Source organism: Amyelois transitella, chromosome 29 (genome assembly GCF_032362555.1).
Source record: "Amyelois transitella isolate CPQ chromosome 29, ilAmyTran1.1, whole genome shotgun sequence".
Classification (NCBI taxonomy): Eukaryota; Metazoa; Arthropoda; class Insecta; order Lepidoptera; family Pyralidae; genus Amyelois; species Amyelois transitella.
In genome coordinates, this window is record NC_083532.1 from 1,121,445 (window position 1) to 1,191,746 (window position 70,302).

The 70,302-nt window shown below is 37.0% G+C and overlaps 2 protein-coding genes and 1 long non-coding RNA gene across 5 annotated transcripts; all 3 read right to left on the bottom strand.

The window, feature by feature from the left end:
* Positions 1–20,990: 20,990 nt before the first annotated feature.
* On the bottom strand, positions 20,991–31,378 carry LOC106130752 (uncharacterized). The gene is made up of 4 exons (XM_013329678.2): positions 30,829–31,378; positions 25,456–25,625; positions 21,639–21,756; positions 20,991–21,269 (listed from the first exon to the last, which is right to left on the bottom strand). The coding sequence occupies exons 1-4, from the start codon at positions 31,106–31,108 to the stop codon at positions 21,124–21,126; spliced, it is 714 nt and encodes a 237-aa protein (XP_013185132.2). The 5' UTR covers positions 31,109–31,378; the 3' UTR covers positions 20,991–21,123.
* A 5,059-nt stretch (positions 31,379–36,437) lies between these two features.
* Positions 36,438–47,309, bottom strand: LOC106131336 (UBX domain-containing protein 4). 3 transcript variants are annotated; one of them, XM_060952733.1, is made up of 12 exons: positions 47,076–47,309; positions 46,042–46,179; positions 45,412–45,537; positions 44,547–44,825; positions 44,076–44,242; positions 42,752–42,856; positions 42,052–42,147; positions 41,407–41,521; positions 39,795–39,952; positions 38,952–39,073; positions 38,769–38,815; positions 36,438–37,907 (listed from the first exon to the last, which is right to left on the bottom strand). In XM_060952733.1, the coding sequence occupies exons 1-12, from the start codon at positions 47,155–47,157 to the stop codon at positions 37,675–37,677; spliced, it is 1,668 nt and encodes a 555-aa protein (XP_060808716.1). In that variant the 5' UTR covers positions 47,158–47,309; the 3' UTR covers positions 36,438–37,674. The 3 variants fall into 3 exon arrangements, with proteins under 3 accessions (XP_060808716.1, XP_060808717.1, XP_060808715.1); XM_060952734.1 differs by lacking the exon at positions 38,769–38,815 and having other exon boundaries at positions 38,905–39,073; positions 44,565–44,825; XM_060952732.1 differs by lacking the exon at positions 38,769–38,815 and having other exon boundaries at positions 38,905–39,073.
* A 19,383-nt stretch (positions 47,310–66,692) lies between these two features.
* LOC132903755 (uncharacterized) lies at positions 66,693–67,912 on the bottom strand. Its single transcript, XR_009657477.1, has 2 exons — positions 67,629–67,912; positions 66,693–67,390 (listed from the first exon to the last, which is right to left on the bottom strand). It is a non-coding gene; the product is annotated as an uncharacterized LOC132903755 (long non-coding RNA).
* Between the last annotated feature and the right edge of the window lie 2,390 nt (positions 67,913–70,302).

Consider the following 70,302-nt stretch of genomic DNA (forward strand, 5'->3'; position numbering starts at 1 on the left):
TCGTTCGTGGAAGGTAACTTAGGTAGTTTTAGTACCTACCTATATAAACCCATAAAAACTTTATCTTTTCACGATTATCACAAGCTCCTGCAAAAGTTAATGAGGCTTTGAATATGGTGAAATATTGCTTTATAGATTTGTCTATGGTACATACTTGGTAATTATATACAATTATTGCCATTTTAATAAGTGTGGTGCCGTGTGGTTCCCGGCACCAATAGAAAAAAGAATAGGACTACTCCATCTCTTTCCCATGGATGTCGTAAAAGGCGATTAAGGGACTGCCTTATAAACTTGGGATTTTTCTTTTAAGAAGGAAGTATGCAGAGGTCGTGGCAAGTGGAAAGAGGTAGTCTCTGCCTACCCCTCCGGGAAAGAGGCGTGATTTTATGTATTATGAATGTATGTATGTTCTTCTTTTAGGCGATTGGCTAGCAACCTGTCACTATTTGAATCTCAATTCTTTCATTATGCCAAACAGCTGAACGTTGCCTTTCAGTCTTTTCAAGACTATTGGCTCTGTATTCCCGCAAGGGACATAGACGTGATGATATGTATGTATGTTAATAAGTTACACCAAGGTATGACCTGCGCAGAAGTCAAATATTTTTATGGCGCGAAAATATTTGATCCAATCAGAGCGCACCATTTAAATCCTCGAACTGAACACCGCTATCATGAGCGAGATAGCAGAAGACATTTTGTTTTTGGATTTTGAGTATAATGTCCTCGTTTTAAGGTCGTTATTTCATTGAGTTTTCATTCGGTTTCATAACGCTTTTCTGCGCCATCAAATATTGCCGATGCAATTTATTGAAGTGCTAGATTACTTACCTACACACAAAAAAATGTCACACTAGAAATAAGTGTATGATCATATTGATCATTGATATAAATTACTCTCATGTTCTTGAACAAAAAAGAAATTTCCTTTGATAGCGATACGAAACGCGGGCGAAGCTGCGGTATTAGCTAGTTGTCATATAATAATAGAGTAACTCGTGAACACATTAAGTTTCCGTTAACCACATTATGACATCATGGCGCCGACTCGTTTTTGTATAAACCGTTGCGCACGCGCATGCAAGTACTTGTCTAGTAAGGGAGACAATTTAATAATTGTTGTCATCATTCAGTCTTTTTGAGACTATAATAGTGTTTTCTTTTTAAATCGTAAGGGAAAGGACGATGAACGTATGGGTCATCCATGTTGGTTTGATGGACATGTGGTTCCCGGCACTAATAAATGGGACCAATACATATTTTCGCATGGATAACGTAAAAAGCGACTAAGGGAAAGGACAATAAACTTGGCATTCTCCTTGTAGGCGATGAGCTACTGCACCCGTCACTATTTAAATCTCATGCCATACAGCTGCATGTGATCTATCAGTCTTTTCAATACTGTTGGCTCTATCTTCTCCCAAGGGATCATATGTAAGTATGTATGTATTGTTAAACTAATGCAATAAATTGGCATCCAGCTGAACACAGCCTTTATGATTGTTAGCTGTGTCTACCCCATAAGGTATTATCTATACTAATATTATAAAGCTGAAGAGTTTGTTTGAACGCGCTAATCTCAGGAAGTACTGGTTCGAATTGAAAAATCCTTTTTTCGTTGAATAGACCATTTTTCGATGAAGGTTTTAGGCTATATAACATCACGCTGCAACTATAAGGAGCAAAGAAATAATGGAAATGTGAAAAAAAAACGGGTAAAATTATTCATCCTTGAGGACTTCAATGATGCCCAAAATAACTATTCCACGCGGACGAAGTCGCGGGCACAGTTATTTATAACCGTCTAAGCAATAAACAAAATGGCGCCTATCCCCTGCACTAAAATCCGGGTTGGTCAAACAAGATCGCGCATACTGAGCAAAGCTTATCATCAGGTATTTTGGTCAACTATGGCGGCATAACTTCAAGTTCTACATTATATCTTCATCAGGGAAAATTTTGTACTAATCCTGTTCATACATTCTATACAAAGAACCCACTGAATTAATAAATAACAAATCAGATTGAGCTAGTTCAAGACTTTTGATAAGGTATACAATTCAACGACACAAAGTTTTACGGGCGCGGTCCAAATTTACTAAAGAAAATAAAACAAAGAAAAAAGGTACATTGTGGCGGCAGGATTGTTAGGTTATCTCGCGACCACACCAACAAAATTCAAATTCAAAATTCAAATTCAAAATTCAAAATTTTTATTCATTATTATAGGAAACTATATATCGCTTAATAATTGTCGTATGGTTTAACAACATTGGTTGACGTCAAATAAATTACTTAAAAACTAAGTTTACTGCCGCTTCCAAGGCGTCAGTGCAGAAGAAGCGGTAACAAACTGCATCGAGGTAGTTAGGTTTTTAAATATGTACTATAAATAGAAAATCCTGGAATCGTTTTCTATGTCAAAAATCTGTATTCTGACGGATAACCTAACGCGACTTAAAAAAAAGGGGTTAATATAATCCTTTCATTATTTATGTATTTGCGTTATAACAAGGACTATATAACTTCAACATTCAACTCACAAATCAGCTGTGCTCCGTCCGCCATTTTGGTTTTTATTCTATTTTTTTTCTGAACGGCCATGGAATGCGAGGTCATTTACATACATAACGTATCGCCACATATTTAATTAAATTCTGCCTAAGTTTACCTGTTAGACATCTTATATACTTACTTACCAGTATAAAGTATATGTTTTTAAATTTATAGTTCCTTCTGTCCAACTTTAATCTAAAAATTTATTGGGCATCTTGTCTAAAATTATGCCTCGACACAAGCTGAGTGGACGTTGGATTAGTATTACAATTTAGGCATCTATTTGTTTTTACTTCAATTAAGTACTTTAGTGTAAGATATTACTCGTATTTGTGTGTTGCCAATAAAGTTTCATTCATTTATTCATAATAGGCTACGATTTAGTCATTAAGTACTATTTTCTATTAAGCTATTACTGCTTTTCCACATTCTTTAATTTCTACTGTATCTTAAATAGGTAACTACCTACCTATTAGGTAAGAACTTAGTATTTTGTTTCAACTACTTCGGGAATTTGAGATGCATTAATCTCCTCCTACAGCGTCCACACTTCAAATGTTTTCATCCCTACCAATATTATAAATGCGAAAGTTTGTATGTCAGGATGTCAGTGTGGATGTTTGTTACTTTTTCACGCAAAAACTACTAAACCGATTACGATGAAATTTGGAATGTAGGTAGCTGAAGACCAAAAATAACACATAGGCAACTTACTATTTATCCCCGAGTTCCCGCGGGATTGATTGTTAAATTATGATAGGGTTTCCACGCGGACGAAGTCGCGGGTGGCCTATAGTTTAATATATGCGGCCCTTCATTCCCAGACATTTAAATATGCATTTATTTAACGCTATTTGGTCGTTTTGTATCCAAAATTAGGCGCCAAAAACGACAGGAATGCAGACATATCCGCTGAGCAAGGTTAACATGTCTAACGATTTAACCTACCTGCACATTGGCATCGTAGAGTTCTCGACATACATACAGTCACGCCTTTATCGCCTCGCCCTCGCGGGGTAGACAGAGCCAACAATCTTGAAAAGACTACGTTCAGCTGTTTGGCTTAATGATATAAAATTCAATATACAAAATTCAAATTTTTGTTCATTATTATAGGTAAATTCATAACGCTTAAAAATTGTCAAATCTTTTGGTTGACGTCAAATAAATTACCTAAAACTAAGTTTACTGCCGCTTCCAAGGCGTCAGTGCAGAAGAAGCGGTAACAAATTGAACTGCAACATTTTCTTCAACAACGTCAACTTCATAAATATCTAAACTTAGAACAGAATGTGAACGAGAGAATACTCGTATATTACCTATTCAGATAATTTATTTATATGAGATTTTAATAATAAACAAAAAAATATATATAAATGTCTTATGGATAAAATTGAGATTCAAAAAGTGACTTTTTGCAAGCCCATCGGCTAAGAAGAATCTCGAGGAGTAGTTAGAGACTACATCTTTTCACTTGCCACGATCTCTGCACACTTCCACCGCTTCATCCACATTCATAACTCTCTTCATGCAAGCTCGGCGGTCTCGAGTACTCTTTACCTGATCCTTTGCCAGGACGTCCTTAAATTGATCAAGATAAGGCAATAGAAGGAATAGTTAGAACGAGTCCTATTATTTATAAATTCTAAGACCACGGCGACACAATTGTTCAAAAAAAAATCTTGCATCTACTTCCTGATGTTATTATGACATTTCAATCGACAGCTATTTCTCAGGACGATTATTTCCAACCTTGCATTGATGTTGCATCAGTCTTGTAATACCTTTAATTGTGTCAACTCATTTAGATGAAGGTGGAATGAGCTAATGATCGGTAACAGGAAGTCTTAGAATGCCGTGTGGTATTCGTCGGACTTAAAAGGAAGGAGGGATTGATATGTGGTTCTCGGCACCAATAGTAAAACAGAATAGGACCACTCCATCTCTTTTCTTTAATTAGTATAGCCAAATTATATATATAATTGTTTATATCTTATTAATTATGTTCACAAGCCAATGCCTTTCTTTATATTTTCCTTTCGCAGGCCTGCTGGAAGAAATTTCTCTGGAAATAAGTTTACTGCCGCACTAAGTTATTTTTTCCTTGATGTATATAAATATAGGTATAAATAAACTACAAAAAGTAATATTTTGTATTTTTTTTCTTACTTTGTGTCTTACGCGGCAAATAAGGATTTTCATTCAGAATTCTTAACTTTCACGAAGTTCCTTTGTAACTTGATATGACGTTAATTGTGCGTACTTTCTAAGTTTAATTTGCTAAACTTGCTTATACTATGGTCACGTCTATATCCCTTGTGGGGTAGACAGAGCAAACAGTTTTGAAAAACTGATAGGCCACGCCCAGCTATTTGGTTTAATGATAGAATTCAGATTCAAATAGTGACAGGTTGCTAGCCCGTCGCCTAAAAGAAGAATCCCAAGTTTATAAGCCTATCCCTTAGTCGCCGTTTACGACATTCATGGGAAATAGATGGAGTGGTCCTATTCTTTTTTGTATTGGTGCCGGGAACCACACGGCACAAATGTGTTACTATGACTTTTAGTTACCAAGTTCAAGTTAGGCGTGTGTTGGTTCATGAAAAAAACTGACTTACCTACTTAATTCAAGGATGATAAAAGTAGTAATAAGTACATGTTTCGTTAAGAAGAGAATTTTCGTACATGGAGACGAATTAAGAAAAATGTGTGCTAATTTACAATAGACTCTGATGACCTCAAAAACCAGTCTTGTAACAGACAGACTCGTCCGTCGTCAAAAAAATAATGAAAGTACACAAGAGAGTGCGTTTTTGGCCGTAAAATCTTTGATCTGTGACAGATTGGTAAGTTACATGTGGCGGATTGTAGAGGTAGACAGAGCCAACAGTTTCTAAAAGCCTGAATGGTCTCATTCAGCTAAAATTCTCGAAGAAAAAAGAGAAAAAAGAAAAATCCCGAGTTTGTCACGCAAAAAGCCACAGGATCGAATAACCACCTCGGCCATGTATCAATGACTATACATACATATGGTCACGTCTATATCCCTTGCGGGGTAGACAGGGTTAACAGTCCTGAAAAGACTGATAGGCCACGCTCAGCTATTTAGCTTAATGATAGAATTGAGATTCAAATAGTGACAGGTTGCAAGCCCATCGCCTAAAAAAGAATCCCAAGTTTGTAAGCCTATCCCTTAGTCGCCTCTTACGACATCCATGGGAAAGAGATGGAGTGGTCCAATTCTTTGACTATTTTCGAAGTTATGTACCTACATTAGTTAGAATACTAACCGATGCTCTTACGGTGAGGGAATACCGTGAGGAATGGAAGGAAGGTCACACGGGAGTCGCTTCGTGTGAAGACCTGACTCACCCAATCCAGGATCCATGGTCAAAGGCATACCCCGGGCTCCTCTCCAGAGTGGTGAGGATGCGACCGGGACTGAAGCCAGGAGGAAGAAGAAGCAGTAACTTAGCTTAGTCATTGAGATAACATGTTATATTCACATTTGCATATAGTTTTTTTTTCTTTGTTCCCTAACGAAAACTTAGGTAAAAGCTAATTTGACGTCAATTAGGATACCTTGTATCTATACTTATATTATAAAGATGAAGAGTTTGTTTGTTTGTTTATACGCGCTAATCTCAGGAACTACTGGTCCGAATTGAAAAATTATTTTTGCGTCGAAATTTATCGAGGAAGGCTTTAGGCTAAATAACATCACGCTCCAACGATAAGGAGCAAAGAAATAATGGAAAATGTGAAAAAAAAACGGGAAATATTATTCATCCTTGAGGGCTTCAATGATGCCCATAATAACAATTCCACGCGGACGAAGTCGCGGGCATAACTGTATCAAATAAATATAATTCCAAATTATTATTTATTGACGAGAGAATTTCTGTAATCACCTTATTTTTTAGTCGGCTTATTAGAAAAACCAGTCATCTATTTATATGCACACACAGTTCCCGCCTTGACTTAGGAGACTTAGATTATCGTGGTTCTCTTGGAGTTAGTCCCCAAGAGAGTCAAGGGTCCGAGTGTGACCACTACCGTGTGGTGGGTAAGTTGGTGGTACCGTCTGACCTCCGCTTAACTAAATAAACCTAACCTAACACATATTTTGATCATAGTAAATCAATGCAATGTGTAAAAAGAATTTAGTAAAGTAACTGCAAAGCCGCACATAAGTATACATACATACATATGGTCACGTCTATATCCCTTGCGGGGTAGACAGAGCCAACAGTCTTAAAAAGTCTGAATGGCCACGTTCAGCTATTTGGCTTAATGATAGAATTGAGATTCAAATAGTGACAGGTTGCTAACCCATCGCCTAAAAAGAATCCCATGTTTGTAAGCTTATCCCTTAGTCGCCTTTTACGACGTCCATGGGAAAGAGATGGAGTGGTCCTATTCTTTTTTTTATTGGTGCCTTGAACCACATGGAACTTATGTATAGGATCACTTTATCTCTTTCCAAAGTAATGAATACTTCTCTTCGGTCGGTAAATCCTTGGCTACCAAAATACTCAACGACATAAATTCAACAGAAGAATCTCTAGCAGCTAAAATTAACGTAGATAATGGACCTACCAATTCTTTCTTTTTAACACCAACTGATCCCTGTGAAGTCGAGTCACGCATTAACAACCTAAAAAATGACAGCGCGCCGGGTATAGATAACATCACAGGTCGGATTTTGAAAATAATAGGAAAGTTCATTTCTGTGCCACTTGCGCATATATTTAACCTAAGTTTTCAAACAGGTGAATTTCCAGAAATTTGGAAAACAGCCATAGTTATTCCGATACACAAGAGCGGCCTAAAGAATGATCCTAAAAACTACCGACCAATCTCTCTATTAGTTATATTCTCAAAATTGCTGGAAGGATTGGTTAATGATCGGTTGATGAATTTTTTGGAGAGTCATGAGTTGCTATCGAATCAACAATTTGGTTTTAGAAAAAATAGATCTACTGAAAAGGCAGTGTCCCTTCTCACAGACACTGTCGTATCTCATTTAGACACTGGTCGGCCCTGTACTGGAGTTTTTCTTGATTTTTTAAGAGCCTTTGACACCGTCTCCATCCCTATACTGGTGCGAAGGTTAGAGCAAATGGGGGTCAGAGGTACAGCACTTAGATGGTTTTCTAGTTGTTTGAATGGAAGACGACAGTGTGTAAGAGTTGATTCGGGCGTTAGTGGCATACAATCTGTTTCATTCGGTGTGCCACAGGGCAGTATTCTGGGACCCACCCTATTTTTGGTTTACATAAATAGTTTAGCATCACTTGATCTTCCACAAGCCTCAATTATATGTTATGCAGATGATACCGCAATCCTTTTTACAGGCTCGAATTGGAAAAATTGCTTTGAGAATGTAAACAATGGCTTGGCGACCATTTCAAACTGGCTAAAAAACAACGTTCTAACCTTAAATGCCCAAAAGTCGAAGCTTCTTTGCTTTCACAAAACAGCCGCTTCAGCTCCTGTCGACATTCCAGAAGTGACAATTCATAGTTGCAACAGTTTACCAGGAAGTGGCAATCTTAATTGTGCCTGTGGGTCAATCGAAAGATCATGTTCTGTGCGATATTTGGGAGTTATTCTCGACGAAAAATTATCATTCGCTTCTCATATCGACATCACATGTAAGAGATTGCGAAAAATCATTCACATCATGAAACTCCTTAGAGAATCCGCTAATAGACGTTTGTTAACCACTGTGTATCTAGCGTTATGCGAATCGATTCTTACATATTGTATCTCCATTTGGGGTGGTGCTTCTTCATGTTACATGATGAATATCGAGAGAACACAGAGAGCCATACTCAAAACTATGTTTCGTAAACCTATCCTCTATCCCACAGTGTCCCTGTATAACGATGCAAATGTTTTGAGTGTGCGTAAGCTATATATTCTAAAAATTGCTTTAGACACTCATCGGCATGTTATACAAGCACCTGACTATCCCCAACTACTAAAAAAACGAGTCTTCAAAATATATGCTCCCCTAGTCAACACGACTTTTGCTCGCCGTTTCACTCAGTTTGCATCCCCTTTTATTTATAATAAAATCTGCAAAATATGTAACATAAAAGAGAATTCTGTTGCTAAAGCCAAATCCCTTATTTTTTCATTAATACTTCCATGGAATTATGATTACACAGAAGAATTCCTGCGCATTTTAAAATGAGTTTAATGAATCTAATGCACTTTTACGGGTACGATTAGTGATCTTGTTGTTATTAATATATGCTTGCTATGCCAGATTATTATTGTTATTCTGTTTTATATTAGCAAAACGTTTATAGATTGATAAGCACTTTTGTATTTCGTTTTATACTAATTTATAAGTTTTTATGTTTCCTCTTTTTTTATTATTAATTTAAACTTTTATTGCCGGTAGTCTGATTTATTTTTCAATGTTTGTTAAGCAATAACGGCTGCCACAGGACAGGCATTCTTGCCTAGTGTGGGGCCAATAGTAAACCAAAATGCTATTTATTTTTATAAGGTTAATTAACATTACTTACTTACTTACTATTTGTTCTATAATAAACATATGGATATGGATATGGATATATGGATATGGATATATGGAAAGGTTCGACTGGCAGAGAATGCCTTGTGGCATGAAGTCCACCTGTAGTACATTTTACGTGCATAAAGTTTAAATCTATAGGTACCTACTTATATTATAAAGCTGAAGAGTTTGTTTGAACGCGCTAATCTCAGGAACTCCTGGTTCGAATTGAAAAATTATTTTTGTGTTGAAAAGACCATGACCAGACGGAAGTCGCTTCGTGTAAAAACCTGACTCGCCCAATCCAGGATCCATGGTCAAAGGCGTACCCCGGGCTTCTCTCCAGAGTGGTGAGGATGCAACCGGGACCAGGGGGAAGAAGTCAACAGAGCTAGTCTTGTGACTATTCGCTTTGTTCACCCCGCAACAATTACAGAGTCATTCATTCATTCATTCATATAGTCACATCTATATCCCTTGTGGGGTAGACAGGGCTAACAGTCTTAAAGAGACTGATAGGCCACGTACAGCCGTTTAGCTTTATGACAGAACTGAGATTCAAATATCGACAGGTTGCTAGCCCATCGCCTAAAAGAAGATACCCAAGTTTATGAGCCAATCTCTTAGTCTCTTAGGAAATGAAATGGAGCGGTACCTACTATTCTTCTTTTATTTTTTATTTGTGCCGCGAACCACACGGCACAGAGTCATTCAGAATGCATAGAAAAATGAGTACCTATCGCATGCAATCCAAATGGTTTTAAATTAGACATTATATTTCATCTCGTTACCTCACTTATTTACATTTACATATGACATTTGTCAGGCCACAGACATTGGACCTTGAACCGGCGACATTTTGGAGAACAGTCGTTATGGGGTTCCTTAAAGGTTTTTGTTAACGTGAAACCACACTTCTTTCTCGGAGCTGTAGGTAGAGACTACATATTTCCATTTGTCACTATCCTTACATACTTATTTCGCTTAGTAGTTATATTAGTGTAGCGGCCGTTAAGCCTCCATGGACAGACAGACACTATGACTCGACATTTTAGATGAACAAAACTGACTGACAGACTGATGAAAAAAAGGACAATCAAAATTTGACTAGATGACAATAAGACGATGCTTTGAACAACCAAAATTGTGTTTTATTCAGACACGACCTTCCAGACCCTCGGCCGGTTCAATTAGGAACAGGTAGCACCCTCCACAGAAGTGTGGAGTCCCGGGGTCCGCGTCAATCAGGGAGTGATATGCTGTCACCCGGGGAGCACCGTCCATGTCAGCCCTGACTGTTACCGGATTCATTCGAATCAAACAAAAGAAACAAAGCCTTCAAAGGACAGGCCACTCGAGGAAGTCTCCCGTACTTGTCATCGCCTCTTGATCTGTCTTTCCAACTTTAGTCGAAGCATTCCCTTTCGAAAGTTTTAATTAAGATTCTTCTTTAAATATTTCTTTAATAAATTAAAAAAAATCCTTTGTTCGCCCAACCAGGTTATCGCTTTCTATTAATCCTCTAGACGACCAAACCATATAAGAAGAGCATTATCATTTCTATTCCTGTAGTAGTCTTGCGTCTAAGTTATTTTAAAGTACGGAACCAAAATTAAAAAGGAACATTAAATAAAATCGCGCATACCATCATACCTGCGATGGAACGCGATTCTTTTTATTTTTAAACCAGGCAACGGTCTAACGTCTTTCTGCCAGTGTGCGCGCCACAACCATATTGGCCAGTATTGCCATAGGATTTATTGTCTGTGCTGAAAAGGGTTAAATGTCACAGTAAATTGAGCGCGAAAACTTATTCTTTTTTGCCGACGATTGAGTTTTTCATTATTTTCCTTTATCTCATCTAGACTTCTCTTATTCGAATACTGGTTTTGTTAATGTTAGAATCGATGATCGAAAAACCGGATCGTATGCCGCGAAAAAATTAAAATGTCGACTTTATAACCTTTTGCACTTGGAATTACCTGTTTCTTGAACAGAATTTATAGATTCAATGTATAATACCGAGGACAACCGATAGTTTGTCGCGATTAGTTTATTTCTTCAGTTCGGATTCTGTGACTGTGGTCTTAGGACGTGTTATTGGCGCGGATTTTTTTTAAAATCCAGTGTGCTTCAAACGTCACGGCGGCAAGGTAACTTTGAATTTTTACTTTTTAATTTCCAGCCAGTTTTTACATTACGCCATTCATAAAGACTTATATCTAACAATAAATAATCAGCTCGTTTTAAAAAAATCTAGGTAATAAACCTTGATTTTTGATGTAAATTTAAAAGCAAAACGAGGTAGGTACATAATGTACAGTTACTTTAATTTCAGTTTAAAGGTTTTGCAGATATTGATTAAAAGAATTAGGTATTGTACAATTTTAGGTACCTATTATAAAGAACCTGCTCACATAATTATAGCCTCTTTTCCGGAGGATTACACAAAGACAACTCTTTCCACGCTTAAAAAAGTTGTGTACTAAATTACCAAAGTACCTATGTAAAGGCTAGATAAATATATTAACTCGAAGACATTACACAGTAATGACATAACCTTGTTATGTGTCAAGTGTGCGAGAGAGACGCGTATATTTGAAGAACTCGTTCGTATGATTAACATCATCATTGGTTTTTCTAAGAAAATTCTAAGTATTCTAATTGAAATTCTAATTAAATTTATTTATGACTATATTCATAGGTAATCTGTCTTACTGTTACTCTGTCGCGACTAACCATTTTGCATAGAAAAAAAGAATAAATTCTTGGCATACATTTCTATTCAATAAAAGCATTTTAGGACGTTCCAAAACCACTGAAAAATCAGCTAGCTAGCACATCGTGAAAAACAACAAATTTTATTTTTCCTTTGAGAGTTAGAAAAACTACAGAGAACACACACACACAAACACAAGTTTCCGGAAATTCAGAGTAGAACTACTCCATCTCTATCTCATAATGTAAAGGGCGATTAAGGGAAAAGGCACATTCATTTAATGTAGGTTTTACATACATACATACATATAGTCACGTCTATATCCCTTACGGGGTAGACAGAGACAACGGTCTTGAAGGGACTGATAGACTTTTACCATGATCAAATATTGGTACGTTATAACTCCTGGCAAAGCTCTTTATGATGAAGCTATGCTATGTCTGAAATGACGGCCTCTGTGGCGTAGCGGTAGTACGCTTGTCTTTAACATCGGAGGTCCCGGGTTCGAATCCCGGCCAGGGCATGATGAGAAAAGAGCTTTTTCTGATTGGCCTGGGTCTTGGATGATTATTGCATTTAAATTGCTGCAGTGTAGTTTGTTCCGCCGCTTCTTCTCCACATGCGATTTGGAGATTTAAGTGATGTGACGTCAGTAAGTGATACCTTGTTTCCAATTTTGAAAATATGTAAATCTTTTCTATTCTTTTCTTTTTATTAGTGCCGGGAACCACACGGCATATGAAGCGTGATTTTATGTATGTATGTTAACATGCAAAAAATGAGATCATGAGATCAAAAATAAATAATGCAATCCAATGAATCAATAATATAATATCTTGTCCTTAAAAACTAGTTTGCTCAAAGTCAAAAGTCTCATTTCAATCTGCGTAGGAGTACCAAGGATTCTTGGGTCAAAATCTGACTAATCAGACCGATTCTAAGGGCACTTCAAGGGCATTTTTTTCACGTCTGGCCGGCAGAAACATGATTGATGTGTCTACCCCGTAGGTTACATGTCCAAATTTGTATTTTTTAAATTTATCAAAATCTGATCACTATACAATTTTACTTACATACATACATATAATCACGTCTATATTTCTTACGGGGTAGACAGAGCCAACAGTCTTGAAAAGACTGATAGGCCACGTTCAGCTATTTGGCTTTAAGATAGAATTGAGATTCAAATAGTGACAGGTTGCTAGCGCATTGCCTAAAAAAAGAATCTTAAGTCTGTAAGCCTATCCCTTAGTCGCCTTTTACGACATCCATAGGAACGAGACGGAGTGGTCCAATTCTTTTTTAATGGGTGCCGGGAACCACACGGCACAATTTTAATTGTTTGTTTGTAATAGTAAATATACATGCATACATATAATCATATCTCTTCTATTATATCTATATCCCTTGCCATATCAGTCAGTTGAGGTGTCAAATGCGATGGACTAGTCACTGTCACTATTTGATGTCGTAAAAGGTAACTAAGGGATAGGCTTATTAACTTGAGATTCTTCTTTCAGACGATGGGCTAGCAACTGTGACTTTTTGAATCTCAATTCAAATATTGAGCCAAACAGTTTCATCTATCTATATTCAATTATCTTTTTGGGGCGTAGGGAACCTAAGATAATAAAAGTCCTCTCTTCTAAGAGTAGTATTGTCGTTCTCGAACCACACGGCACAACCTCATGTCACCATATCGTCAATATATACATACATACATATAGTCACGTCTATATCCCTTACGGGGTAGACAGAGCCAATAGTCCCGAAAAGACTGAATGCCCACGTTCAGCTGCTCGGCTTAATGATGGAATTGAGATCCAAATAGTAACAGGTTGCTAGCCCGTCGCCTAAAAAAAAAGGATCGCAATTTCATAAGCCTATCCCTTAGTCGCCTTTTACGACATCCATGTGAAAGAGATGGAGTGGTCCCATTCTTTTTTGTATTGGTGCCGGGAACCACACGGCACTAAGAAGAAGTAGATTAAGAGTAGTAGTGTCGTTCTCGAACCACACGGCACAACCTCATGTCACCATATCGTCAATATATACCATCGTACTACTATTATAAAGGCGAAAGTTTGTATGGATGTATGGATGTTTGTTACTCTTTCACGCAAAAACTACTGAACCGATTACCATGAAATTTGGTATGTAGGTAGCTGAAGACCCAGAATAACACATAGGCTACTTTTTATCCCAGAGTTCCCGCGGGATTGATAGGGTTTCCATGCGGACGAAGTCGCGGGCGGCCTCTAGTATTCAATAAACCCGCATCACCGATGCAATCATCACTCGTGACGTCAATCATTGAGTAATACTTAATGAATACTTAACTAGTTTTTGACATTGGCATTCTTTTTCCGTCGTCAGCCGCCGGTTAAACAAGTTATAAGTTAAAGTTTTTTAAAGTACCCGCCCTCGTAGCGTGCGCACGCGCAACGCCGTTAGTATCGCGCGTTAAACTATCGCTGTCCCGTTACAAAAAGCGAAACAGCTATATGTTTTAGCGCGATAGAAAACATAGAAAACGGGTTCGCGCGCGCACATGCTACAGGAGCTGGTTTACCGAGCGGTGTCCGTTTTTTTTTTTAATATTTCATACGTACATACATATAATCACGTCTATATCCCATTCGGGGTAGACAGAGACAACAGTCTTTTACAGACAAGCAAGGCCACGGTCAGCCGTATGGAATGATGGAATTGAAATTCAAATAGTGACAAGTTCGCAGACCATCGCATCTACAAGCAGAATCTCAAGTTTATTTACCCTTAGTCGCCTTTTACAATTTTTAATCTATCTATGGGATAGATATGGAGTGGTTCTACTCTAAAGCGCCGTCAGTAAACATATTTGAATTAAAATAAAAAAATAAATAAATAAATAAAAAAGAAATAAACCATTCGATCTTTTGGCGCGAAACTAAAATAAAAAAGTGACATTAACCAATTTAAAAAAAGAAGATTATTGAACGTATATGCAAAACCAGCGCTGCTTCTAAATGTCCAAATTTACATATTTTAATATCAACCGGTGTAATTTGATCTCCAATAACCAGTAACTTCTTAAGACTTAAGGGTCTTTATTACTGGTCTGTACATATTTCAATATTAAACCAGTGTTATTTAATCCGCGAATAGGATGACTTCGTTGAGAGTTGGGTGTCTTCTAAGGCTGGATATTATGATGTGCTAATGGACATCCAAGGTTCGCGTGTTTTTCCATTCATTTCACGTACGATTTGATGTAAGTCTGTCTGTTTCTGTTAGTTTTTGGTTGAAATTACTTAGAATTCGTCGAGAAATCTGTTATATCTTATAGATAACATAGAATTGTATTATTTTGAAGTATCTACTAAAAAATAGTGCCGTATGGTTCCCGGCACCAATACAAAAAAATAATAGGACCAATCCATCTCTTTCTCATGGATGTCCTAATAGGTGACTAAGGGATAGTCTTACAAACTTATGATTTTTCTTATAGGCGATGGGTTAGCAACCTATCACTATTTGAATCTCAATTCTATCATTAAGCCAAACAGCTGAACGTGGCCCGTCAGTCTTTCAAGACTGCTGGTTCTGTCTACCCCGCAAGGGATATAGACGTGACCATATGTATGTATGTGGTTAATTCAAAATAAATTACGGCTGTAATAAGAGTTGATCCAAAATAAATTTGCATTTTTTAATTTCCACTGCAAAAGACATCAACGCGTTTATCGGATGATTGGGACATTACATAGACAAGCTTCGAAGTAAGTTAATAGACTAAAGGATGACCTTGAATGATGACCTCAGAGGTCACTGACCTCTTGACACGATCATGGTTACACATGCAATTGCCTGAATGTGCAGGTTTCCTCACGATGTAAGACGACTGTAATATCCTAATATTTTAAATGCGAAATTTTGTGTGTATGTCAGGATGTCAGTATGGATGTTTGTTACTCTTTCACGCAGAAACTACTGAACCGATTACGATGAAATTTAGTATGTAAATAGCTGAAGACCCAGAATAACATATAGGCTACTTTTTATCCCGGAGTTCCCGCGGGATTCCACGCGGACGAAAACGCGGGCGGTTTCGCAAAACTTGACGCAAAACAAATCTTTCTGACAGAACCGAAGTCTGTCGGGTACGCTAGTGATTATATAGAAACTAGCTGTGCCCGCGACTTCGTCCGCATGGAATAGTCGTTTTGGGCATCATTGAAGCCCACAAGGGTGAATAATTATCCCCGTTTTTTTTTCACATTTTCCATTATTTCTTTGCTCCTTATAGTTGCAGCGTGATGTTATATAGCCTAAAGCCTTCCTCGATAAATGGTCTATTCAACGCAAAAAGAATTTTTCAATTAGAACCAGTAGTTCTTGAGATTAGCGCGTTCAAACAAACAAACAAACTCTTCAGCTTTATAATATTAGTATAGATTAATATATAGATTTCCTGGATGACCTTCGATGACCTCATGGGCCGTTGACCTAGCCTCTCCTAGGCTTTGTCTGTGACAAACAAACATTCAGACATAGCCTGATAGAGGTTACGTTTAGTCCCATTGACTCTACGAACGATTGAAGAGAGAAGTGCAATGAAGAAAATAAAATATTGGGAGTTTTATTCATACTTGATTTTCTGCATTATAAGAAGAGAATGAAGAATTGAACAAAGATTGTGGCGACATCTCTATGACATTAGTCACAACAGCCAATCGCGCGACGCTAGCAGCCAATAACAGCGCAGAGTCTAAATCGCGCAAGCGAAGATTTCACGGATTGGAGCATATATACAACCTCCGACTCAACATCGTCTGTCGCGCGGTTCCCCAGGCATCACACCAGCCTGCAGGAAGATCTTCCCTTTGGTGGCGGTCGAGTCGAATCATCGCCTGTTACAGAAGCATTGTACACATAGGTATCTAAACTAATCATGGATACTCCGTATCATCCAGTTTGGTCAGCGAAATGCTTTATTGAACTTAAGTATGAAGTAGTGCCGTGTGATTCCCGGCACCAATATAATTAAGAATAGGACCACTCCATCTCTTTCCCATGGATGTCGTAAAATGAGACTAAGGGATAGGCTTATAAACTTGGCAACCTGTCACTATTTGAATCTCAATTCTATCATTAAGCCAAACAGCTGAACGTGGCCATTCAGTCTTTTCAAGCATGTTGGTCTGTATAAAAATAAATATATATAATAATGATAATTAATACCTATAAATTTAGTAATTATAATCATTATCCTCAAGTATTTTTTTTTTAAATATATATAATTACCTATTAACAAACCAGTTTATATATGTGAATGTATGTATGTTTAACATACTAATGTTACCTAAAAGAATACTCGTATTTATTTTAAAGTTACCTAAGAATACCTTTCAATCGTGGCTACATAATAGCGAATAAATTGCATGCACCCTTCCTGCACATAATGTTTGTTAGTTTGTTTGTAAATTCTTTATACCACACTAGCTGTGCCCGCGTCTTCGTCCGCGTGGAATAGTTATTTCGGGGCATCATTGAAGCCCTCAAGGTTGAATAATTTTTCCCGTATTTTTTTCCCATTTTCCATTATTTCTTTGCTCCTTATAGTTGTAGCGTGATGTAATATAGCCTAAAGCTTTCCTCGATAAGTGGTCTATTCAACACAAAAATAATTTTTCAATTCGAACCTTTGATCCTGAGGTTATTTGGCTCTTTTCAAATTTTTAGTTATTATTAGTATAAGTATTTTCAATATTCTCATATATCTACATAATAAAAAGGCCCCCTTTTTTCACTGTCTGTACGTAAGTATGCGCTAACCTCAGAAAGTTGTGAATGGATTTTGTTTCTAATTTAAAATTTTGGAAAGAGGGTGTTCTGAGGTAGGTTTATATTTAATAATGATACCCGCGCGAAGTCAGGGCGGGTCGCTAGTCCTACTAATATTATAAATGCGAAAGTTTGTGAGTATGTCAGGATGTCAGTGTTTGTTACTCTTTCACGCAAAAACTACCGAAGCGATTTCGATGAAATTTGGTATGTAGGTAGCTGAAGACCCAAAATAACATATACGCCACTTTTTATCCCGGAGTTCCCGCGGTATTGATAGGATTTCCATGCGGACGAAGTCGCGGGCGGGTCGCTAGTGTAAAATACATTCAACATAAAGGGAGTCGGCCTCGAAAAGATATAGTTATATGCTATGTACCAACTGATTAGCATACTGGAATATGACCGGCATAGAGACAGAATTAACATACTTATATGTAATATTTTACTTTATTTTAATACATACGAGGCTTGCTAATATGAATGTATTTTTATTGAAGTTTGTATTTTTATGTCGGTTCATCTGATGTTTTTTTATTATATACATATACAGTCTTGAAAAGACTGATAGGCCACGTTCAGCATTTTGGCATAGTGATAGAATTGGAATGGAATTTAACTTAACATATCAAAGAAATAAAAATATTTCAAAGAAATTTCAATAGTTTTTCTTTTTTTGTTTCAACATTTTTGTCACTTATAAATAATGATGACGTGTCTATATGCAGATTATGTCACTTAAAAATAATGATGACGTGTCTATATGCAGATTATGTCTTTCCATTCAATTTTGTGTCATCACAAGCGCCATCTGTGGTCACAAGTTGTTGTTAATAGATGGCGTTGTGATCGATAATGTCAATGTGCGCTTGCGTTTCTAAATTTCATTTATGCAGCTGGGGCTAACATCAGCTATTTATTAGCAACTAGCTGTGCCCGCGACTTCGTACGCGTTGAATAGTTATTTTGGGCATCATTGAAGCCCTCAAAGAGGAATAATTTTCCCCGTTTTTTTTTCACATTTTCCATTATTTCTTTGCTCGTTATAGTTGCAGCGTGATGTTCTATAGCCTAAAGCCTTCCTCGATAAATGGTCTATTCAACGCAAAAAGAGTTTTTCAATTCCAACCAATAGTTCCTGAGATTAGCGCGTTCAAACAAACAAACAAACTCTTCAGCTTTATAATACCTATTAGTATAGATTTAGAGATAGACAATGGACATTTAACGACATTGAAAGAAACGGTCCACACCTCCCACCCATCTCGACCAGCGCGGTGCGCCCGCGCATTGACGTCAGATAGGCGCAGCCCGCTCGCCTTGACACCTTGTAACCTTGTCTGTTAGGTTATATCTCTAAAACTGACGACTGTACCACGGCTAACTGACTTGGTGACTAACAGAATTTTATTAATTTCGTTTAATTACGTTGTACCCGACACCAATAGAAATAAGAATGTCCAATTCTTATTCTATTGGTATTCTCACTTCATCTCTCTTCAGATCTTCAGATTTTGTCGGTGTAGAGTTATTTATTAGACCTTCACAAAAGTGAAAGAAAATAAAAGTAAAGAAATAAATATATTAACACAATATTTGATGTTCTTGTACTTATAATGTAGGTAAAATTGAGCTATTTTAATCAATATCATTTCCCTGGCGTATAACTGCCCTTTTTATATCGTAGGAGGTTAGGGTCCGCATACACGCGCGACGCCGTTATTATAGCGCGAAAACCTATCGCTCTTTCAATTTATATTATGTGGTGAAACGGGAGAGCGGTAGCTTTTGTCCATGCTACGAAGACTGTCAACCTACTACAACCCTGTATGTATTTTGTCAGTATGCATGTGCACTTTATCGCACCACCCACTTAAAGTTTTTTCTGTTTGGTCAGCTGGTTGACTGGTAGAGAATGCCAAGCGGCATTAAGTCCGCCTTTTGTACATTTTTGTTTTTTGTGCAATAAAGTTTACATAAATAAACCCTGTTAACATGTAAATCTAACCAAGATTGGATTATGGTCTTCTACCTCCTGTCTTTAGTCCCGGTTGCATCCTCACCGCTCTGGAGAGGAGCCCGGGGTATGCCCTGCTTGGATTATGGTATGTAATAATTCTATTTAAAATTTTCATCATATTGTGGTAATAAATATTTTATACCTACGCCGGCTCTTAGCGCGCTTAGTTCATGCATAAGTCAAAACAGTCACGTTTTTGGCTAGTGGTTAAGGATAAACGGACAAAAACTATGCGTTTTGAATTATATCTGTATAAATGTGGCTGTTATTTCAAATTATGCCGTGTGGTTCGCGGCACCAATACAAAAAAGAATAGGACCACTCCATCCCTTTCCCATGGATGTCGTAAAAGGCGACTTAGGGATAGGCTTACAAACTTAGGATTCTCTTTTAGGCGATGGGCTAGCAACCTGTCACTATTTGAATCTCAATTCTATCATTAAGTCAAATAGCTGAACGGGCCATTCAGTCTTTTCAAGACTGTTGGCTCTGTCTACCCCGCAAGGGATATAGACGTGACCATATGTATATATGTTATTTCAAAGGATATACCAACTTCACTATTTTGTTGTAATTTATTAAAGTAAAACATTATTTAGACTTTACCTTAAATATGCGAGGTTATCTAATGCCGAAAGTTAAAATGGTTCAGTTAACCTACTGTTAGACTTCAATTTAGATTTTTTTGTTGTAATTTATTAAGTTATATCATTCCTTCAAATAAGTAAGTTGTAAACGATGTTACGATTAAGAATTACTACGAGCACAATCTGTAAGTTATTGAGTAAGGGACCTTAACCTGCTTACACCCATTCGCTTTAATCTTACGTTATCCTACATAGGGCGGTTTGATTCTTAAGTTCCTGAGACATCTCGTTATGTAAAATAATAAAATATATACAGGACAAATTACATTCCCTACATTAGCATCGAAGTAAGTTCAAAATTTGAGTTACAATGTTGTTATTACATATTTATTTTTACGTTATGTGGTTTTTATATTAAAATAATAGGTAAATAAGGAAAAACACTTTTCTGTGCATTTATTAATATTTTACTTAGTATATTAAACTTAAAATAATAAATAAATTAACTACCTAAGCTCAAATAAATTAAGGTAACGTTTAGGTACTTTTTAATATACTTACATACATCATAACTCCAGAATTTTCTGTTTTATTATGTATACCTACTCGAACCAGAAATCATAATACTTAATAATAATTCTTCATCAATTTTTCTTAAAATGGTTAGTAGTCTATTGGAATGAACTGGTATAGGAATTTAATTATCAAATTATTAGCGCGTAGGGAATCGATATTAGGAATATCGAAAAGGTAACCTTTATTTCGGTCCAAAATGTATACAGACAATTTATTATTTCTGCTCTACTATGAAAACCATTTAATAATTATAATTATCACTGTGAGAGACAGAAAAGGTAGGACATCTCAATTATTTTTAGTTTTATTTTTGTCTTAAATGTCTTGAATCAATTTTCACATAGTTTCCAAAAGGCGTGCTAATTGTTTGGGGACCTGCTGCGTACGGCTCCATAATGACATTGTAATTCTTGTTATCTATCTGTTGGCTGCCATCACGACTCCATGGTACTGAAAATATAAAGAAAAGTAAATAAATTAATAAAACCATATTATTATTTAAATATTTATTTTTAATCAAGTTAGCGCCATCTACCGTCAAGAATTTGCACTAAACAAAAAGGATCATCTATCGGTTGTAATACAAAACTTTTTAACGCCATCTACCATCGAATAGCTATATTTATGAACAATGAAATGCGACATCTATCGGGGATTTGGCAAAACTTTAAGGTTATCAACATTGTCGACGCGTCTGGTAACATATTTAGTTATTACTATTCACTAGCAGATGGCACTGTACTAATTTTATAACTTAAGTACCTAGCGATATGTTTTTTATTTTGTAAGAACTAAGTTAAACAAGTCAGTCAAACTTACCGATACTATGTTCGTCATGGGTTACTTGGCCGTTGTGAATGTGCAAGTGAATCTCTTTCTGTGGCTCCCAGCCGTGGGAGTGGGGCTGATGGGTCTTGCTGGCAAATAGCGCGCCAACCTGAAATTAAAAAAACAAATATGTGTCTTGTTATTCTGATAAAACAAACGATATTCCTTTAGCATAACTTCCAATCATCATGATATTAAGACGAGAATTAAGTCAAGCTTTCGCGAATCCGAGGGGGTGGAGTCATAGTGTAAACCATAGATAATCTTATTTTACTTAACTAATTAGTATTTAAATCTAACTATCTATGAAAATTATTTAAATCTCAATTCTATCATTAATCCAAATAGCTGAACGTGGTCATTCAGTCTTTTCAAGACTGTTGGCTCTGTCTACCCGGCAAAGGGACATAGACGTGACCATATGTAAATATGTATGTAACTATCTATTACTATATACTTAAATATCTATTATTAACTTATATTATTAACTATATACATATATATCTATCTAACTAGTAGTATAATCACATCACTTATTTAACGCACAGGTCTCAGATGCGTTTATAAAGTGACCACGATGGAATGGATAAGTCAACTATTAAGCGCAGTGAATCCCGTCTGATCTTCGCATCCTTTGCAGGGGAACCTTACCCAAATATTTAATAGTGTACCCACACAGGTCACCCATCACATCATTGAAATTGATAAATTCTGTAGTCAGACACAATGGTCAGCAGACGAGTCCAATAATTTTGAGCTCTAGGTGAAAGTACACAGCTTTCATAAAAAAAAGGATAGCATGACAATATAAAAGGGTGTTGGAAAGAGACGGCTATATGTTTTTTGTTAAGTTTGGATCACCGTCGCTATATCAGGAATGTATGACGCTATCAAGAGTGAATGGTCAAGAACCTATATTAGCCGTGTGGTTACCGGCACTTTAAAATAGAACCACTCTATACTTTCCCCTGGGTGTGGTAAAAGACGACTAAGGGAAACGCTTATACACTTAGTATTCCTCTTGTAGGCGATGGGGTAGCAACCTGTCACTATTTGTAGTGACAGGTTCCTAGCCCATCGCCTACAAGAGGAATGGCTTTATATAAGATTGAAATTCTAAAATTTCAATCCAATATGAAGTCATACAGCTGAACGTAGCCTTTCAATCTTTTCGGGACTGTTGGCTGTGTCTACACCGCAACATATATAGACGTGCCGCTATGTATGTATGTATGTTTCTATAATCATACCGACGAGCTTGCATGAAGAGAGTTATCAACGTGATTGAAGTAGTATGCAGGGATCGTGGCAAGTGGAAAAATGTTGTCTCTGCCTATACCTCCAGGGAAGAGGCGTGATTTTATGTCTGTATGTATCTGTTTATTGTAAAGATCCTACATTCCATTTCAACATTCTACTTTTCACCTTCATTCCTCTCTTCATTTCGTTGGCTGTCTCTCGTCACAAATATATACAAACAAAATACACGATAAAGTAAAATAAAACTATATAAAGAGCTAACTGCACAAAAAAATCGAAAGTCGAACCATAGACATGGATTACCTAGACTCCGCGAGTGCACGAATGTCGCGCTGCAAAATGGTGACCAGACATACATACATACATAAAAATCACGCCTCTTTCCCGGAAGGGTAGGCAGAGACTACCTCTTTCCACTTGCCACGATCTCTGCTTATTTCCTTCGCTTCACCCACATTCATAACAGACAAGTGGATTAATAATGGAATTGTGTTTGTTGCATTTGTTGTTTGAGTTGATAATTGTATTGAAGAATCAAAAATGTTAAATCTACCCACAAAAAATGTTTTCAAACTAAGCGACGCCGTCCCATATTTATTTTATTACCTTATGGTCAGCTTAGACTGGTAGAGAATGCTAAACGGCATTAAGTCCGCCCTTTGTACATTTTTTTATGCAATAAAGTTTAAATAAATGAAATACCTAAATACCCAATGTGTTATTCCAGGTTATATTCTAACCAATTCTAACAAGTGCGTCCAGAACTTTTTGCATGAAATCACACATCGACATATCCACAGTTCCTAATAAACTTTCGGATGGTTATAATATATTAGTTAGATTTTCCAACTTAAAAATAATGGAGAAACTATTCGGACTTATTCAGTTTTCAAAGATTCCAAATTTATCATACAGACGGCGTCGATATAGAGTAAATTGTCACATGCAGTATCTAACTGGAACTATGTCTGTGTAGAACCAACAAGAAAAACGTATCGTCATTTCCATAGCACGGTAATGAAGACTTGAAAGTTAAGTTAAAACATCAGTTTAGTGTGTCAAGGTGAACACAACTGGTTATTTTTAAGGGCCTAGGAGACGTCGCCCTTAACGGTAATACATACATACATACGATCACGTCTATATCCCTTGTGGGGTAGACAGAGCCAACAGTCTTGAAAAGACTAATAGGCCACGCTCAGCTATTTGGCTTAATGATTGAATCGAGATTCAAATAGTGACAGGTTGCTAGCCCATCGCCTAAAAAAGAATCCCAAGTTTGTAAGCATATCCCTTAGCCGCCTTTTACGACATCCATGGGAAAGAGATGAAGAGGTTCTATTTTTTTTTTGTGTTGGTGCCGGGAACCACACGGCACTGCCAGTAACAGTAACGGTAATAATCTATACTAATATTATAAAGCTGAAGAGTTTGTTAGTTTGTTTGAACGCGCTAATATCAGGAACTAACTGGTTGGAATTGAAAAATTCTTTTTGTGTTGAATAGATCATTTATCGAGGAATGCTAAAGGTTATAAAAAATCACGCTGCAACTATAAGGAGCAAAGAAATAATGGAATATGTGGAAAAGAACGGGGAAAATTATTCATCTTTGAGAGCTTCAATGATGCCCAAAATAACTATTCCACGCGGACGAAGTCGCGGGCACAGCTAGTTATTTAATAAATTTACATTTACATGCTTAAATACTGACCGATGCTTTAACAGTTAGTGAAAACAATGATAAGAAGGCAACCTACTATATGTACGTACATATATAATCATATATTTATCCCATGCGGGATAGACAGAACCAACAGTCTTGATAATAATGATAGGCCAAGTTCAGCTGTTTGGCTTACTGATAGAATTGAGATGCATATAAAGTTACAGGTTGCTAGCCCACCGCCTTAAAAGAGGAATCCCACGTTTTTAAACCTATCACTTAGTCTTGGAAGCTAAGAGGGAGTGAAATAAGGCGGAAACAAAAAATAACATACTTATAGTCACGTCTAGATCCCTCACGGGGTAGACGGAGCCAAAACTCTTGAAAAGACTGTAAGACCACGTTCGGCTGTTTTATTTAATAATAGACTTTTCAAGACCGTTCGTTAATCTTCTTTTTTAAATTGGTTAATGTCAGTTTTTTATTTTAGTTTCGCGCCAAAACCTTCTTTTTTTATTTAATTTTTTTTAATATTTTAATTCAAATATTTTTACTGAAGGCGCTTTAGAGTAGAACCACTCCCTATCTATCCAATAGATGTTGTAAAATTGTAAAAGGCGACTAAGGGTTAATAAACTTGAGATTCTGCTTGTAGATGCGATGGTCTGCGAACCTGTCACTATTTGAATTTCAATTCCATCATTCCGTACGGCTGACCGTGGCCTTGCTTGTCTGTACAAGACTGTCGCCTCTGTCTACCCCGCAAGGGATATAGCCGTGATTATATGTATATATATATACATATAATCACTATATATATATATATATATATATATATATATATATATATATATATATATATGTAATACAAAATATAACACACTTTAGCAGCGCCCGCCAAGAGCAACATCTTCAGTATCACTAAGGTCACCAACAGAGTCTTCACGCCCACAATGGCCGCCACCACCGCCCAGGTGGAAGCGGCTCCCAGCTGGAAGACCAGGGGTATGAATGCACCCATCATCTTCCTGAACCTAATACCGAAGGTGCGACCTGGAAATTGTAAATAAATAGATATAAATAAGTAAGTAATAAGTTGTGCCATGTGGTTCCCGGCACTAGTACAAAAAAGAATAGGACTACCCCATCTCTTTCTCATAGATGTCGTAAAATGCAACTAAGGGATAGGCTGACAAACTTGGGATTCTTTTTTTAGGCGATTGGCTAGCGACTTGTCACTATTTGAATCTCAATTCTATCATTGAGCCAAATAGCTGAGCGTGGCCTATCAGTCTTTTCAAGACTATTGGCTCTGTCTACCCCACAAGGGATATAGACGTGACCATATGTATGTATGTAAGTATTAAGTGCTTAGGTACATACATACAATAATACATATAATAAAGTTTTCACATGGATGTCGTAAAAGGCGACTAAGGGGTAGGCTTACAAACAACGGGATTCCTTTTGTAGGCGATTGGCTAGCAACCTGTCGCTATTTGAAACTTAATTCATCAAGCTATACAGCTGAACATGGCCTTTTCGACATTGTAGGCTCTGTTTACCCTGCAAGAAATATAGACGTGAATTTATGTATGTATAAATTTAATAACCAAATAAGCCACCTCAAACCCCATTTATTTTGCATATATACGATATATGTAATATTATTACACAATTTTATATAATATCTACACATAAAAATTAGAGAAAGTTTGTCCATTTGTCCTTATCATTAACCGGTTATGGAGAGTGACGTTATATCCTGGGTTTTAAGTGGGTTAGTTTAGTTGACACGCGTTAGTCGCGTCTACGTGTGTGATGTGCTAATAGAGGAAAAGGCTTTTACGTGCGTTCTCAGACGTGAATTCATTCCAAAGTACTTAGATATTTGTAGGCTATAGATCCGAAATATTTACCTTAAAATTAGTATTAATATCTCGTTAGGTCTCATTATCTTTTTACTCTATCCTAAGTATATGTTACTATTATGTATTTATGCGTATTTTTGTGTATTTGTATGTATTTATATGTATTATATATAGATATATATTCTGTGTGTATTTTATTACGTTTAAACATTAATTTATCTTACTCTGCGCCAACGCCAATCTCCTGTTTGGTTTCCTTCCACCCAAAGGATGACTGGAAGAGATTGCTTTAGCGATAAGTCCGCCTTTGTACCATCTCTGTCTGTTTTGTGATGTTTTGTATGTTTTAATCATAAGAGTATGATGCAATAAAGAGTTTATCTATCTATCTAAAAAATAATAGGCCTATGAAGTTGAAATTCTTCTTTAAGACTTATTTGAATTTCAACTTAATCATTAAGCCAAACAGCTGAACATGGCCGGTCAGTCTTTTCAAGACTGTTGACTCTGTACCCCTCAAGGGATATAGACGTGATTATATGTATGTATGTATACCAACCTTCAAGTCTCTAGACTAGTTTGTGGTTTGTCTGTCAGACCGTTACTCAGTTACTGTAGAATTGTATTTTTATACTAGCTGTGCCCGCGACTTGGTCCGCGTGGAATAGTTATTTTGGTCATCATTTAAGCCCTCAAAGATGAATAATTTACCTACCCGTTTTTCCCGTTTTTTTTTTCACATTTTCCATTATTCCTTCGGTCCTTTTAGTTGCAGCGTGATGTTATATAGCCTAAAGCCTTCCTAAAAATCCTAAAAAGCTTTTAAGGATCGTTGAAAAGAATTTTCATATAGGACCTACCAGTAGTTCCTGAGATTGGCGCGTTCAAACAAACAAACAAACTCTTCAGCTTTATAATATTAGTATAGATTTCGGCTAAAACGCAGCTGGTACACACTGTGTTACATTCATAACTTTTGAGAAAAAAGTAATGACCACTTTCCCTTGTCAGAAATACAATTATTTACATGACACGTCTATGATATAACATTAATAGAAAGTTTTTAGGGTCATGTTATAAAAAAGTGTAAGTAAAAGTTACATTTATTTTGTAATTAAGTACATACATACATACATATGGTCACGTCTATATCCCTTTCGGGGCAGACAGAGCCAACAGTCTTAAAAAGACTGAATGGCCACGTTCAGCTATTTGGCTTAATGATAGAATTGAGATGTAATTAAGTACTTATTAGTAATTAGGTAAGTGATGTACTTCCACCAAATAGCTGAACGTGGCCTTTCAGTCTTTTCAAGGCTGTTGGCTCTGTCTACCCCGCAAGGGATATAAACGTGACCATATGTATGTATGTAAGTGATGTGTACTTATGTATTTAACTTTTTCCTCCTGTCTTTAGTCTCGGTTGCATCCTCAACACACTGGAGAGGAGCCCGGGGTATGCCTTAGACCATGGATCCTGGATTGGGTGAGTCAGGTTTTTATACGAAGCGACTCCCGTCTGACCTCCGCAACCCTTGAGCCTAACCCGTACTGGATCGATCATGGTTACACATCCAGTTGCCTGAATGTGCAGGTTACCTCACGATGTTTTCCCTCATCGTAAGTATCATCGGTTAGTATTCAAACTAATGTACGTAACTTCGAAAATAGTGATCGGTACATGGCCGAGGTGGGATTCGAACCTGTGCTTTTGCGCACACGCATCTTAACCGGCCATCTTACCGATTCGTCCATCGACGCTCTTACTAGTAAGTACCTACTTAACTACTTAATAAGAATTAATTGACGAGTGCTACCAAATAGGAACAGACCGCATTTATTTCTCTTGGATGTTGTAATAGGCGACTAAGGGATTAAATACTTTCTCCAGCGCTACAAAATAACCTATAGGTAAGTATGGTTCATCCACACAAAATCAGTCCTAATCCCGAAAAGGCAGACATAATTAGACATAAGCAAGGAAAAAAAGTGTTTGTTTGTTTGTTTGTTTGTAAATTCTTTATTGTACATAACAAATTATAAGTAATACATAAAAACATTAAAAATAACGACGTACAAGGGCGGACTTATACGTCGTTATTTTTAGTGTCGTGTGGTTCTCGGCATTTTAGAATTGGGCCACTTCCGCTCTTTCCCATGGATGTCGTAAAAGGCGACTAGGGGATAGGCTAATAAACTTACTAACTTGTTACTTGTTGTTGTTACAATTTGAATCTCGATTTAATTACGAAGCCATACAGCTGAACGTGGCCGTTCAGTCTTTTCGATACTGTTGGCTCTGTCTACCCGTATGGAATAAAGACGTGACTATATGTATGTATGTACGAAATAAGTGCCAAGCGCGAATCGTGCGTCGAACTAACTTTGAAGTTAACTCAAATTAAGTAAGTAGTAATTTTTCCTCAACTAATAATTATTTGATGCTAATGTTTTGTCGGTCATTACCATCAATTACGAGTAATTCCGTCAGCGAAATCGTTTCGTGTAAGAATTCAGTGAATTCACTGCACTGTCGGTTTTATGTACCTAATGAGTGCATTTGCTTAGTTATTCAACCCCCTACCTTATTTTATTTTTATTTTATTAAAGAATTTATTCAATATCAAATTCAAATTCAAAATTTTTATTCATTATTATAGAAAAAATACTGTCATATCGCTTAATAATTGTCAAATCTTTTGGTTTCACAACTTTGGTTGACATAAAATAAATTACTTAAAACTAAAATCACTGCCGCTTCCAAGGCAAGGCAGTGCAGAAGAAGCGGTAACAAACTGCACTGCATCATTTTCTTTTATAGGGTTCCGTACTAAAAGTTACAAACGGGATCACTAAGACTTCGCTGTCTGTCTATCCCCAGGTTGTATCTCATAAACAGTAACCTAGCTGTCACGCTGAAATTTTCACACTCTACATACAAACATACATACGGGTGTTAACAATCCTTAAGATTAAGTTCTTCTGTTATTCAGTCCTGGCCTGTCAGTCTTTTCTAGACGATTACCTCTGTCTACCCCACAACGGATATAGACGTGACTATATGTATGTATGTAAAATCTTAAAATTTTCATTCGTAAACAATAAGGGATAGGCTTATAAACTTGGATTTCTTCTTTTAGGCAATGTGCTAGCAACCTGTCACTATTTGAATCTCAGTTCTATCAAACAGCTGAACGTGGCCTATCAGTCTATCAAGACTGTTGGCTCTGCCTACCCCGCAAGGGATATAGACGTGAGTGAAATGTAACCAAAAGTTCCCCTTTTAATTACTTACGTATTGTTAGTAACCGCCTATTGTAACAACTTACACCGTGAGATATCTAGTTAAGTTTATGAGAAATTACTTCACGTTGAATAACATATACACAAATACTGTAATAAGCGTACCTAGTAACAATAACTTCTTCCTATTGTCCACTTATAGACATATCTATTCCTTTTTTACATACATACATACATGCATATGTATACGTCGTCGTACGTCACGTCAATATCCCTTGCGGGGTAGACAGAGCCAACAGTCTTGAAAAGACTGAATGGCCACGTTCAGCTATTTGGCTTAATGATAGAATTGATATTAAAATAGTGACAGGTTGCTAGCCCATCCCCTAAAAAAGAATCCCAAGTTTGTAAGCCTATCCCTTAGTCGCCTTTTACGACATCCATGATAAAGAGATGGAGTGGTCCTATTCTTTTTTGTATTGGTGCCGGGAATCACACGGCACATTTTTCCTTTTCTAGACCTAAATACATATATTTATAACCAATTTAAAAAAAATAGAAGGTTTTCATTTCGGCCGTATTTTTAATCGCCTTCAAAAGAAATGTGATTCCTAGTTTGATATGTACGTTTGTATATGTATATGTATGTATGTATGTTTATTTGTCCGTATGAGTAAGAAAATATTGAATTTACATCGCAGCTCTGCATTGAGCTAATAAAATTAAAGTATTGCTCACCCTCAAGAGAAAAAAGAGGGTTCCAACGAATAGGGTGTTAAATCGATACTATGAAGGAAATAAACATCTTCCCTCCCTCTCTTATAATCAATAAATTTAATAAAAATCAAGAGAAAGATTAATAAATAAAGATAAGTAAGTACTAATATTTTATCGTTTTCTTGATCGACATGATTTTAATATCATTCTATTACTTCCTTTACTCTACATTTACGGTCATTAAGGCTACGCAGAGACGCATTGGAATTCACGTTAGTTTCACAAGTAAATAGGTAATCAGGTTAAGACCAAAGCCAGCCTTTGTCATATTTAAGTTTGTTTGTTCCACCGTTGACTTAAGATTTCCGCTTCCGCTTACTTATTTTTTAAGTGTGTAAATAACCTTAGCTTAGAGAAATACTTACCAACAGAAACATCTCCTGTGAATCCCCTTTGGTTAAAAACATCATCACGCACTTCGCTTTGGTTAAAATTAAATTTATCTAAATTATCTACATTTTTGGCATTATCAATACTTTCACTTGTAACAAACTCCTTATTTAACCTTGCCCCATTTACTAAACACAAATTAAAAAATAAAAATAAACAAATAGTCATGTGCACTTGCATTTTTCTGTTTAAAAATAGCAAAATATGAAAACACGGTATGAACCACTTGATAATTTCTTTTAAATCCATTGTCATTATTTGATTATATTTTTATCTTATTTGTAAATTTAATTGTCCATACTTAATAATAAAAAGTAGGAAAACGGGCGTCATTTCGCGCCAAAAGCAGCCTCAAAACTGACAGGGGGCCATCGACACGCCATTTCTTCTTTCACTTAAGTAAAGCCCGTTACACACTACACGCAAACCGGTTCGTAAATGGAATGGCTTTCGCTTTTCATTGATATTCAGATCCTGACCAATTTTGCATTACAACACCCGTGATTGTTTTACCTGGTCAGGGAAAGTCCTTTTTTACCTGAGTTTCGAACTGACTAGACAGTTGTCATTCAATTTTTTTATTCTAAAAATATTTGTTATGCTAATTCAAGTTTAGTTCGGCGTTTTACAAAATCAGTTCTCGGGTAAATAATTTGGAATTATTCACACATTTAAATAACAAATGTTACAAATAAAGTAGTTAAGTAAGTAAAAGTTAAACCCGCGAGCAAATAATGTCTGAAATTGTTTACTGGAAGAAGCGTTTTAAAAAGTTAAACCCGCGAGCAAATAATGTCTGAAATTGTTTACTGGAAAAAGCGTTTTTCAAGAAATTGACTTTTAAAGAAATCTGTTTCCTGCTCTTACTTTTACTGCGATTCTATTCCACTAAATGGAATTTCATACGGTTTTCCCCAATAAATATAAATTCAAGAGGAAAGTTCAAGTGTTAATTTGATCTGCACTCATGACCATGAGACGTCAACTTCATTAATAATCGCTTCTTGTGTATCGCTAACTTTATATACAAAGTGAAGAAATAATGATAATTAAAAAGGCATGAATATTACGCAGCATAATTAGTCTTACTTAGTAATGTTAAGAACCCTATTCTATTTGTAAAGACCTTTAATTGGAATTAATTAAATGATACTACATCACAATCTATTTTTAAATGTAATGTTGGTCAACAGAATATATGAATAATAAAATAGAACAGAAAATATATGCTTCTGAAGGTCTATTCTATCTCCGTGCAAAATTTCCTCAAAATCGGTTCAGTATTGTTCGAGTTAATTGGCTATAAACAAATATACTTATATCGCGATAAGTAGGTAGATAATATTTGTATGGACAGTAATGTAGGTATTTCACTAACAAATCCCAAATATTAATTATGGATGCTAAATTTAAAATTTCGCCTGCCGTCGCGTCGATGCGTTTATGACTAATTTTATGTAAGCATCAGCGACAAATATTAACTCGGATTATGAAATAGTTTCGGTAGTACAACGGTTATAGTGCATTGAATACTTACAAAAGATTGATAAACAGGTTCAAATCCTAAACCTTCGGCGGCCATCCAATGAGTTTTTCATCTATACTAATATTATAAAGCTGATGAGTTTGTTTGTTAGTTTGTTTGAACGCGCTAATCTTAGGAACTATTGGCCTGGGTCTTGGATGTTTATCTATATAAGTATTTATTATAAAATATAGTATCGTTGAGTTAGTATCTCGTAACACAAGTCTCCAACTTACTTGGAGGCTAACTCTATCTGTGTAATTTGTCCCGTATATATTTATATGTAAGTACCTATGTATGTATCTATGTAACAATAATGTAGGTCCTTTGCGTAGTAAAACAAGTTTACAACGGTAAACATTTGCGTAGAACATCTTCAAATTGAGTGAATGTCTGCGCATACGCCGCAGCTATGCCATTGACCCGACACTCTAAATGGGTCTAAGACAAAAAATACCTTAGAATATACGTTTTTTTTTTATTGCTCCTATTGTTTATTAGTTTTTTCTCTTCTTTATCTCTCACTAGAAAGGAGCCCGAAATATGACTAATAGCATGATCCAGTAGACCCCACAGAACAACACGCGCGACGCAGTTTTTATCGCACGATAACATATAACAGCGTGGAATTTTTTTTGTCAAGTAGGTAGCCATGTTGATATATAAACTAATCTCTATGGAATTGAAGAGGTCTGTTCGAAAATCTAATGGTAAAAAAAAAAGAATACAGCCGCGAATCACAAAGAAAGCCGCGCTAAAAATTAAGGTGAAGGTGCATATTATAAAAACGTTTGTACGCAAATCGATCTGACAACCATAAACATTTTAGAAAAAAAAAATAGCTGTGCCGGCGAACGTTGTTTTGCCATATAAATAGTTTTTAATTAATTTCTAGTTAAAAAGAAATGTTAAGGATGGACAAACCTTATCACTAAGGGGTACGAAAAATTGATGTTGGCCTACTCAACTACACTTCTCAGACCTACTCAATACGCTCACAAAATATCATGAGAATCAGTCAAGCCGTTCCGGAGGAGTACGGGAACGAACATTGTGACATGAGAATTTTATGTAGGTAATAAGACTAGCTGTGCCCGCGACTTCGTCCGCGTGGAATAGTTATTTTGGGCATCATTGAAGCCCCCAAGGATGAATAATTTCCCGTTTTACATTATTTTTTCGCTTCCAAAAGTTGCAGCGTGATGTTACCTATATAAATATAATATCTTCCCTTTGGTGGCGGTCGAGCCGAATCATCGCTCCCGCTTCAAAATGCATTGGTAGGCATAATAGGTACTAAAACATAAAATAATCTGTATGCGTTTATTATCTTAACTAACACAACCTAAATCATCGACCGTTACGATTAAAACTAACGTGTGGTTCTTTCGTCACAGCCTAGTTAACTCATAAAATATATGTGGTTAAGTTATACCAAATTATAGACAGTTAATTTTTATTGGTACCCCTAAACCGATGAGCTAAAGATGAATAAACCAAAATAACTATGCAGGCCGCATACTTACTATACTACCTTGTATCCAATTTTGAAAATGAATCTATTTTATTCTGACTTCCCTATTAAGGTCAAAGACATGACAATAAGTATGACGCCGAGCTTGTATGAAGAGAGTTATGAATGTGGATGAAGCGAAGGAAGTGTGCAGAGATCGTGGCAAGTGGAAAGAGGTAGTCTCTGCCTACCCCTCCGGGAAAGAGGCGTGATTTTATGTATGTATGTAAGTATGCAGGCAGTCTACTACTATCTAGCTGTTACCCGCGTAGATTGAACTCTTGACTTCAAGCCTGGCGGAAGATCTTTTTGGTGGCGGTCGGGTCAAATCATCGCTCCCACTACACATGACTCAACCGTGCGTCGTACCCGGGACCTTTTGACTCGGAGTCGTGAATTCTGCCACTGCGCTATAGGTACAAGCGCAAGACGAGACGGTGATAAGGAATTGCTCTAAGACGATGTCAAGTTTCATCATTATTTATCAAGTTTTAAGATATAAGAGATCCGTATTTGTATATTGACGTTCGGTTAAAATGCTGCAGTGTAGTTTGTTCCGCCGCTTCTTGTACGCATACATGCGCTTTGGAAAAGGTAGTAGTAATAATTAGATTTAAGTCATATGACGTCAATAAGTGATACCTTGTATCCAATTTTGAAAATGAATCTATTTTATTCTGACTTCCCTATTAAGGTCAAAGACGTGACAATATAAACTTACCGGATATAAGTAGGCTTCACTTCACATAACAGATGACTCAGAACATTAAATTTCGATTAGAAAGCAGATATTTCTATTTTCCAAAGTGAACTGTTTGTCTTTTTTTTTAATATCTCGTTGTGTGTGTTATCAGTCTTGTATACATTATTTATTTATTTAAACTTCATGCACGTAAAATGTACAACAGGTGGACTTAATGCCACAAGACATTCTCTGCCAGTCGAACCTTTGGACCGAACTGAGATGGATATACGGGTGGTGCGATAAATGTAAAAGAAATAATAATAAGAAAAATATGAATAATAGAATACCTTATACACTTACATTATAATGCATATAGTTTACAAACATAAGTTTTTTTAATTATTCGAATTTCCATTCCAACCAATACATTGATACTTACTATAAATGCGAAAGTTATGTTACCTTTCCTTTATGCCTCGTGGCGCCGTGTAGTTCCCGGTTCCAATAAAACAAAAAGAACAGAATCACTCCATCTCGTTCCCATGGATGTCGTAAAAGGCGACTAAGAGATAGGATTATATACTTGGGTATTATAAATGTAAAGTGAAAGTAAAGTGTTTGTTACCTTTTCACAGATAAACCATCACTGAACTGAATTTGATGAAACTTGGTGGATATAAATATATGTAGTCTCTATTTGACCTAGGTAAAGGAGCAGGCAATTTTTTACCGGACTACGCCGAATCAAAAAAGAAGATTGTATTAAATTCATACGGGAGAATCAGGAATTCATCAGTGACGGCCTCTGTGGCGCAGCGGTAGTACGCTTGTGTGTGACCCCGAAGGTCCGGGTTCGAATCCCGGCCAGGGCATGATGAGAAAATAACTTTTTCTGATTGGCCTGGGTCTTGGATGTTTATCTATATAAGTATTAATTATAAAATATAGTATCGTTGAGTTAGTATCTCGTAACGCAAGTCTCGAACTTACTTCGAGGCTAACCCAATCTGTATAATTTGTCCCGTATATATTTATTATTTATTATCAATAAAAATGGGACTACCTAACTACAGTCAACAGTTAGTTCACATCAATAATAAAAAGAAATGATTTATATTTTTGTAATGAATAAACTCAAAGCTACTGAACATTTTAAATGAAATTTGGTGCACATTCAGATATCAAGTTCGCCAATTGTACTATACATTTGTATTTTATACGATAAAGTTTAAATAAATAAATAAGGACGGTATGGTATCAGTTTAAAAATTTTAAAATAGTTGAATTTTTTGTGTTTTTTTAAAGGTTGAATGCATAAAAATCGGCTCAGCTCAGGGTCTAAACTATCAAAAACAGCGTTACTTTCTGAACCCGCTCGATCAACTTTCACTCGAGTTTTTCAGTCATTTCCTGAAATAACGGTAATTGCATCCAACCGTTAAATGGTCGGCCCCGATGGTGCAGTGGTTAAGTGCTTGTTGAGAAATAGTACAAAGTTCGACCTCAGATGACAGATGATTTTTTCAGAGACTACATCTTTCCACTTGCCACGATCTCTGCATACTTCCTTCGCTTCATTCACATCATTCATCAGTTCATGCAAGCTCGGCGGTTTCGGGTACTCTTGACCTGACCCTTTGCCAGGACGTCCTTAATTTGATCAAGATACTTTTTTCTTTGTTTATTAAAACGTTCAGCTGTTTGACTTAATGATAGAATTGAGATTCAAATAGTGACAGGTTGCTAGCCCATCGCCTAAAAGAATCCTAAGTTTACAAGCCTTTCCCTTAATCGCCTTTTACGACATCCATGGGAACGAGATGGACGGAAATAGGAAATATAATGAAATAAAAAAACAAAATGGACCCCTATTTTAAATTTATTTAATTTACATTCCTTTCCAGGCTGACATAATATAGTGCAGTATGGCATAATACATCAATTATATATTAATTTATATTACAACTTTTATATTTAAGAAAGCACCTTAAAAGTGAAAGATTGCATTTTCAAAGTGAGAGAAATTACGTACTTAAAGTAGTGGTTCCCAAACTTTTGAAGTCACATTTTTACATTAAATTTTCCTTTTTTTGTTTTAAATTTATCAAATAGAGGCTTTGATAATGATATAGGAATTTCAGTTAACTTATGGGTAATATAAGGTTGTTTAGACATTCATTTTGAGACTAGTTTTAGAGCTGACAGCATGAATCATTTCTAAACATTATTTATTAGACCATGAGATGCTTTTTTATACAAAATTATATTGTACAAGAACGGGAAATTTTACGAGTTTTACGATTCATTTTATAGTAAAAATATTGAGAATAAAACGATAAAATATACTGGAAATTTAGATTAAAAAGTTTGAGTAATTTGAGTGTATTTCGAAAAGAAAAAAAAATATTTTGGACACTTAGAAGACATTGTTAAAAATATCCAATTATTTATGTGATTGGATTGAATTAAAAACTCCAAAAACTTTTTATAACAAGTAACAAATTATATTGAGAAATAATCATGAAAATAGTTAACATTTACTACAATTTGTAATTATCATTTTTTTTTTTGGTCACATATAATGTCTTTTGGTGCAACTTTTAAACTTTTCCCATCTAGAAATAAGGAACATTATCCTATGAAATACGATTTTCATTTTTTATTTTTTGGTAAGTATCCTTTTGTTATAACAGACATTTATGAAGTAATCTTGATGCAATTTTGAACCTATTTATAACAAAAGAATAACATTATCCTATGAAATGTGAATCACGTTTAGTTGTCATTTTAAAAATTACATCCAACATGTCGCGTTATATTCGCGAGAGGTCAGGAAAAACATCATTTTCAATAAATTACCTACAGAGTGAGTAACCATTAAACCATTTTGTAATAACCCTATTTCTAGAAATAAGGAACATTTATATTATCATTTTTTGAAATCCTCATTTCTAGAAATAAGGAACATTTACATTGAAAACCTCATTTCGTCATCATAATTTTTTGAAAACCTCATTTCGAGAAATAAGGAACATTTACATCATCATTTATTGAAAACCTCATTTCGAGAAATAAGGAACGTTTAACATCTTCATTATTTACATTTGTTGTGTTGAATTTCCATTCCACGTGTTGTTCTCGTCATCTCCCGACCTATCCCCTGGGAGCCTGTGGATGTTGTTCCTCTTCCTGAGCCCTGGTGGGGACCTAGGGTTCTCTGTGGGGGTCCGTGGGGGCCTCGGGGCCGCCGGAAAGAGGCGAGATCGGAGCCACGTGTAGAACTGCTGTGTCGGCTCGAAGATGAATGATGTGAAGAATTGTGTAAAGAAGGCTGGAATGGAGATTTAATTGTTAATATTATTTTAAGTTTAGTTTGTATTTACATTAGTGACATGTGGCTGGTGAAAAAAAAAATGGAAAAAATGGCGCTACTTTTAATTTCAACGAATTCTATGGAAACGCATGCAATTTTGGTACAACATAACTTCGAAATTTATCCGTATTTTTTTAATGGGTGTATTTGGAACGAGATTGTTGGGTATAAATTTTAATAACTTTCAGTCTTTTTCTTATAAAGAATTTAGGTCGTTCAAGAAAATTTCTTCATTCTAATTTCTTTTTTTTTCGATTAGTTACCATTTCCACTACCTGATACATTATAATGTGTCTTCCAATTTGAAAGCATTGACTCCTTAATTAACACCAACAGATGGCGTTAGTTGATACGGCTATTATTTTTGCAATAAAAAAATGAATTCGCCTCAATAAAACAAAGATGGCGTTAGTTGCTAGTCACTAGTAAAGCGGCAGATGGCGCTAGTTGTAACTGTTTTAATGTCACGTCGGATTCAATGTATTTAGCATAGACAGGGTTAGCAATGGCGCGTTAGTGAATGAAAAAATATGCACATTCAATCATCTGGATGTTTAACCATGATCGGTCCAATACATGTTAGGTTCTCCTGCAAAAACTGCGGAGGTCAGACGGGAGTCGCTTCATGTAAAACCTGACTCACACAATCCAGGGTCCATGGCCAAAGGCACACCCCGGGCTCCTCTCCAGAGTGGTTAAGACGCAACCGGGACTAAAGCCAGGAGGTAGAAGCGTTAGTAATGGCGCTGTTTCTATTTCATCTGTTAACAGACAATTTATGACGCCAGTTACACATAGATGGCGCTAGTGGTCTCTCACCAATGAGATTAGCGAACGAGGTGCTCCTCTCCGCCGGGGGCATTGACCTGCGAGTCTGCACCAGCAAGGCGGCAGATGGCGCTGTATATGACAAGTTTCTAAATACTAATCACAGATGGCGCTAGTGGTCTCTCACCAATGAGATTAGCGAACGAGGTGCTTCTCTCCGCCGGGGGCATTGACCTGCGAGTCTGCACCAGCAGAGCGGCAGATGGCGCTAGTTGTAACTCTCTCAACGTGGCGTCGGCTTCGGTGAGTTCCCGACGAGGGAACGCCGTCCATAGGGATATTTGGGACGTCGATAGCTGTAACATACACACATACATACATACATACATCAATCACACCTCGTAGTTCCCGCGGGATTGACTCCACGCGTACGAAGTCGTGGGCGGCCACTTGTAATTTTACATACATACATACATATAGTCACGGCCACATCCCTTGCGAGGTAGACAGAGCCAATAGTCTTGAAAAGACTGAATGGCCACGTTCAGCTATTTGGCTTAATGATAGAATTGAGATCCAAATAGTGACAGGTTGCTAGCCCATCGCCTAAAAGAGGAATCCCAAGTTTATAAGCCTATCCCTTAGTCGCCTTTTACGACATCCATGGGAAAGAGATGGAGTGGTCCTATTCTTTTTTGTATTGGTGCCACACGGCACTAGTAATTTTATAAATAACTATTTGCCCGCCCAAATTTAGCTCCACCATTACAGTATATAATTTTTTTCTTTGCCACCACACTAGCATGGAAGCCTTAATAATAAATTAATTGCCGTTACAGCTATCAAAGGGCCAGGTCGAGAGTACCCGAAACCGCCGAGCTTGCATGAAGAGAGTTATGAATGTGGATGAAGCGAAAGAAGTGTGCAGGGATCGCGGCAAGTGGAATAACGTTGTCTCTGCCTACCCCGCAAGGGATATAGACACTACTATATGTATATATATATATATATATATATATGTGTGTGTGTGTGTATGTATTCAAAACATAAATCTATTCTTTTCCTCAAATGTTGTACCTGCAAATTATTGGCAATGTAACTAGTGACGTCACGCAGTTTCCCGTCCGCGGGGAACTGAGCCGTGTGGGAGCTGCCGTCGGGCAGCTTGAACTGCAGCCGGGCGCGGCGCTCGTCGCCCGTCGCGGCGGCTGGCTGCGCCGGCGGCGCTGTCACGGCTGGTGGGGGGAAAAATAAAATAAAAATGATTATTGTTTATATACATACAGTTATATAATAAATCAAAATACAAAAGACATACAATAAAATTAATCTAATACAAAAACGGACAAAGTTAGTTCGACACTTGTGGGGATATTTTATTTTATAATAATAATATAATAAACTAGATAAAGCTGAAGAGTTTGTTTGTTTAAACGCGCTAATCTCAGGAACTACTGGTTCGAATTGAAAATTCTTTTTGTGTTGAATAGACCATTTATCGAGGAAGGCTTTAGGCTTTATAACATCACGCTGCAACTTTAAGGAGCGAAGAAATAATGGAGAATGTGAATCATCTTTCGGGGTTTTAATGATGCCCAAAATAACTATTCCACGCGGACGAAGTCGCGAGCACGGCTAGTGCCTACATAATAATTAGGAACTAAAAACTTTAAGATTTATAATGGAAATAATAACTAACACTTGCATATTGAGAAAAAATATCAAAATATAATAATCCTTTGGGCTGGTGTGATGCCTTGAGAACCGCACGACACACGATGTTGAGTCGGAGGTTGTATTTATGCTCATATAAGCATTCTCCGCTGTGATTGGTTGATGGCGTGTGACGTCTAGAGATGTCGCCACAAATGAATAAAATGTAATACAATGAATGAATGAACGAGTGAATGACCTGTGTCCCTAGCGCGTCTCTCAGCCCTGTCCTGCGCTATTTGTTCCAGGATCCTCACATTTATTATGTTCGACATATAATACAATCGGTCAATGAACGAATGAGTGAATGAGTGACCTGCGAGCTGCGGCGGCTGGTCCCTGGCGCGTCTCTCGGCCCTGTCCTGCGCTATTTGTTCCGGGATCCTCACATTTATTATGTTCGACATATAATACTATCGGTCAATGAACGAATGAGTGAATGAGTGACCTGCGAGCTGCGGCGGCTGGTCCCTGGCGCGTCTCTCGGCCCTGTCCTGCGCTATTTGTTCCAGGATCCTCACATTCATTATGTTCAACATATAATACAATCGGTCAATGAACGAATGAGTGAATGAGTGACCTGCGAGCTGCGGCGGCTGGTCCCTGGCGCGTCTCTCGGCCCTGTCCTGCGCTATTTGTTCCAGGATCCTCACATTTATTATGTTCAACATATAATACAATCGGTCAATGAACGAATAAGTGAATGAGTGACCTGCGAGCTGCGGCGGCTGGTCCCTGGCGCGTCTCTCGGCCCTGTCCTGCGCTATTTGTTCCAGGATCCTCACATGTATTATGTTCCACATATAATACAATCGGTCAATGAACGAATGAGTGAATGAGTGACCTGTGAGCTGCGGCGGCTGGTCCCTGGCGCGTCTCTCGGCCCTGTCCTGCGCTATTTGTTCCAGGATCCTCACATGTATTATGTTCCACATATAATACAATCGGTCAATGAACGAATGAGTGAATGAGTGACCTGCGAGCTGCGGCGGCTGGTCCCTGGCGCGTCTCTCGGCCCTGTCCTGCGCTATTTGTTCCAGGATCCTCTGCCGCGCCATATTGTTCTCCATTTTCTCCCGTTTGCGTTCCTCCTGTTGACGAAACCTCACTATTAATAAAGAGAAATGATTTGTATGTTTGTAACGAACAAACTCAAAAACCACTGGACCGATTTTCACACCGGGAGTGACATAGGATTTTTGCCAGGTTGCCAGCCCATCGCCTAAAACAAGAATGCAAAGTTTAAAAGCCTATCCCTACGTCGCCTTTTACGACATCCACGGGAAATGAGATGGAGTGTTCCTATTTCTTTTTTTACATTGGTGCCGGGAACCACACGGCTCATTTTGACGGCCTCTGTGGCGCAGCGCCAGTACCCTTGTCTGTGACACCGGAGGACCCGGGTTCGAATCCCGGCCAGGGCATGATGGGAAAAGAACTTTTTCTGATTGGTCTGGGTCTTGGATGTTTATCTTTATAAGTATTTATTGTAAAATATAGTATCGTTAAGTTAGTATCTCGTAACACAAGTCTCGAACTTACTTCGAGGCTAACTCAATCAGTGTAATTTGTCAAAAAAAAAAAAAATATTATTAGGATGTAAGTTAATAATACCACCCACCTGTATCTGCTTCATTTCCTGATCAGCCTGCCACCGTTTCAGCTCCGCTACACCTTGTCCAGCATTACGACGCTCCAACTCTCTCTGTTTCTCCAACTGGATAAATAAATAAATAAACAAACATACAAACATACATACATACATCAACTGAATGAACGAAATTATTCAGTAAAAGTTTGCTAACGTATCCACTGACTATTTCCGAAATTATGTACATAAGTTTGAATACTAACCAATGCTCTCACGGTGAGGGAAAACATCGTGAGGAAACCTGCACATTCAGGCAACTGGATGTGTGACCATGATCGATCCAACACGGGTTAGGTTCCCCTGCAAAGGCCGCGGAGGTAGGACGGTCACGTCTATATCCCTTGCGGGGTAGACAGAGCCAACAGTCTTGAAAAGACTGAATGGCCACGTTCAGCTATTTGGCTTAACGATAGATTTGAGATTCAACTAGTGACAGATTGCTAGCCCATCGTCTAAAACAGAATCCCCAGTTTGTAAGCCTATCCCTTAGTCGCCTTTTACGACATCCATGGGAAAGAGATGGAGTGATCCTATTCTTTTTTGTATTGGTGCCGGGAGCCACACGGCGTAATTTTATGTATGTATGTATGTTAAAAACTTTATTTAGTTTCAAAGGTACAATAGGTGCATTCTCTAATAGCTTTCTCTTCTTGTATGTATGTATGTATACCTCTTTCTCCTGGGCGGCTTTCTCCCTCCTCTTGGCCTCGATCAGCTCCTTGGCCCTCTCCAGTTTCTCCTCGATGCTGGTTTCAGACTGCGCCGGCGCAGGTTGCTGTAAAGAATACATACATACATCACGGTCACGTCTAAATCCCTTGTGGGGTAGACGGAGCCAACAGTCTTGCAAAGACTAATAGGCCACGCTCTGCTATTTTGCTTAATGATAGAACTGAGATTCAAATAGTGACAGGTTGCTAGCGCATCACCTATTAAAGAATCCCAAGTTTGTAAGGCTATCCCTTAGTAGCCTTTTACGACATCCATGGGAAAGAGATGGAGTGGTCCTATTCTTTTTTTGTATTGGTGCCGGGAACCACACGGCACTATAAAGAATGTTATGTTCAATGACCGCTCCTCTCACTGGGATGGCCTCGTTTAGATTCATATTTAAAGGATGAATTTATATTTGACAGGTTCCAAGCCTACAATAAGAATCAAATGTTTATTGGCCTTTCCCTTAGTCGCCTTTTACGACATCCATAGTAAAGTGCCGAAAAGCACACAGCACTAAAAAAAACAAAAAGGTTAACTGAAACATCTTAATAATATAGAATAGAATAGATTAAAATCTAATTATAACCACTACCGCTTCCAAAGCGCATTCGCAGAAGAAGCGGCGGAACAAACTACACTGCAGCATTTTCACCGGACGTCGATTTACAAATATAGATACCGATATACTAAAACCGAGTATTTATTTAGGGCCGTGTGGTTCCCGGCACCAATACAAAAAAAGAATAGGACCACTCCATCTCTCTCCCATGGATGTCGTAAAAGGCGACTAAGGGGTAGGTTTATAAACTTGGGATTCTTCTTATAGGTGATGGGCTAGCAACCTGTCACTATTTGAATCTCAATTCTATCTTAGAGCCAAATAGCTGAACGTGGCCTATCAGTCCGCTGAGGACTGTTGGCTCTGTCTACCCCGCAAGGGATATAGACGTTATTATAGAATAGAATAGATTTATATTGAAAATTGGATGCAAGGTTACACTTATTGACGTCAGTCGTGATTATATGTCATGTCATGTCAGTATTTATCCTACTACTATTATAAAGGCGAAAGTTTGTATGGATGTATGGATGTTTGTTACTCTTTCACGCAAAAACTACTGAACCGATTACCATGAAATTTGGTATGTAGGTAGCTGAAGACCCAGAATAACACATAGGCTACTTTTTATCCCAGAGTTCCCGCGGGATTGATAGGGTTTCCATGCGGACGAAGTCGCGGGCGGCCTCTAGTTTATTTATAAAACTGATTAACTGACCTGATCTGTGACCATGGTCTCCTCCCCCCTCTGGCTGGGCCCCGGCTGGTCCGGCTTATTGGCGGGTTTGCGGACGCAGACATCACCATCGCAGACCACCTCGTACTCTTGACCTGATGGAGAATGATGAGTCTTCTGGATTTTGGCCGCTGGCTCTGATGATTCTTCTGTGAGGTAGGAAAAGGTATATAGATATTATCACGTCTATATCCTTTGCGGGGCCGACAGTCTTGTAAACTGAAAGGCTATGTTGAGCTGTACGGCTTAATGATGGAATTGAGATTCAGATAGTGACAGGTTGCTAGACCATCGCATTAAACTTTACTTTTTCTTTTATTAAAGTATAGTTAAGAAGCATTGTTTTGAAATAAAGACTTTTTGCTCTGTTCACCCTATAAGGGATAAAAACGTGTGTATATGTATGTTATGTAATTTAATTAAACCAGATGTGTGTTTTAAACAGTTTCTCACGGACTAAAGATAAAGCACCTGGTTTCTCAGGTGCCTGTGGCTTCTCAGGTGGTTGTGGTTTCTCAACTGCCTGCGGTTTCTCAGCTGCCTGCGGTTTCTCAGCTGCCTCCGGTTTCTCAGCTGCCTCCGGTTTCTCAGCTGCCTGCGGTTTCTCAGCTGTCAGTGGTTTCTCAGTTGCCAGTGGTTTCTCGGCGGCGGCCTCGGATTGTAACATGTTTGCGGTCTGCTCTTTGATGTTTTGTGATGATGTTGAAGGTTGCACCGAGGGCTTCTCTTTGTCTGTAAAAAGAATTTCTGAAATCTGACATTTACATACATATGTACATACAGTCCTGTCTTCATCCCTTATGTGGTAGACGGAGTTTTGCAATGACTTGTGTAGCTGAATGGCTGAATGGAATTGAAATTTAAAAAGTGTATTTTGAGACATTTCAAACATCACTTTATAATCATACAAGTCTCATAAAAGTAAAAGTTATGTGTTCTTCTTTAAGTAATGTTAGTTAGTAACGTTTTCTTTCTTTTAGGCCATGGGCTGAAGGTCAGTTTCCTTCCTCACTGACGGTCTGTTTGTTTGTTTGTAATATCTATAATAACAAGAAATAGTATATATGTAGTTTGAAAAGAAATAAATCACTTGTCACGTGTCAGAGGCGCAGTTAGTATAAAAATCGCGTCCTTTCCTGAAGAAGCAGCCAGGTTTCTTTTGCTTCATTCTTCCATTGGATCAATGTAAATTCGTCTAGGCCTTCCCACTCCAACAGTCCCATTCACAATCCTTTAGTATATTTGCTTAGTCAACCTGCTTTCATTCACCCTGAGGATGTAACCAGCATTAACGCCACGAGGCAGAAGATATACTCACAATGTTGTTCCAGTATCCTGTCAATCCTGGTTGCCAAGTTGGCTGGCTGCACTCCCGCGCAGACCACCTCGAGGGGGGTGCCGTTCCTTCCAATGAAGAACAGGGATGGCACGGGCACGAACTGGTCTGAGTTTTGAGTTAAGGTCAAAAAGTAAATATGTTTTTTTGAACTTCATTAAAGAAGGTGCTGTGTGGTTGCTGGAACTTTAAACAGAACCACTCCTTATCTTTTCTATGGATGTCGTGAAGGCTACTAAGGGATAGGCTTATAAACTTGGGATTCCACTTGTAGGCGATAGGCTAGGACAATCAATTTGAATCTCAATTCCATCATAAAGCCATGCAGCTAAGTGTAGACTAAAGCCTTCCTCGATAAATGGTCTATTCAACACAAAAAGAATTTTTCAATTCGAACCAGTAGTTCCTGAGATTAGCGCGTTCAAACAAACAAACAAACTCTTCAGGTTTATAATATTAGTAAAGATTAAGATCTATTTTGGAAAATTAAACTGCAAAACAATAATGAGTAAAATCTGTAAGATGGCGGAATAAAAGATCAGGCATTTTTTGGGTGATTTTACTTTTATCAAATAATCTGGTGTATAGTTGATTGAACTTTGTAAAGGATACAAATCTGAGCGAAGTGCGTATAATTAGTGGTTCCGCTCTTCAGCTTGATAGCTAAGAAGTTCGTCTCGTTTGAGAGCCTCTTCACAACAGCCGTGTCGTCTATGGTGGACGCCATTTCTGATGACAGGTCATTGTCTCCTGATGATAGAATAGATTAATATTAGAGTCTTTTTACTATACAGGTTTTAACACCAATTTTTCCCCCGTTATGGCTGTTAAGCTCTGGAATTCACTTCCCAAGTCCATCAGGACATGCCCCAAGTCGTTCTAGTTCTTAATCACATATCTATAAGCCCTCTCACTAAATTTGGTAATTGTTGTACCTATTTATGTATATTGTTTATTTATTATAGTTTTTTTTTATGATAGTTATCAGTGGTACCTTGTATCCAATTTTGATAAAAAATCTACTCTATGCTTATGTTTGTTATATTTATATTATTTTGTATTTATAAATATAATAAAAATATATTTAGTTAGACACCACCTATAGTTCTCTCTCGTCAGACACAAGGGTTGACTGGTGTATACATATAATGTTTCTAGCATTAAATCCATCAATTTTGCAATAAATTTATATTTAAAAATATTTTGTACAATAAAGTTATAATAAATAATACGTCTGCGGGGTGAGTGTGCCTTTTACTCAATGGAACGAAAAGAGCAAACGTGAATTTTTCTTTTTGGCAAGTGGAAAGATGTAGCCTCTGCCTGACCTCTGGAAAAGAGGCTTGATTTTATGTACCTAGAAACATATCTTTTTTTGTTATACCAGGGTCAATATGGTAAAGAGATAGTATATTTTCAACAAATGAAAACTATTTTATGGGCTAGCTAAATTGATGCGAGTTAATTCGTTTGATTTCGTCAATTTGTAGAAATAATTACGTGAAAAAATAATCCAACTCAACAAGAATGATGACGCAATTATTTTTGCTTTCCACGAAAAGCCTTTGATTTTCATCGGCTATAATCAATATTAAGGATATTTATTTTGCATAAATTAGCTATAAATAGTGCAAATAAACTCTCACCTTCAATAAATACGACGAAAATCGCATTTTTCTGTTTCGACAGATTTACAGCCTCAGCGATACTCCCTCCAAACCAATGCATAGTGAGTTCGGTAAATCACAGTTTCCTATCGTATTTGGAATTCTAATGTTGCGGTTTTATTTGTTTTTACGCTATTTAAATTGTGAGAATTACAAATAAAAATATTACGGTGACATGACACAACAGATTTATTTTGACAGCTGACGTGTGTTTCTTTTGGATTACATCTTTTTATTTTTTTTATTTGCGTTCGGAAAGTCCACAAGCAGCAATTAGGTACCTATTATGATGATGATTATCAATACGAAAATTACAGCTTCATAATGAAATATGTAAAAATCCATATTCAATGTATTTTTCAATACGTAGGTAGGTATTTTATATTTCATACAAGAATTTTTTCTTTTCGTAAAAAGAGAAGAAGCCGATTGCCTATGGGCAGTTCATGTGACCTTGCTGTGCCTTGCCTCCATTATTATTCGATACTAGATGGCGCTAACAGTCCGTAACAATATCCTTGATATTACAGTTTTCTATTCGTCCATAGATGGCACTAGTGTAATAATAAAAATGCGACTTCTGGTTTGGATAGTATGTTCTTTATGTTAAAATTTTCATAATATTTATTTAATTGGCGTTAATGTTAATTATCGCCTTTATATTTAATTGGAACCTGATTTCCATTTACACTTCAGTATCCAAATAGCGAAAACGGAACCATCCTTACGGGGTGAGACAAAACAAAGCTACTTACAATACAAACATACAGTCTCAAAGATTCTGGGATTCAGATACCTACCTACTTACATGTTGCTAGCCAGTCGCCTGTAGAAATAGTCCCAAATTTATAAGCTTTTCCCTAAACAGACTTTTACAATCGGCTATTACTTACTAGCTGTTGCCCGCGACTTCGTCCGCGTCAATTTCGAGTTGAATCTTGATCATACAGTCAGATTATTTGGCTTAATGATAGAATCATGGCCTAGCTGAGCTATAGGAAATATTAGGAATGATGCCATATTACATCATTCAGCCAAGTAAAATAAATGTTTAGGTTGAGTTTCAAAAGCAAAGGTTGCGGAGTTCAGACAGAATGAGCAAGGGACGGGCCGAGAACAGGCTACAGAAGCAATTTTATTTTATTTTCATAGTAGCAGTAGTACCTAGTAGGTGCCGTGTGGTTCCCGGCACTGTGCCGTGTGGTTCCCGGCACTATTACATAAAAGAATAGGACCACTCCATTTCTTTCCCATGGATGTCGTAAAAAGCGACTAAGGAATAGGCTTATAAACTTGAGATACTTTTTTAGGCGATGGGCTAGCAACCTGTCACTATTTGAATCTCAATTCTAGCATTGAGCCAAATACCACGCTGAGCGTGGCCATTCAGTCTTTTCAAGACTGTTGGCTCTGTCTACCCCGCAAGGGATATAGACGTAACCATATGTATGTATGTGTGTATGTACATAGACAATGTTGGTTCAGTACCTACCATTTTCCGAACATTAGCGCTTAGAAACCAACAATCGATGTTCTTGATGATTGATCTTTACCTCTTTATATGAAGAGAAGCCAAGCAATTTCTTGGATTGATAGGTTTAACAAGATATAAAATAAAAGAAGCGTGAGTCGTCGTCTCTGTTTATTTCAGAACCTTTTTACATAGGATCGGAAATGCTATGAGCATAAAAACAATGCTTATCGGTAAATTCAGAACAATGCCATCTAGTGCATATCGGTGGAACTACAACGCGGTCAATATTTATCGTTGCGTGTCTAATCCTAATAAGTTCTGTGAATTAATTAGATAGCGGTGTTCATGGACATTTTAATTATTATTACGTTGAAATGTTCACTAGAGCTTCAGAGGTGGAATCTGTAAGATAATTAAAATGCATGAAGCGCATATAGGCACAGAATCAAACCCACCTCGGCCATGTACCAATGACTATTTCCAAGTTATATAGCATACGTTTGAATACTAACCCATGCTCTTATAGTGAGGGAAAACATCTTATTACTATAACCAGGAAGAAGAAAAGTGATAAGAGCTATGGAAGCCTATTTCGCACGTGGACCGACACCAACTTAGCCGATTTTTAATTATTTCCACCGGCGACCGGCCATCTATCCACAGCTGTCAAAGTCTGCCATATTTAGCTCAGAAAAGGCGCGAACCCGTCACATTTCGCGGGCCATTTCGACTTGAAAGACGCAATTTTCGGTTCCATTTTCAAAGAGATACTAAAATGTTGCCAGTGCAATAAAATATGAGAAATGGAGCGTGGTGTTGCCAGTCGTTGGCGTGTAAACAAATTGGTTAATTGCTTCGTGGGCTATAAATATAGACGGTTTGTTATTAAGGGGACGTTGACGCGATGTGCTTAGCTTGACTTCATTATCTATTTACGTGACAACAGATTTTTAACGCGTAATTAATGAGCAAGTTGTTAGATTTTGTTGCGTAAACTAATGCTTGTTGATATAAATTAACACCCAAAATAGAAACAATGCCGACTAAAAGGAAGGGGTAGGTACTTACAGGTAATTTTTTGTGAATTTGGCTTGCTGTTAATCTTCTGTCCCCGGGGCACTGTTCCTTGTCTTAGAGGTGAATGAATTGAATAATTATCACACAGCAGTAATCACTTTTGGGTATTTTTGAGTATTTTTAATTTTGTTATGCGCGCGAGATTGCGTGACTTCGATCTTTCTTCGACTACTTTTTGGCGCGACCGCCCGGGAGGGGGTTGCAATCTTGACGTGTAGATGTCACAGGAAGATACTAGATGGCGTTGTAGGTAAGGAAAAGGATTTTAGTCGGTTACCTAACATTTCCCCCCACCGAAATCAACATTGATTTCAAAATGGATAAACACAGAATAAATAATGTTTTGAGTACAATACGAGAACTTACGAGATCAGTGTACCTGTTCGAGATAAAATAGGTATTATCTAGATATAGAATATTTTAAGTGGACTGTATAAATGTGGATATAAATATACTATATATAACTATAAATATTATTTAACTTTATTACTTAACTATATATATATGTATGTATATTGAATGAATTTGAAAATGATAATGTATCTATTCATCCTGCTCTTTTGGGAGAGGACTCAATTTAGTGACAGGGCGCTGCAGTCGCGAATTTTGCGTTCGAACGGTAACAACGCGAACCCTTCCATCAAGTCCGGGATGAATTTTTTCGACACGTCCTAGGCTCCATTGTTGGCATGGAATGTTGTCGTTATGGATCAAAACTAAGTCATCTACGGATAAGTTAGGTGTGTCAACTAGCCATTTTTGTCTTTGCTGCAATGTATGTAGGTATTCACCTTTCCACCGACGCCAAAAATGCAGCGTGGCCTGCTGAATACATTGCCATCGCGTTAAGCGATTAAGAGACGTATTCGAGGAGTCGTAAGTAGGAGTCGACACTAATTGACGACCAACTAAAAAATGTCCTGGGGTCAAGACGTCGAATTCGTTGGGATCGTTTGACAAACTGCACAGAGGCCGCGAGTTTAAAATCGCTTCTATATTAGAAAATAAAGTGCACAGTTCTTCGAACGACAAAGCACGTGTACCAAGTACGCGTTTTAAATGATATTTAGCCGATTTAATTCCGGCTTCAAACATTCCGCCAAAATGACTTCCTGCCGGAGGATTATATTTCCACGTTACCTTCCTGACTGTAAACTTATCAGTTAGTTGATGTTGATTTTTATTGTAGAAGTCAAATAATTCATTGAAATGCTTGCCGGCAGCCACAAAATTTTTACCGTTATCGGAATAGACCGTATGCGGAAGGCCACGTCGACCCGTAAATCGGTCGAATGCAGCCAAGAAGCATTCAGTAGTTAACGCAGAGACTACTTCGAGATGTACTGCTCGCGTTGAGTAACAAACAAAAAGACATAAATACGCCTTTGATATTTTTGCGTTACGTCGAGTTGACTCTTTAATGTAAAATGGACCTCCCATATCGACACCGACTGTGTGAAATGGGTATACATCTTGTAAACGGCATTTAGGTAAAGAACCCATCTTAGGTTGATTAATAGAGGGCCTATTTTTAAAGCATCTAATACATCTTGACAGACGAGACCGTATTATACACCTGGCAGCTACAATCCAATATCTTTGAGCTAGTATATTTTGAAGTGACCTAGGCCCGGTATGTAAATAGACAGTGTGATAATAGTCTATCAAAATATTAGTAAAGTGCGAATTTTTAGGCAAAATCAATGGGTGACGTTGAGTAAATGGCAAGTCTGCTTGTGAAAGTCTACCCCCCACCATGAGGAGACCACGGCTATCTATGAACGGGTCGAGTTTACGTAGACTTTGAGAGCATTGATTGCCTTTCTTTAAAGATTCAATGTCATGTTGAAAATGATTAAGTTGAACTATTTGAATAACTTTATCATGAGATTGATTTAATTCAGCGGTAAGCAAGGCACCTTTTGTTCTATTAAGGGAAGAAACTCTAGAATTATTTATGAATCTCAGACACCAAGCAAATACACGCAATAATCGATTAAAATTTGAAAATTTAAGAATTATTGAGTAAAAATCCGTTTTTACGTTGGAACCTTCACTCAGCAATGTATAATTATGTTTGACAGGTTTGAGTTCTAATGGTTCACCTCTAAACTCATCAATTGTCCGCACCGGCCATGTTTGTCGTGGTTCATACAACCAGTGTGGGCCACGGAGCCACTGATCCGCGATCTCAAGTAATTGCGCCGGGGTGGCACCGCGAGAGCACACATCGGCGGGATTATCAGTACCATTGACGTGATACCACTGCAGCTCATATGGATTTTCATTAATTTTAGTAACCCTGTTAGCAATAAAGGTTTTTAACTTGAATGCAGGCGTATTTATCCACGTCAGTGCCACCGAACTGTCGGTGAACGCTAACACCTCATCGATCTGCACGTCTTTAGACAACATAGCCACCACATAGCATAGAACCTTTGACAATAAATGAGCAGCTATCAATTCAAGACGAGGGATTGATACTGTTTTTAAGGGCGAGACCTTAGATTTAGATAACAGTAAACTCACGTTCACATTCCCATGTGCATCCTGACTGCGAATATACACGGTGGCTGCGAATCCAGCCACTGAAGCATCACAAAAACCTACTACTTGAGCTACCGTATGGTGTTTGATAAAAAGATGCCGATTATGTCTCAATTTCGATAACAACGGTATTTGAGATGAAAAGGTTAACCATTCATCAAGTAAAGTCTTAGGGAGAGAATCATCCCATCCTAGTTGCGCGCACCATAGTTTTTGCATAAAATGCTTAGCAAGGAATGTGCATGGCGCAGCGAATCCCAAGGGATCAAATAGCTTAGCTATTTCAGAAAGCACCGAACGTTTCGTGACATTCGTTGTCATCGGTGTAGTACGGAAAGAAAATGCGTCTTCTTCCGGTAACCAATGTAAACCAAGGATTTTAATCGACAAGGTTTTACCATCATCAAATTGAACCGGGGGCTCGAGTTGATCGTTAGGCAGTTTATTGAGTACCTGAACGCTATTACTCGACCATTTACGCAATTCAAATCCGCCCAATTTGAGTAATTCAACAAGCTCTTGCTGAAGTTTCAATGCTTCTTCTACATTATCTACTGACCAAAGGAAATCGTCGACATAAAACCCTTCGCGCAGAGCGCGGGCAGCGTCGGGAAAGCGACTGCCTTCGTCCGCAGCTAACTGTTGCAACGTACGGATCGCCAAAAACGGGCTACTCACTACCCCGTACGTCACTGTGCACAGTTCGTACACCTTTATAGGTTCGCTGGGCGAATCACGCCACAGTATATGCTGAAATTTACGTTGAGATGTATCAATTAATATACAACGGTACATCTTTGAAATGTCACCGCACAATGAAATTTCACGTAATCGAAAACGAATTAATAATTCCACAAGGTCAGCTTGCAGTTTTGGACCTGTGTATAAAACAGAATTTAAAGATTTATCGTTTGTAGTTGGACAGGAGGCGTCAAAAACTACACGAAGTTTTGTACTACTACTGTCAGGCTTGTGAACACAGTGGTGAGGGATTACGTACCCTGACTCCACTTGTGAGACGTCACCGACACAAACCATGTGACCGAGTGAAACGTACTCATCCATGAACTTTTTATACTCTCCTCGCAAAAGAGGTAAACGCGATAATTTTCGTTCTAAATTTTGATATCTTTTCAATGCAATTTGTTTCGAATCACCTAAATCAGCGTTTGGTTTAAACGGGTAACTCACCACGTATCGACCGGTACTATCCCGTTTATGTTCCTTAACAAACATATGTTCGGATATGACGTCTTCCGGGTTTTTAGGTAAGTCACAAGCTAAAGTTTCAGTCTCCCAAAAAGATTGAATTAAGTCATGAACCTCTGCTGAACTAGTAAACATGCAAGTCGACACATTTTGAGTATTATTATTTAATGTCATTTGACCGGTAATCACGTAACCAAACACACTACTTAACGCCAAAGGTAATCCCTGTCGTGACGGATGATATTTACCACCGTCATAAATTAATGGAAATACGTCACTGCCGAGCAGCATATCGATGCGGCTCGGGTAATAAAAGGTAGGGTCAGCTAACACCAAATGTTTATATTCGAATTTTAATTCTTCCGACAAATCGACCGATGGCATATCACCAGAAATTTTTGGAATTACTACCGTTTTAATATTGAAAATGGGGTTGTTGGATATGGTTGGTTTGATTTGACATAAAACCACACCTTGATCACGAACAGCTGTTCCTCCTAAACCCAACAACTGAGTGTTGCACTTTTGACGCGAAAGTCCTAAACGTTGTGCACAATCATTTGTCATAAAACTGGTTTGAGAACCACTGTCGATCACTACACGTACGGGCTGATATTTGCCTAAAACATCAGATACATGAACAACCGCAGTACCTAAAATTACTGTGGACCCAGTAGAACACGTCAATGAAACTTGAGTCCCATGATTATTGTTAACATTATCATAACAAGAACGATCACTATCCGTACTCACTAAATTCATTTTAGAATCAACATGTAACGTGTGATGATGTTTACTTTTGCATACCGTACACGTTATTTTTGACGGACACTCGCTAAGCGCGTGACCTTGACGGAGACAGTTCTCGCACAAGCAGAGTTCCTTTATTTTGTTTACTCGTTGCACCGGTGTCAACGCAATGTATTCGTAACATTTATAAATTGAATGAAAAGGTTTATTGCAATACAAACAGCCTTTGTTTGTAGGCTCAGCCTTAACAGTGGCCGCATTACTAGCCAAACACGTTTTTGTATTGATATTTTTCGTGTTAGGTTTACCACTAGATTTATTTGAAAACGAAGACATAGACAACTTACTAACACCGGGCTTAAAGGTACTTGTACTTGTTGACATTTCTAACATACGGGTTTGATTGTTGACAAAATCGATTAATGTTCTAATAATAGGTATTTCTTTAGAATCAATTTTTTGTTCGAATTCACGTCTAGAAACCGGGTCTAAATTACGAAGTCCGATATAACATAGAATAAATCCCGCTAAATCATTTATTTTCAACAATTCAAGGGCCTGAACACACTCCTGAAATGTTTCTAAAAATGAATTTAATCCGTTTACAGACTCATTAGGCAACGGCTTAAACGCAAACAACTTATCCAAATAACGCGTGGCTATAGCACGTTTGTTTTCGTACCTGTCACATAGACTTGTCCACACGATGGTATAATTATCATTCGATACAGGCAAACTTTTAACGATTTGAAGCGCAGGTCCGCTGACTACTGACAATAGATAATAGAATTTTTCGATATCGCCTATCGCAGTATTTGTATGGATCAAACTCGAAAATGTATCACGAAATGTAACCCAATTCTCTAATTTTCCATCAAAATGCACTAACTCGATTTTAGGTAAACGAGGCTGGGCGCCGCGTTCCGATCCGTTTTTTATTTCACTATGTTTCGACGATTTTGAGCACGATTCATCAAACTTTTGAAGTATTCGTTTTATCTCGAAATAAAGATCATCGAAAGCATGTACTTCTTGATCAGAAATAATATAATTCGGGTCACGTTTCAATTGCAACGCGGTAATTTCATCGACAATTTTTTCAAATATCTCACGCGTGGACTCGAGGTCAGTGACCCGCACGGACAATTTGCTAAGTTCGAAACTATTGTTCTCTACACTTTTAGCTACATCATAATATTGTTGAACACGCCTAAAATATCGTTCTTTTCGACTAATAAGTGTATTAATTTTTATTTCAAGTTCCGACAACGGAGCCATTTTGAATTACGAACGAAAATGGTAGGTAGGTATAACGCGTGCCGCAACACAAAAATACACTAAATTGAGTCGTAAAGATATTAAATATGATAGAAATAGATAAGTATAGATGTATTACTACGTATATAACTATAATATTGCAACAAATAGAACTATTGAATGAATATTTGTGCAAAATATGAGTTGAATAAAACGTAAGTAGGTACCTACAAGGCGTAGGCTAACAAGTGAAATAATGTGTATTTATCTATTTTGATACCCTGTTGAAATTACATACGGCTCGAAGAACCAAATTATGTTGCGTAAACTAATGCTTGTTGATATAAATTAACACCCAAAATAGAAACAATGCCGACTAAAAGGAAGGGGTAGGTACTTACAGGTAATTTTTTGTGAATTTGGCTTGCTGTTAATCTTCTGTCCCCGGGGCACTGTTCCTTGTCTTAGAGGTGAATGAATTGAATAATTATCACACAGCAGTAATCACTTTTGGGTATTTTTGAGTATTTTTAATTTTGTTATGCGCGCGAGATTGCGTGACTTCGATCTTTCTTCGACTACTTTTTGGCGCGACCGCCCGGGAGGGGGTTGCAATCTTGACGTGTAGATGTCACAGGAAGATACTAGATGGCGTTGTAGGTAAGGAAAAGGATTTTAGTCGGTTACCTAACAGATTTAATAAGAGAATATGGATGACGTTGAGAAAATCGTCAGCATTATATCGACCGAATATTGTTTTTAAAGTTTTCATAGCATTTCATGTAAATTCTCAAATGACACCATTTTTCAAACCTTGTTAATTATCCTAGCTTTACCTATACAGGTACTTACCTACTTCATATTATATGTGGATACGAAAATATGTATACCTTACCTATGTTTGTTTGTCCATTACCTAAGTAAGTCACTTTTACGGCTAAACCATACGGTACCGATAGGTTGATAGTAAAGAAGATATATACCGGGTGTCTATAGATTGTCGTGTTATCTATAAATTCAAACGGGAATTTTATGGTTACTTATGCTTGCTTATTTAAACTTTGTAGAGAGCTAATAATGATAAACTTACTGAATAAGTACCAACAACTTTCATTTAACATCAAAGCGAAGGGCCCGACTCGTGCAATTAATCATAGTTCTATAGAACCACTAATGGCGACTAGATTTATCGTCGAGGAAAACGCAGGAAAAGTATAATTCAATTATAAAAATGATTTACAGATGACGCAAAAAGGCCAATTCAATATTATATTATTAATATTTTTATTTTATTGCATGTCAAGTTGCCAAAGTTCGCAAGCGCATTTTTTCCGAATTCCATAATTTTTTTTCTTTAAGCTGAACAAGGCAAAAGAGCCAAATTTAAAAGTCATTTTTTTATATTAAATTTATACTAGGATGGACAGAATAGAATAGAATAGAATAGAATAGAATAGAATAGAATAGAATAGAATAGAATAGAATAGAATAGAATAGAATAGAATAGAATAGAATAGAATAGATTTATTTTCAAAATTGGATACAAGGTATCACTTATTGACGTCACATAACTTAAATCTAATTATAACTACTACCGCTTCCAAAGCGCATGTGTAGAAGAAGCGGCGGAACAAACTACACTGCAGCATTTTCATAGGACGTCAATTTACAAATATAGATCTCTTAAATCTAAATCGTGGACGAATGCACATTGTCTACATTAAAAAACATGTATGAATGTAGAACTGATTATGTCAATACGAATATTTCGTCAAATAAAATAAATATAAAATAAAATATGTACATACTGTACAAATTATGTCCAGATCATGTCAAAAATACACAAGCATTTAAGAGGCCATTATGTCCAGCTCGGGCCACACATGTTTATCATTAATATAATCATCCGTGCTGTAATAGGCTTTCCTACAAAGCTCAACTTTAATATACTGTTTGAATTTTCTATCATTCATTTCAAGAACACTTTTTGGTAATTTATTATAAAATCTTATACAATTAATAAGAAATGATTTCCCTACCTTAGCCAGCCGATGTGCTGGGATCGACAACTTGTAATTGTTCCGCAGTGATCTACTAGTACATTCACCTACTTTTTTGAAAGAGTCTAAGTTTTTCCTAACATGCATGATGTTATCGAATATGTATTGGGAGGGCAAAGTTAAAATATTTAGGTTTTTGAAAAAATCTCTAAGGGAATCTCTTTGTTTAAGACCGTAGATATATCGAATTGCCCTTTTTTGTAAAATGAAAATAGTTTGTATGTCTGCTGCTGATCCCCAAAGCAGTAGACCATATGACATTAAACTATGAAAATAACTAAAATATACTAGCTTAGCAGTTGCCACATCCGTCAAATGCCTAATACGACGAATAGCGTATGCTGCAGAACTAAGCCTTTTAGAAAGTTTTAAAATGTGAGCATGCTATTTCAAATTTGAATCTAATGTTATTCCTAAGAAAGTAGTACTATCAACAAAATCTAATCTTTTACTACTTATACTAATATCCACATTTGCCTGCCGCACATTGGGAAGTGTAAACTTAATGCATTGGGTCTTATTTGCATTTAACAGTAAGTTGTTGATTGTAAACCAGTTAGAGATGGCGGCTAAGGGTTCATACAGACGAACTGCAAGTTGTAAACGTCAGAGTCTACTTCAGCCGTCGCCATCTGTCGACGGCAGCCGACGACGCGTCGGCGGCAGCAGTCAATACGTCGACGGCTGCCGCCGACAGGTGGCGATGTTTGCGGTTCTTGCGTGTTTCGTCCGCCATTTTGTCAGTCGACTGCAAATAGACGGAGAGTGCGCAAGCGTCACGCATCCACAAAATGAGCTACCTTAATGTCATGGCGAGTCTTTGCTCAGCTGGTATACTTTTCCGCATCACGGTGTCTTGGCGAGATATTGAGGCTTTCAAGATACCTAGTTGTTAACTCATCAAAAGAAGCGATTGACATACGAAAGTAATTGAAAAATTTTTTTTCGTTCTCTCGTAAACGTGGATAGAGTGTATAAAAATCTCCCTCTTGTTCTCTATACATTAATATTTCTTCAACCCACACTGAACGTATCTTTCTTTTTCGTTGTTGTCGGCGACGGCGGCGGAGTAAAAGCAATAACAGTGTTTCTTCCTCGGAATCCATTTTGCAACTGGCTCCTATACCACGACTACTAGTACGCGGCATTCTAATACTGCAAACGTCGCCTGTCAACGGCAGCTGTTGCCGCCTATCGGCGGCAGCCGTCGACGTATTGACTGCTGCCGCCGACACGTCGACGGCTGCGGTGGTACCCTGCCGTCGACACCATGCCGTTCGTCTGTATGCGCTCTAAAGTGCTATTCACATCATCACAGATTTCGCTACGGCGGTTCATTTTAAAAATTAGTGACGTATCATCTGCAAACAACACGATGCCAGTCTGTTTCTCAATCATGCAAGGCAGGTCGTTGATATATATCAGAAAGAGAAAAGGTCCCAAAATGGAACCTTGCGGTACCCCAATTTTTACCGTCGCTCCTTTCGATTTTGTATTATTTAAATCTACCGTAAACATAAGTGCCAAACATAGTTTGCCAGCTGAGGCGTAGGAAATCACATTCAAGACAAATATTTAGGTATATATTTTAGTCAATCTTTTAAATTAAAATAATAATGAGTATTTCTTTTTGAGACTAATTACTCGAACTAATTACTAACTAAGGGAAATCCCTTAGTTAGTAATTAGTTCCATGGCTAAAATGAGGGCAAATGCCCTCATTTTAGCCATGCTCCTAATTTACTTAATGCCTTCCTTTTTTTTTTACATAATATGTTTCAAAAAACGTTACACTAGCTAGTAGCTATTGCCTAATCTACTATTAAGGGTAGGTTAAGATGAGGCTAGCTAAGGTAAAGTAACACTGCTAATATCCTTGGGTACTTAGAAATCAGCAAGAAGTCGCCCGTTAACTACCATTCTCTTTCTCTTGGGATTTCAGGAAATCTCTAAGTGCACCCCTAGACTAGTTCTAGATTCCGCGGTTTGACTGTGTGTTGTATGTAAGGCAGTCACTCATTAACTGAAGTGTTTTGTAAATAGAGATTACCAATAGTACATTTTTTATTCTTTAGTCTAAAATAATCATAAAAAGTTTTGAAAATTTGCCAAAGCACAAAAGAAAAAATTAAATTCAAACGCTCGAAAAACAAAAACTTGACAGCTATAAAGCGCGCTGGACGCATGAACGCTTTCCCGCGCAAAAAAACGTCAAAAAACCCGCCCATACGCATCTGTCAAAGTGACAGGTCGAGTCATCGACAAACTGCCGCGATTCCTGCCCGCTCGTTAGGCATTGATGATTTTGTTAATTGTTATTTGGCACCAAATTAGATTTAACAGGGCCCCGACGTGTGAATTATTCTAATTTAAATTCTTGGCATCACGCGTGGCCGTATGCCGTTTTTGTCTTCGTCTTTTATTAGTCTGCGTTTGCTCTTGCGTGGCATCTTTATTTGTCGTTAACATGTTGCTAATCGGGTTTTGATGTGTTTATTTTCGGGCTGACATTTTTTTTATCACGCTTTGAAGTTCGTATAATCAATTTCTATAGAAAGGAACTTTAATAAAAATATTATTAAAATTGTGTCCAGTAATTTTAAACTAGCCCCACTCTACCTTTTTTTTATGGCTGTTGCAAAGAAATTATACTACAGAGAAGTCAAAGTCATTGTACTAAAGAGAAGACACCGCTTTTAAGAAAAACAGTGTTACTTTTCGACCCAGTTGCGCCTTTTGGCAGTGATCGGATTGTGTAAATCAAGTTTTTACACGAAGCAACGCCCGCCTGATCTCCACGACCTTTATAGAAGAACCTAAGCTATAGGTATTGGATCATGGTACTAGCTGCAGTCGATGTATTAGACTAATACACCATCCACAAAAAAGAGTGTTCTCATCAATATGAATTTTTCTTAACCAGTTTAATAATCCGAAATCCGATGAGGTTTCCGCTAGCATTAGACCATTCAAAACATACAATAAGCCCTTCATAAGTGTCATACGAACCATTGTTTAAAATCAATCGATCAACATTACCCATTACCAAAACAAAGTGACTAAGACTGGGGTGGCTCCTGTGTTGCCAACCCCAGTCCTATCCTCTACTCTATAACTAGAAATATTGCTACATAAATATTTGTACTCGCGTCATCGATAACGGCTCTAACTAAATTTATAATATATGTAGATGTTCACGGGGTCAAAAAAAGCGTTATGGCTGGGATCTCACGTCTTGGAAAATTCGTTTCTTACAAATTTTCACTTAAAATCATCGCATATAAGATACTGGTTGCAACTAAGCTACGATTATAATTGTTTTTCTGATGTCAAAAGAAAAAGATAGAAATAAACAAAATTTTATAAAATTGTGATCCTCTTTAAAAAATATATGTGTACGAACATTTTTCGCTCCTCATCATCCTTTCAGGCCTTTTTTATTAACATGATTGACGAAATGAGTTTTTCAATATCAGTAGAAAATTTACCTTTTTTTATTTTTATACATACTTAGGTACAGCAAAATAAAGAATAATCTGCAGGTCTGGCTGTCACTGACAACTGTAAAGAAAATATCAAAAAATCTGTAGATCTACAATTTAAAAACTGCAGTGTTTGCTACACTGGGTGGCTCCCTAAATGCACCCCTAAATCGATGACGGAACTAGGAATTAACAAATTATAGTATACAACCATAGACATCAAAATAATATAAGACAATAGAAATGCCATATTGTACTTGAAACAAAAATAAACCAATGCAAGCTTCTAAGCTTGAAGCTTGCATTGGGTTATTTTACTTTACTCTAAGAAATGTCATATTGTACTTGAAATAAAAATAACCCAATACAAGCTTCTAAGCTTGCATGTTGCGAAAATAAACAAAGTATACTTACGAGTGGCTCCTCTCGATGAAAAAAATTAATCAAGGGAAAGGCTAATAATCTTGGGATTATAGACAATGGCCTATCAACCCGTCACTAGTCTCAATTCCATCATTAACTCATGCAGCTAAGCGTACCTAGCCTTTCAGTCTTTACGAGACTGTTGGGCCTGTCTACCCCGTCAGAGATAAAGACGTGTTTATATGTATGTATGTTTGTTGTTGAAGAAAATTTCCTTGGCACGAGTATTCTTCGTTAAGGCAAGTTATGCCTTTCAGAGACTTACGACGTGAGAAATGGAGACGTGATTATGTGAATACATACATAATCACGTCAATCTACTTAGGTGTGTATTTTATGTCTGTTTTCATTTCTACGATGGAAAGTCTCAATTTTCACAGCTCTGCATTGGAATACACTGTAGTTGCAATGAAAGTATAATAACAGAAAATTATCTGTTGCAATAGGTCGCAATTGCAACTCTTGCCACTTGGGTTATTCATCAGATGTTAATGGTTAATAATTTCATGATATTACAGTGTATTTGTTTTTATTCTTCTCCCTTATTACGGCCTCACATCGCTGAAGAAGCCCGACATGCGCTTTTAATTATGGTCCTGGATTGGGTAAGTCAGGGTTTTACATGAAGCATCTGTCCTCCACAAAACATCCAGTTACCTGCCTTTATGTGTTATTTTCTTCGCGATGTTTTCCCTCACCGCAAGGGAATCGATTGGCAATAAAACTTTATTAATAAGTACTTAACTTGAAAAAAGTAGGTAATTTTTAATGTCGAAATTTAATTTTTTAATGCTTTCAACTAATTTAAAAGTATTTATTGTTACCTCAAGTACCATTCACAAACAACCCTAAATATTGGCCCCAACCGTACTGCGTAATTACAACAAATTAATATTAATTCGATAATGCTCAGTGTGGCCGCGGCGCACTGTGTATTTTGTAAATTATCGGTGCGCCATCTTGTTTTATTGATGACGTGTTGATTTAGCGGTATTACCAATTATAGGTTGTAAATTGTAAGCGTAGTTTTGTAATTGAATGTTTTGTCGGAAGTATGGTATTACGATGTATGTACTAGCTACTGTCAGCGGCTCCGGTTGCCTTCTACTATGCGAAAGTATACGCCTGGTTAGGTTAGGTTAGATTAGTAATGACAGGAAAAATAAAAAAAAGGTCTTAATTACTACACATATACTAAAACAAATGTAAAAAAAAATCTGCATTGAAAACTGACCCATATATAGGTAACCTAATACATTCACATTATTAAAAAGTAATGTCTATTTTTGAATTTATTTTGTTTTATGTGAACAATTTCGCCACAGATTAATAAACTTTGCGTTTTCGCGCGCTGTCACCGTGACAGCTGAGCGGAAGGGGCGTGGTTTCCTGCGTTCCGTTCTCGACAAGCTAAATTCGGGCTCCATTAAATTCGTCCACCGTGTTTAGGCCTCCCCTCTCGCTGCGGTTACTTTGATGTTACTTGATAACCGACTTTGAAATGTAAGTTTATAAGTCATGTAACATTGTAACTGCTTAATACAATTAAAAGATGGCTGTTTAGGCATTTTGATTTGATTACTCAATTGACTGCTCTTAGGTCAAATTAATGGCCCACTTTTTACCGTCTTTAATACATAATCTACCTTACTTTGATTAATTCGTTTGCCTACTACGCATAGGTCGTTCTCTATATATTAAAAGTATTAAGTACATTGGATGTTTTTAAAGGCGATTAAGGGATAGGCTTACAAACTTAGGATTATTTTTTAGGCGTTGGGTTAGCAACCTGTAACTATTTGAATCTCAATTCTATCATTAAACTGAACGTAGCCATTCAGTCTTTTCAAGACTGTTGGCTCTGTCTACCCCGCAAGGGATATAGACGTGACCATATGTATGTATGTTATAAGTATTAATCTGCAAAGATTGCAGAGGTAGATGGGATGGTCACTTTGTTTAAAAACCTGACTCACCCAATCCCGGATTATGATCAAAGGCGCACCCCGGGCTTTCCTCCAGATAGGCGATAATGTAACCAGGAGTAATGTTAAGAGGGAGACATATATAGGTATTAACTGTAGGTTCATACTCAATTTTATCAAAATCGGTCCAGCGATTCATCTGTGAAAGCATAACAGACTGACTGACAGATTTTCGCATTAAGTTTTTATAACCTTGCTCGCAATGTAAAATTTGAAAGATAAGGTAGGTATGTAGGTAAGTACTTTGAGGCAAAGAATTTAATGTTCTTATAAAAGCCTTTACAAAAATCTTTAGGTAAAGTTATAGTATAAGTTATATAATTTATAGGTAGGTAGTAAGTAAAATAACGACATGTTGTCATTACCAAACCTGGCTCATTAGACGATGCGGGGTGCGGACGTGAAAAATTATAATTGTAAAATTTACTCCTTATTGTTTCGCGCCCTTATAACAAGCTGTCAAAAGTGTCAAACGACGACGTTCCACTTTCAAAAACGAACGCGAGACACTTACTTAGTTACTCTTATTTTCTCTTTATTACTTGCCAGTCTTTTTTGAAATAAAATTTAAAAGGATTTTGTACTTATTTTTGTTGTTGTTCATTAGTGCGTATTTCATTGCATTCGTTTTGATCAGTTTCGACTTTGCAATTTCATCCCTATTATGATAAGCATACGGCTCACGGCTTATTCTATTATAGATAACACTACTTTTGACAAATATTATTAACTTCGTCACGCATTTTGTGTGCAGTCAAGTGACGTGACGCGACGAGGGAATATTTGGACACCTCTGGGGCGAATTTGAATTTTGATTTCGCTATGACAGATAGAGTTAGGGGAGATTTTTTTGACGATTTAAGTGAAAATCAGTGTTATATTGTAAGTACTTACTACAAAACATTTGAAATAAAAAACCCTTGGTGTAAGTAGATAATCTAAGCAGTTAGTGAATCTCTTGGAACTTAATTCAGCAGCAGAAGTGGACGTAAGCTAAGTAGTATAAGTAAGTACTTCCCTAAGTAAGTATCTACTTACGTGCCTACTTACAAAATCTGTCTGTTACCATATTTTATTAAAAAAAATGTGACCTTATAAGTAAGTATTGAACCCTTAAAAGTTAAGTAGAGACACTGTTCTTTTATTTAATTTAAAAAAAGAATCCTACTCGTATCTTCATCACAATGAAAGCCGTCGGCCGCACGTTTCCGACGCATGCTTGAACCGTTTATTAGTTTAAGAAAATTAAAAAAAAATACTCATTTAAATTTTCGATTTCTACTAAACTCAACCAATCAGCGCCAAGAACTCTGATTGCGGGGCGTGACCGCGCTCATTACTTACGTCACACTGACTTTAATCTTCCCAACAAATCTACAGCTATCCCTTTTTGTCGTATTGCGATTTCGACAACAGATAGAGAGCTGCGGTGATTCGATTATGGAACGCAATTTGGCGGGAACATTCACAGCGTGTTTTATTTAATTTAATGGCCGTATTAATATTGTTATGAATACGTTTATTATATTATTGTTATTTATGTGGGGTTCTGTAACGATCTCTATGAAAATTAATGGTTGGTAACGCGATTGGTAGCAAATTGCTTGTTGGGTTGTGATTTTGTTTCGTATAATTAGATAAATGATGCATAAATTTTCGTAATGATTTTAGAAACATTAAATGTAGAAAAAGCTAGATAAGTAAATAATAAAGTTCATAGATAAAGGTATTATTAATTAAAAAACGAAAAAGTCGCTAATGAAATTGAATGAAATTATAATTTTTTTTATTTTATTATCTTCCAAAAAAATCTCGAAATACCTAAGTTTTTTACAGGTTCATACAAAGGTGCCCTTAATTTTCTTTCATAAATTTATGTAAATTGTGAACTATACCTACCTATATAGGTAGACCTGTCATCCTGTTAATTAATTCAGTATCTAACTGAGACAAATAGGTTATTCCTTCTACTCCTTTTCAAATTCAATTTTATATCTACTTATTATATTAAAGTATTATTTAAGCTTTCTTAGCACTTACCTATAATATTAGGAAGATACTTACTTATAGTATCGTTGAGTTAGTAGGTATCTAGTAACACAAGTTAATCCCTCACAGGGATAAGTCCGCCCTTGTACGTCGTTATTTTTAATGTTTTTATGTATTACTTATAATTTGTTATGTACAATAAAGAATTTACAAACAAACAAATAAACAAGTCTCGAACTTACTTCGAGGCTAACTCAATCTGTCCCGTATATAATTACCTATTTATTTTTCAAAATCACGATGTAGGTAGGTAGGTACCCATAAAATCAACATCAAAATACCCAATGGTATGTGACGATAAATTAATTATTCATTTATTGGCTCTCTACTCTATTCTTGTCGATTGCCCGTCTCGGACAAATTGTTCTCGTAGTTAACGGGTGTTCTCAGACGAGCTGGTTTCTTATCATACTAGGTACCTAAGCCAAACAATAAGTAGGTACTTACCTAGCTGAACGTGACCTATAAGTCTAGACTCACAAAATAAAGTAGGTACTATTAGTACTGAAGTTCCAATAATTTACTGAGCATAACTTCTACGTTCTACAGATTAGGCGTATTTTAAGTATAGATTGTATTTTAAGTATAGATTAGGCACCTTATACAGTAAATTTGAACTAGATACTAAACTGGATTCCATACTTTGCTCGACTGATATGCTTGGTGCCAATAAATGTATAGGCTTTATTTAGCGGGATGGTGTTACAATGGAATTAAATTAATCTGCATAACATAAGATATAATCCGTCTATATCCTCTGCGGGGTAGCCAGAGCCAACAGTCATCCAAAGGATGAGAGGCCGCGTTCAGCTGTTTGGCTTATTGATAGAATTGAGATTCAAACAGTGACAGGTTGCTAGCCCATCGCCTGAAAGAGGAATCCAAAGCATATAAGCATATCCCTTAGTCGCCTTTTAATCCTTGGGAAAGAGACGGAGTGGTCCCATTTTTTTTTTCTATAGATGCCGTGAACCACACGTCACATTATATTACTATTACCAATAAAAACAAGAAATAAAAATAGAAATAAGTACCTAGATAGTGCCCTTGTACTTACAAAATTTCTCTTTATTCTAAGTTTTATTCTTATTTTCCTTGATGTACATAAATAAATACTTAAATAAAATTCATCTGCTTCCAATTTAACAAAGAAAATGTAGCCCGTGTGAGTGCACCTAGGCCGGTAGAATGCGAAATGAGTGCCAACAAAAACAAGAACAATGGATCGTTAATTGATAAATCAGTATAGCATCCGTTAACTGTCAAAATGACTGTTACCTACTTATATCCTCCTAAGACCCCGATAAAAACATTACTCGTAATGATTTAGTCCCACTGTACAAAATTTTGCACAAATAAAATATTGGCCTTCAGTCCGAGACATTGTTTTTGTTATATATTTATTTACACCAGAAATTTTGACTTTTTGATTTTTTTTACATATTATATATGTCTTTCGGAATAGAATGGCAAAGGTTTAAAGCAGCCATCTTTTGTTCAAAAAATTGCACATTCGGTTTCAATCTGTAATAAAACTTTTTGGGTAATAAATAATAAATTCAACATTTCATATAATTATTTATTCGAAATATGAACGTAAATAATCAAAACTTCTAGAAACAGTCTTTTAAGTAATAGAAACAAAAATCCATTCGCGTTGGGTGTTAGTCGAAGATGACGACGCGCTGTCATTATTTGACGAACTTCTTCCTGGATACCCTCAACGAGTTCGGGAACCTCTTCTTGATGGACTCCGTCCTCTGTTGCTTTGAGCCCATGACTACGACTACTTCCACGACTTGGTCGATTAGGAAGTTTTGGTGGTGCTAGATGTTGTATGGTCTCTTCGTCTGAAGATTCGGAACTAGAAAAATTTCTTTGAAAAGCAACGGGATCTGCGGAATATTCATCGCCGCTGTCATCTTCAAACTCAGATTCGTTTAGGTAATTTATTATTTCTTTATCACGAAGATCTGTAAAGCTTGAACAAAAAAAAAGCATTAGCCACCAGCAGCAATCGTCAGTTAAATCTATCAGGGTAGAGACCGAAAGTGCAAAAATTTGAACAAATTAAAATCTGATAGATTTATTTTCTTATTTCGAAGATTGCCAGGGAATAACATCTTAAACTAATTAGTTGGATATTTTAAAAAGCAAAATTCATAAATATCTTAGCAAAACAATCACGATTGCTTAGGTAAATCTTGATTGAAACTTACTTCTTCGCTGTCTATGCGCCATCTTCGACCGACACTCACAAATTATTTTGATAGCTTTCTGTTTTTTTTGTTGGTTGCATTGCGAAACGAATCGCCAATCCTGTCCATAGACGCGTAGCTGTCAAATTTTTACATCTGACTTCAAAAATAAAAGTGCGGGACAATTGAAAAATATGTTCAAAAATTTGTACGCTGGGACTACACCACTATGAAAGTTGCAATCTTTCCGGGACTGAATGACGACATTTATTTTGTGCAAAAATTTGTACAAGGGGTCTTAGGAGGATATACGGCCTCTGTGGCTCAGCGGTAGTACGCTTGTCTGTGACACCGGAGGTCCCGGGTTCGAATCCCGGTCAAGGCATGATGAGAGAATAACTTTTTCTGATTGTCCTAGGTCTTGGATGTTTATCTCTATAAGTATTTATTATAAAATATAGTATCGTTGAGTTAGTATCTCGTAACACAAGTTTCGAACTTACTTAGAGGCTAACTCAATCAGTGTAATTTGTCCCGTATATATTTATATTTATTATTTATTATACAATTCAAGCAAGCATTGTTTTAACTGAAAATTGAAGATATTTTTTTTTTCATTCATTCATTCTGTGTCACAGCCTTGTTATAGAAATTTCAATAACTATATGTAGGTAGGAGGAACATTAGGTTACTTTTGGTTTAGTTTAGCTAAGTACTTACTTAATATCTCAAAATATTCGATAAAAATAATAGAGTTGAGTTTTGAAATAGACATAGGTACTTATTTATTTATACTTTACTAGCTGTGCCCGCGACTTCGTCCGCGTGGAATAGTTATTTTGGGTATCATTGAAGCCCTCAAGGATGAATTATTTCCCCCGGTTTTTTTCACAATCTTTCATTATTTCTTTGCTCCTTATAGTTTCAGCGTGTAGTTATATAGCGTAAAGCCTTTCTCGATAAATGGTCATTCAACGCAAAAATTTTTAAATTCGAATCACTAGATCCTGGGATTAGCGCGTTCAAACAAACAAACTCTTTAGCTTTATTATATTAGCCTTTAACTGGTGACAAGCGGTCTCACAGGCCGAGCGGTGTCAGTGAAACGTCATTTCACCCCCTTCCCTGCGCTTCCTTTGTTTCAACGTCTAAGTAGCTGTAAATTTAGATGCGTCCACGCCGTAGATAGTGACAGTTGTGTCGTATTGTCTTTTATTCGTAAATTACAACAACATAAAATTCGGCAGCGGTCTCTCAGACCGTACGTCACCACTTACGTAACTTTTTAACGTAATTTTGCTATATTGCTTTTTCTTGTTTTTACGGTAATAACTAAAAATGAGTAATTCTGCACCTCCAAAAAAGAAGTATAAGGAGACAGGAGTTCTAAATGTACTGTCAAATACTCAAATTGAAGCGTGTCCGGCACGGGAAGACTCAACTGGGTCGCAAGCAGAAAATGTTCCTGAAAATTTCATCCCGGAGTGTTGGGTTCTGATTTGCCACCTGAACCACAAAACTTAGAGCATAGGCAAAACACGGAAAACCTGTGCCAGTTGTCCTCCTTAATTAAATCGCAAATCAAATTACCTATGTAATACATGTAAAAAGCATGTGTGCTTGCAATGTGCCAAACAATTATGGCCCGACTGTCAATAAAAATAACCAAAGTTTGACCAATGCCAGTTTTTTTTAATGATACGTGTGAATTAATAAAAATTTTTTTTATTGAAAACAGTATCGTAACTATAAGGAAAAAAAGTATTTTTGTTATAATTATCTTGATTTAATTTTTGTTTTGTGTGATTATTGATCTCATCTTTAGATTTTAGTTTTTTGTTCCTAATTAAATTTTAATAGCATGTTAATAATTAAAAATTACATTCAGAGTCCATTGGATAGTTTTCTTTTATCCTTTTATACATTAATCAACTATTTTAAAAACAGAGGTAAGCTATCATAGAAACTTTCAATGCTATAGACTATTTAACAGCAGCGGCTTCTCAGGCCGCGCGTCACCAGTTATATTCCACAAAATCCATGTCACCAGTCAAAGGTTAGTATAGATTGTAACAATAACAATTTGTAAAGTACAATAGTCTACATACAAGTCCACATTAAACCATTATTAAAATGAACTCAAATTAAAACGAAAGCTAAAACTCGTTTTAAAAAAGAAAGAAAAAAAATGATTACAAACTAAAACATAAATTACAAATTGTACAGTCCCTGCACAGCATCAAGATGCGGGAGTGTGCCCAGAAGGCTGGCAGCATTGCCAATTTGAATGGCAATGCTAATTCTCTGAGCCAGATAATTTCCAGCCCTCCGGTCACAAGATACCTACCTACCAACCTCAATCTGCTTTTTCGACAATTATCGGAAAAGCTGATGGGCAGATGGGCCCCACGGTCCCAGATGCATGTTTATTTATGCCTAATAGATATCTGCCGTGTGGTTCCCGGCACCAATACAAAAAAGAATAGGACCACTCCATCTCTTTCCCATGGATGTCGTAAAAGGCGACTAAGGGATATGCTTATAAACTTGGGATTCATTTTTAGGCGATGGGCTAGCAACCTCTCACTATTTGAATCTCAATTCTGTCATTAAGCCAAATAGCTGAACGTGGCCTATCAGTCTTTTCAAGACTGTTGGCTCTGTCTACCCCACAAGGGATATAGACGTGACCATA

Coding starts and splice junctions, on each gene's coding strand:
- LOC106130752 (XM_013329678.2), bottom strand. CDS start 31,108: ATGACAATGGATTTAAAAGAAATTATCAAGTGGTTCATACCGTGTTTT. Junction 25,626..30,828: donor CACAGGAGATGTTTCTGTTG/GTAAGTATTTCT, acceptor TACAATTTCCAG/GTCGCACCTTCGGTATTAGG. Junction 21,757..25,455: donor TCTTGGCGGGCGCTGCTAAA/GTGTGTTATATT, acceptor TTTTAATTTCAG/GTTGGCGCGCTATTTGCCAG.
- LOC106131336 (XM_060952733.1), bottom strand. CDS start 47,157: ATGCATTGGTTTGGAGGGAGTATCGCTGAGGCTGTAAATCTGTCGAAA. Junction 44,243..44,546: donor AGGTGCTTTATCTTTAGTCC/GTGAGAAACTGT, acceptor CCTACCTCACAG/AAGAATCATCAGAGCCAGCG. Junction 42,148..42,751: donor AAGCCGCCCAGGAGAAAGAG/GTATACATACAT, acceptor TTATTTATCCAG/TTGGAGAAACAGAGAGAGTT.